Source organism: Taurulus bubalis, assembly GCF_910589615.1.
Source record: "Taurulus bubalis genome assembly, chromosome: 4".
NCBI lineage: Eukaryota > Metazoa > Chordata > Actinopteri > Perciformes > Cottidae > Taurulus > Taurulus bubalis.
In genome coordinates, this window is record NC_136592.1 from 24,260,669 (window position 1) to 24,330,973 (window position 70,305).

At 40.5% G+C, this 70,305-nt stretch overlaps 9 protein-coding genes across 9 annotated transcripts in view; 5 read left to right on the forward strand and 4 right to left on the reverse strand.

Moving 5' to 3' along the window:
• fgf7 (fibroblast growth factor 7) overlaps nt 1–1,439 on the forward strand; it is a gene marked incomplete at its 3' end in the record, with an annotated part of 4,089 nt that extends 2,650 nt beyond the window's left edge. Inside the window, exons 2-3 of the mRNA XM_079217103.1 lie at nt 958–1,064; nt 1,224–1,439. Coding sequence (XP_079073229.1) covers nt 958–1,064; nt 1,224–1,439 — 323 coding nt within the window. The remainder of the gene's footprint in view (nt 1–957; nt 1,065–1,223) is intronic.
• Nucleotides 1,440–9,211: 7,772 nt separating this feature from the next.
• On the forward strand, nt 9,212–12,538 carry dtwd1 (DTW domain containing 1). The gene is made up of 5 exons (XM_079217144.1): nt 9,212–9,239; nt 10,152–10,468; nt 10,627–10,764; nt 11,825–12,110; nt 12,241–12,538. The coding sequence occupies exons 2-5, from the start codon at nt 10,211–10,213 to the stop codon at nt 12,468–12,470; spliced, it is 912 nt and encodes a 303-aa protein (XP_079073270.1). The 5' UTR covers nt 9,212–9,239; nt 10,152–10,210; the 3' UTR covers nt 12,471–12,538.
• A 491-nt stretch (nt 12,539–13,029) lies between these two features.
• Nucleotides 13,030–26,774, reverse strand: nnt2 (nicotinamide nucleotide transhydrogenase 2). Its single transcript, XM_079217554.1, has 21 exons — nt 26,540–26,774; nt 25,206–25,435; nt 24,908–25,107; nt 24,131–24,218; nt 23,913–24,001; nt 23,642–23,829; nt 23,137–23,270; nt 22,829–23,020; nt 22,158–22,308; nt 21,318–21,479; nt 21,124–21,234; nt 20,865–21,010; nt 19,752–19,947; nt 18,959–19,192; nt 18,282–18,442; nt 17,861–18,040; nt 17,602–17,761; nt 15,477–15,558; nt 14,282–14,400; nt 13,833–13,948; nt 13,030–13,719 (listed from the first exon to the last, which is right to left on the reverse strand). The coding sequence occupies exons 1-21, from the start codon at nt 26,667–26,669 to the stop codon at nt 13,573–13,575; spliced, it is 3,216 nt and encodes a 1,071-aa protein (XP_079073680.1). The 5' UTR covers nt 26,670–26,774; the 3' UTR covers nt 13,030–13,572.
• A 2,174-nt stretch (nt 26,775–28,948) lies between these two features.
• On the forward strand, nt 28,949–33,023 carry afg2b (AFG2 AAA ATPase homolog B; the record flags this gene model as incomplete). The annotated part of the gene is made up of 10 exons (XM_079216638.1): nt 28,949–29,539; nt 29,626–29,811; nt 30,253–30,537; nt 30,634–30,819; nt 31,456–31,614; nt 31,720–31,929; nt 32,020–32,247; nt 32,366–32,500; nt 32,635–32,760; nt 32,868–33,023. The coding sequence occupies 10 exons, from the start codon at nt 28,949–28,951 to the stop codon at nt 33,003–33,005; spliced, it is 2,244 nt and encodes a 747-aa protein (XP_079072764.1). The 3' UTR covers nt 33,006–33,023.
• A 291-nt stretch (nt 33,024–33,314) lies between these two features.
• Nucleotides 33,315–34,718, forward strand: cUnh15orf48 (chromosome Un C15orf48 homolog). Its single transcript, XM_079216508.1, has 5 exons — nt 33,315–33,409; nt 33,504–33,563; nt 33,696–33,784; nt 33,988–34,048; nt 34,342–34,718. The coding sequence occupies exons 2-5, from the start codon at nt 33,525–33,527 to the stop codon at nt 34,408–34,410; spliced, it is 258 nt and encodes an 85-aa protein (XP_079072634.1). The 5' UTR covers nt 33,315–33,409; nt 33,504–33,524; the 3' UTR covers nt 34,411–34,718.
• Nucleotides 34,719–37,373: 2,655 nt separating this feature from the next.
• slc30a4 (solute carrier family 30 member 4) lies at nt 37,374–46,500 on the reverse strand. The gene is made up of 8 exons (XM_079216403.1): nt 46,405–46,500; nt 45,626–46,129; nt 44,514–44,660; nt 42,216–42,369; nt 41,706–41,931; nt 41,267–41,372; nt 41,052–41,186; nt 37,374–38,536 (listed from the first exon to the last, which is right to left on the reverse strand). The coding sequence occupies exons 2-8, from the start codon at nt 46,023–46,025 to the stop codon at nt 38,382–38,384; spliced, it is 1,323 nt and encodes a 440-aa protein (XP_079072529.1). The 5' UTR covers nt 46,026–46,129; nt 46,405–46,500; the 3' UTR covers nt 37,374–38,381.
• A 410-nt stretch (nt 46,501–46,910) lies between these two features.
• bloc1s6 (biogenesis of lysosomal organelles complex-1, subunit 6, pallidin) lies at nt 46,911–50,673 on the forward strand (the record flags this gene model as incomplete). Its single annotated transcript, XM_079216796.1, has 5 exons — nt 46,911–46,959; nt 47,935–48,094; nt 48,616–48,703; nt 48,799–48,885; nt 49,011–50,673. The coding sequence occupies 5 exons, from the start codon at nt 46,911–46,913 to the stop codon at nt 49,128–49,130; spliced, it is 504 nt and encodes a 167-aa protein (XP_079072922.1). The 3' UTR covers nt 49,131–50,673.
• Nucleotides 50,674–57,737: 7,064 nt separating this feature from the next.
• mibp2 (muscle-specific beta 1 integrin binding protein 2) lies at nt 57,738–60,231 on the reverse strand. Its single transcript, XM_079217404.1, has 8 exons — nt 59,981–60,231; nt 59,270–59,360; nt 59,009–59,057; nt 58,623–58,812; nt 58,463–58,534; nt 58,258–58,364; nt 58,077–58,171; nt 57,738–57,991 (listed from the first exon to the last, which is right to left on the reverse strand). Exons 1-7 carry the CDS (start codon nt 60,004–60,006, stop codon nt 58,086–58,088), a joined length of 621 nt encoding a protein of 206 aa, XP_079073530.1. The 5' UTR covers nt 60,007–60,231; the 3' UTR covers nt 57,738–57,991; nt 58,077–58,085.
• An 8,346-nt stretch (nt 60,232–68,577) lies between these two features.
• LOC306735337 (hyaluronan and proteoglycan link protein 3-like) overlaps nt 68,578–70,305 on the reverse strand; it is a gene marked incomplete at both ends in the record, with an annotated part of 2,491 nt that continues 763 nt past the window's right edge. Inside the window, 2 exons of the mRNA XM_079216797.1 lie at nt 68,578–68,867; nt 69,610–69,912. Coding sequence (XP_079072923.1) covers nt 68,578–68,867; nt 69,610–69,912 — 593 coding nt within the window. The remainder of the gene's footprint in view (nt 68,868–69,609; nt 69,913–70,305) is intronic.

Consider the following 70,305-nt stretch of genomic DNA (forward strand, 5'->3'; position numbering starts at 1 on the left):
CGTATAGTTTATAAATGAAGACGGGATTCTAACTGTTGAACTTCACCTTAAATAAAGATGAATCAAATCAAAACAGGATAATAGAAAAGCATGGTTACATAAATATGATCCCAAATGGCAGTAATATAAAGTAAAATATCAAGTGAAAGCACAGCACAAACTACATTTCAAGGTTGGAACACTGACATCTGTTTGTGATTCCGCAAACGCTGAAGTGCAGCTCAATGTCAGTCTGAAGCGCTTTAATAGAGTTCTTCTCTTTTTTCTGTGCATGTCAAATGTAAGAAGTTCTGCAATGGAAATCTATGATCTGGACCTTGTTGGTGTTCTTGGAATGCATATGTTCATGCTAATCTTAGTTTTACTGTTACAAGTTTTGAATTCATGTTTTATGATTCACCATAATTGTATGAGCGACATCATACCTTCAAACACAAGAACTAGCGTTCTTATCATGAAACTACAGTTATTTAGATATTATATTCATTACATATCATTGCAAAGACTAGCACTATTTGCTTCATCAAAATGTTTAAATTAATAATCAAAATATTACCTAATATATTCCAAGAAGATTATTCAAATACACAAATAATAACAAGCAAACCCAAAAGTGTTTTTACTCTCCCTCAGATTTGAAGAGCGGGCCTAAAATGTAGCGTGCAAAGCTCATGCGAGGAGGTAGTTTTCTCAATCCCAGGAGAGACGCCTAATCTGTCTCCCATATGTGCTACGGCATAAATTGTGGTTTATGTAACGGCCACCCAGGCCAGTTAACAAGGCTTGAATAAAGCCAGTGAGACCACAGACTGATTAACCACAGGAACTTCCATCCAGTTTGTTAATGAAGACGAATGTTGAGTGCAGTGTGGAGTTGGAGTGAAGGCTGGATGTCAGTAGTGTCTTATCTATCCTGCAATATGTCTCCTTTTTCCTAACCTTGTGCACGTCTGGCAGGCATCCTGGAGATCAGGACAGTGTCTGAGGGGGGCATACTGGCTATCAAAGGCGTGAAGAGCCAGTATTATATCTCGATGACGAAGGCTGGACAGCTGCAAGGCAAGGTAATATTTTTCCTCAGTGAGAGAAGTCGCACACTGTTTTCAGATGATCTGCACTCGAGCAGAAATAGAACTGTTGCAAAACGTGCTTTGGAAATAAGAACTGATAATAAGGCAGATCGTATTGTATTAATGCTGTAACGTTTGTCTGAACTTTTACAGAGGATCTACAATGAAAACTGCAACTTCAAGGAGGTTTTCCTAGAGAACTATTTCAACGCTTACTCCTCTGCCAGGTGGACTAAAAATGGCAAAGAAATGTTCATAGCCCTGTCTCAGAAGGGACGGCCGATGCGAGGGAAGAAGACCAGGAGGGAGCATATAGCATCTCACTTCATCCCTATGAAGTGCAGGGAGGAAGAGAGGAGGGTGGATTGAAACCACAGAGGACTAATGAGTCACAAATTGTGTATGATTTCAATCACATATTATATATGTTAACAGACACTAAACTCATTATCAACCTCACACTCCACTTAGTTCTGTAATGTTCCATAACATGTTGTAATTTCCATAAGATACAGTAACAGATATCAGATAAGCGCATTAAACTATTCCAAACATCCTCAAATGAGATGTTGAAACAAGGAAATATCTGAAATAGCTTCAACTGGTACACAAACTTAAAAACCACAAAAGTCTACTCAGTGTTATTGTTATTTTGAGTTGAATATTATATTTCCTTATAAAACAGCTACGTGTTTTCTTATAAAACAGTCAAATGTATTACGCACAGTGAGGACTGTATCCTTTTCCAAGGATGACCGACACCCGGCCAGATGAGCAGAACTGTATGATCAACCGAAAGGTCCAGAATGGAGATTTGGCTTGACCAAGATGTGCTGAAGCAAGCTGGACTTGTCTTTTCTTTTCTTTTTTACTCGTACAAGTGCTCAGAACACACAAATCAGAGGCACAATCAACTACAATAGCATGTTCAGTAATATTACAGTATGTAGAACAATCTGTTAGTGGATGACCTGTTTTTTGATTCGTCTTTCCTTCCTGCGTTGAAGACCAGACTCTGGTCAAATGCATTGTAGCTGCTCACTGATTCCCTCTTTATTATCCAGGTGTGATTTTGAAATGCTAAAATATTCTGCTGCTGTTGAAAAGATATCCCCATTAAAATACAAAGTGAACAACATAATCAATGTGTATGCTATGCAATGTCTTTCCATCAGAGTTAATAACGCCATACACCAAAAGATTCCATATTTCTCTAAAGAGCATACATTATATTTTTACCAAGACAAGAAATACATCAGGATGTTGTAAAAAAAAAAAGAAGAAAATGTTAAATGTATATGTTAAAGTGTCCCTTTTCCTTACAAAGTGCATTGTTCTACCTTGGTTTTTAATGGGATTGTTAGGGATAAATGACTCCAAACTCACAAACTATTGTATTGGTAAACAGGTAAAACAACCAATTGCCTACTTTACACATCCAGTAGAAAGAGAAACACGGGCATATCAGTTTTTCCCAATCATCACAGTCATTTTTTCCTTTTTTGGTCTGACAGTTTTTGAGAAAAATCAATGCCGCTCCTTGACTTGCTAAATGTTCTAACTTCAATCATTATTTCTCACCAGACACTTGGCAAAGTCGAACCAACGTCTGCGAGCACTGTTGCTTTTTAGAGGATTTGGCAGTACAAGCAACAATTTCACATTCTAGGAAGGCATTTGCTTCAATGTCTATATGAAAAATATTGCTTTGTGCTACTTTGGGAAGAAACTCTGCGTGTGAACCATGCCTTTATTCTGCCACGTAGGAGACAATGAAGCTGAGCGACGATCTCTGGAGTGGGATGAAGAGAGAATTGTATTCTGCTGACAGACTGTGATAAACATTCAACACACCCTCAATTACTCAATAAATTCAATTTAAGAAATGTTTTTGTTCCGTTTTTTACACTTTGCACGCGACCATTGAAAGGAAAGAGGACCCTCTTATTCAGTCACAACTTTTAAATGTCTGTAATCTCAAGTGGTTTGACCTTTTGGGTACATGATATATTATAATAAGTGAACAATGTATGATATGATATTACTGTGATTTTCATCTTATTAGAAAATGACTCCTCGAGGATTAGTCAACACCCAATCTTTGAATATCATTTTAACAAATTGGGGTTGTTTTGCTTCCTAACTCTAATATTTGCACAAGCCTTGAGAGAAAACATATTACATATTAAACAACTACAGTTTTTCAAACTCTGATAGGACTGCAATCCCCTGGAGAAGCTAAGCAGTCAGGTGATAAAAATCAGCGTATTTCGTCTTGAGGAAGATTGAATACACATTGGGAAGAAACTTTTGGGAAAACGTTAGTATTCTTGGACAATTGTCGACAGATGATATGTGTGAATGAGATCCCTTAGGGGAGGTTGAGATGTAGAAATACAACTTGAGGATAAATCTATTAATTTATGATGGAAGATAAAAAATACATCGACAAGGTTCAAATGTCACATTAATTCCTGTTGAGTTCATTTTGCATTGACTATAAAGGGAGTCTGGTCAGTGGAAAAAACTATCGCAGACATTTTGGCAGGTTGCCTTCACCATACGTTAATACATGCATATAAACATGTGCGGAGGAACACACACACACATACACACACACTGGGCACGAACTTTACCTTTTGCCTGAGTTCACATCTGGCTTGGAGAACCTCTGTCAGATAAAGACAGTCAAATTGAGAGAGCAAACCCCTGAAATACGTTTGACCCAAACAACATCTGAGCAAGGTGAAGGCTTCTGCCAAGTCACGCAAAGTTAGTCTTAGCAGATAATTTGTAACATGCTCAAAATGTAAACACATTTCAGACTCAAGGCTGTGTATTCCCAGCAGGAGGAGGAGAGGCTGAAGTCAAGGGGAATGAGAGAGAACTGTCATGGACGCGAAGCAACAGACTTCCAAGAAAAAAGATGCAAAGCAGGCCCGCCAGACACAAATTATACTTGCAAGGTGTTCCAAGAAAATACCGATTTTGTTGAATAAATTCCTGCTGAAATAACAAATTGTTTTTTATTTCTTTTTACAAAATGTGGGATTCCCTTGCTTTTCTTCATCTGCTGTGCATTAGAGTTAACAAATATCAAAATGATGAAACCAGCTGTACTCTTTCCAGACAACTAAATATTGTTGTTTTACAGTCAAAAAATATTGCCATTTAATGTCATCACTGAATGTATGCCAGTAGATAGTTTAAACAGCACGTCTAAATTGTATTTCTTATTATTAATAATTATATAATCGGTAATTGATTCAGAGATGCAGTGATAACTTTATATTATAATCTATCCTATCTGATAGCATATGAAGAGTTACAGTGAACAGTCAGCTTGAACTGATATTGTAATTTGCTACAAATAATAATATCAGTTTAGAGTACTGCTATTGTTTACATGTCTACTTCTTTATTTCCGTCACTGAAAAAAGCTACTGTGCAGTTGGATGCACCTCCTGGGATGAATAGTGACTCTATGACAATGATTTAGCATTCATTGCAATGCTTTACAACCACAGTACTATATTTGCATTTGTGTGGAAGCATGAACACAGAAAACCACATGTGTCCCATATTATAAACAGCATGCGTAGTTGAGGGCAACGTATACGGGGAAGTCTGAAACTGGCTGTGAACAGCATTTCAGGGTAGGACACGGTGAGACAAACAGCGGCTTGAGGGCGAGAAAGTGAGGAAAGTGAAGATAAACAGGGAGAGAGGCTGGGGAGTCTCGTGCGATGTGGAGAAGTGTTCTCGGGGCAGCAGGAGACAGGGGAGGCCATGAGGGGGAAGGGGAGCACGCAGCTGAACTTGATACATTTCTGAGCCGTAAACCTTCATTTCGCTAGAGGACATCTGTGGTTATGTAACGTGGGGGAATTCTGTGTTTGCAGCCCTTCGTAAAGGAACCCCCCAGAACACCAGATCCGTTTTGAAAAGAGGGTCGGGACCTACAGCAACTCACAGCAATATTACACTTTCCTTGAAAGAGAATTCAATGTACACAGAGAGATAATAGGATATGATTAAAAGAAGATGTGTATAGTACAGAAATGACAACTGAGTTGGCTTTCAAAGAGCATTTTTCAAAAGGTAAATAGAGAAACTATTGCGGACCACAAGCACATTAAACCAATGCCCAATTACAACACTCCAGGAGTAAATAATACTGTTAAACGGCCAAGTTTCTACTTATTATTATTATGATGAGTACGCCAATGTAACAGAACACAATTTCAAAGATGCACATTTGAAATGGGTCCAAGTTTATCACCTGTTGCCGGTCGCAAAAGTCAGTGACTGACAGATTGGACCCGAGTTGTAGCAATACTATTCCAGTGAAATGCTATGGTGTCTCTCAAAAGTTTTCAAATCGTCACTTCTTGGTGTTTTGCCATATGGACATTAGAAATAGTTTTTGAGCCAAAGTTCACCAAACATCAGAGTAAACTAAACAAGCGTGACCATATTTAGAGTCGAAAAAGAGCGTCCTCTCACGCTGTGGCTCACATGGCACGATTTGGTCTATTGTCAACACAGACAGGTCTTACAAAAAAACACTGGATGGACATCCAATAACATTTATCAAACTATGCAAAGTTATGCTTTCAGTGTGTTTTTTTTGCACTGTACACTCATAGATGTCTCTTTGGAGGGCTACTGGTCAGTGTGGTAGTGGGCATGGTCTGTGCTCAGCTGTTTGGGAGTGGTTCAGGGGAACAGTTCCAGGGTGAGTTTAATTGGCACAGCTGAAGCGTGTTGTTAATTATCCTTGTCATGTTAAGCAGTAGCAGCCTGGCGCTCTGGTGGCTGTCCCACACGACGAAGGACAGCGAGAAGGGAACTCAAGCCGGACAAAGTCTGGGTTGTGGACGCTGGACTGCGTGCCCTCGGAGGAGCCGGGGCGGCGTGAGAGAGTGCATGGCAGTTTGCATTGTTTTTGTTAAGACTGAATAAAGTACGTTTGTGTGCACGTTAACCGTTTAAGCCTGCGTTTGTGTTGAGGAGGACCAGTAGGTAGCAGCGAGTCTACTACAGTCGGCTAGGCCGAATTCTGTGGCTCCTCACCAGCCATGACTAAAGATATATGATGCAGATGTACTGCTAATATGCTACTGTACCTAGAAACGGAGCTGTACAGTCTCTAAAAGTGATCTGTTTCTATAATTCAAGCCTTATTTAAGAAAGTAACAAGAACCTTTTTGTATCTTGACAAACTGAGTGATCACGGTCTTGGACTTAATTCATTCGTAGAAATGCAATTCCAAGAATTTTGCCAGCAGATGCTCCAATTTTGGCCGCATCAAATTCTCTGAAACCGTAAACTATTTCAACCCTATTGATTTATAGTGATTCAGAAAGGACCACTAATGAGAGGTAATGAGTCTTTGAGTACACGTTGTCCACCGCCCTGAGAAGATACAAAAGACGAGGAGCCTATTCATTTTTAGAACCAGTGCAAAATGTAACGTTGAATGGTTTTGAGAACCTAGTAAATGCTGATATTTGCTATGTTTCATTGGATCCACGTTGGTTTGTGTGGCTAATATCGGCTGCTTAGCTTTCCTATCTGTCCAAAAATAATATATTGCCAAATTCCCAACCGTGCTGAGAAAGTAAACCAAGTAAACAATGTTAGGCAGTTATTTCAGGGGCCTGGAAGTTTGCATAATTCCTTTCAAATAAACCGCTTGTTTTGAATACTTAAAATCTTTGACACATTTGTAACAAAAGAGTGCTGGTATTGGTTAGGGATGAAAACTAATGATTGTGGGTTCAGTGGATTACTCAAAGGAACAGGGTTATTGGAAAGACATGCTGTTCAGTGTTTTGATCAGCACAAAGAAACGTATCATGTAGAATTTCAAAAGGTATTCAGTGAAATAAAAAAGCTAAGGTGGTGTGCCTCACAAGACCGCTGTATCATTATTGACAGTTTTTGATTTAGGCTTATTGTATTTTCAATTTACCTTTACAAATATGTGATGGATGCTTAGCAGCTTTTCGAGTTGGCTCAATGATGAATTAAGGGCAAAATCACTCTTGGTTTTAGGGGGTTATCCTGACAGACAGCATAAATGCACATTAGCACACGTATGCACTTGTAGGAAAACACACGATTACGAAAAACAATGCGTAAAAAGCTTACCATGAGCAGGGTTCCTGGCTTTCTATTAGTCTCCAGCTGCTGTAGACGAGCCAATTTAAGATACCGTTTGGTCTTCATACCTGAAAGGCACACCATGCAACAGTTCAAAACTCACACTATGTCACAAATGGAGAGTCTGTCCGTCTGAGAAGCATTGCAGGTATGTGTCAATAGTGCATTACCCAAGAAAGGTAAGGAAACCAAACAGTCAGTCCAGTCATCTAATTGCCCCTTTGATAAAGGGAATGTTTATTAAAATGCAATGTTGGCTGATTTGGCTGAGCAGCTTGAATTTTCAAGTCTCCGACTACATTTAGAACTGACAGCAACAAAGAATAGAGAGGAAAATAAAGTATCACCAACGGTTTTCTTTGAATTTTATCTTGACTGCCGTCAACCGTAACACAAACATTGCTGACATGCAGCTGTCAGACCGTTTGATTTTTCCTTCCTCTGTGTTAGACTAAAATGAAAAATAAGTGAATTTTAATGACAAAACATGGAACAGCCAATCCATTTATATTTGATGCAGTTTAGTGGCTCTCAACCATGTTATTGTTATGTCTAAATTTGTAACAACTTAATGCCAAAGGCAACACAGAGCATTAAGACCAAAAGACAGTGCAAGGCATAATCAGAAAATCCTGTCTTTGGAAACTAAAGCTGTCCATTTCAATATTCTGTCAAGTTTTAGAGAGGAGAATCATCACATGTGGAACAAAATTAATTTTGTAAGCGTGACAAGCTCCGACAATTGATCCTGAGCAAAGCAGACTGCAGGGATGACAGGTAAGCATAGTGTGAATGATATGACTTTTATTGCTGATCAGGATATTTGCTACAAATATTGATAAACTATGTTTCACTGCATTGATTTTAAAAGTAACCTAGCACCCAGTACACATTTGGCAGATTCTCCTGATTGATTCCCTTCAAGGTTAGATCAGCCACATTGGCAAAACATCACCTGTGAAACCTGAACTTTGTGAATGCAACATGACGTTAAAGAGTACTAGCTTTAATTCAACTAGAGAATGACAGTTTGCATAGCATCCCAAAAACCAACAAACATTGCAATGTGAAAAACAATCATAATTCATTCGACTTTGATTGTCACTTTCATTCATATCATCATTGCACATACACGAAGCCAGGACCTGATTTAACTGCTGTTGTGATTTGGTGCTATAGAATTGAAATTGAATTGACTTATATTGGGATGCTCAGGAAGTCTGTTATTCTCATCTCAAGTAAAAGTTGGACAGTTATAGCTCAGGGGAATATTGCCAGATGTTGGGGACTGTGCTGTTTTATGACTTTTGATGTACTCCGTTTCATCAAGAAACATGACTAGAATAAACAATATCATTAACGGTTCTTATGCAGATATTTTCTGCGGGGAGGGGAGTATATTTCGGAAAAAATTAGGTAGAAATGCGAAATGGGCTGCACAAATTAACAAAGTCCAGAGCGAAAGCTCTTTGAACAGTTCACAAAAAGGACACGTTTCAATGGTTTTAAGTAGACCTATAAATTATATGTTTAGATATTAAAAACAAAACACTTAAAATGTGTAAACTGAGTTAATTTACAACTTTCACAACATTCACCCAGCTAACTGCTTGCTAATAAACCACCATTAAACATTAAAATGACTGACCAAGTTCAAGTTTTCAACGCTATCAATGACTATGTTACATAAGTCAACAACTAACCAAGTATAAACGCCCTGGTTTAGCAAGTTAACTAGGTTAACTGTCCTAGTTTATTTAACTAGGTAGACTGTTGGCTAACCCAGATCCCTCCGTATTACTCACCTGTCTTCGAGGTCTGTAACGTTACCCTCACAGGTGGTCTTGCTTTCCACCACCTGCAGGTAAATGTCGCTGTTTATCTTCCTGCACGTTGTACACGGAACTGTGCTTCCGGTGTAGAAGAAGACGCTCGCGCGGAACTACACGCTGTCGGAAAACGTTGTTATTGCGATTGAGTGACGTTAGCAAATGGAAAAGGTATTTCTTGCAACTCAACTCTGCTAAACCGACGTGTGGTTTCTTTTCTTTGGTGTCAGTGAACGTAACTAGTCACCATGATAGGAGACTAGGAGACAGAGCTAGCGACAGAAGCTAGCTTCATTAACATGAAGGAAATCATGTTTACTCTACTGCTACTGCTGGTGACATGTGTTGAGCTCACTTTACACTGAGTATATCCTTATATATGTATATATACATATAACATTACCTCCCAGGATGTTTTGACTCAATGGCTGCTAATAACGTGGCAGTAGTTTCAGTGTGAGCGTTGATACTTTTGTGTTTACACCAAGTATGGGTTACGTGATCATTTCAAACTGAAAAAAAGTCAGAAAATTGTGTGACGTTTATTAAATAAGGATAATAATAATGACGTTTATGCCAGGCAAAATAAGAAAAGCTAAGTAAACTATACAAATGAAGATCAAGTAATATAAAGGAAATAAGGAAAGGGGGCAAATACAATGCATTCATACTTGCACACATTTTAGCCAGTTAAATTTAAATTAGAAGACAGACTTTTTTTGGAGCCACAAGGCATGCCATCCTGATTAGCAGCTAATTTCAAAGCTGAGGTACCTAAACAAGATATGAAACTAGAAAGAAAGCATTCAAGGTAAATCATATATTGCTACTAAAATCATATACATGATGCAATCTTATCACACTACTTATGTATTTACTAAACAAAATATTTAATAAACCAAATATGTCCCAACTAAAATCAACTTGACAAACGACTCCTATATTTAACTGTTTTAATAACAACCCCTGGCTTGTTTTGTGGCTTTTCCACATTATTGCACCCCTCACTTTTAAAGTTATGTAAATGTTTGATTGTTTCTGTCTATCAATATTTGCATCGTTTGTTTTGTCATTTTTGTTCAGCTATGAACTTTGGGCCCCACATACTTCCACACTGGTCTGTCAACATTTAAAGAGCAAGCATGAGCAGCCTGGATCAAGACCAGGGTCTCCATCCTAGTTGCCGTAACAAAACAACAGTCTCTAGTGATTCATCGGACACTCTTGAGGCCGCCAAGCAGCCTCTCCAAGGTCTAAAATTGGCATCACACGCAGTGCTGGAGAAGGCGCAGGAGAGGGGCAGGTTGAAATGCTCTAAATGTGGAGGATCAAGGATGTTCTTCTGCTACACATGCTGTTCATTACTGGGTGTCAACCTGCAAGAAATCCCGTCAATCAAGGTCAGTAAGAGGTCAGGACTCTCTTGATTGTTTGTTTAAGAGAGGCCTTCAGCTACAACATGTAGTTGCTGTGATAGTAGTATCCTAATGTGGAAAATTGACATCTTTTATGTAAGATTTAAGAAATGTTGCCTCTACATATTGTATGTTGTGCTCAGCTTCCAGTGAAGATAGACATCATCAAGCATCCCAATGAGACGGATGGAAAGAGCACTGCAATCCATGCCAAGATCCTCGCACCCAGTGACGTCACGATATACACTTACCCCTGCATACCTGACTATGAAAAGGACAAGGTTAGGTGATTTCCATGTTGAAAGAATGGCATTTGTTTAACACTCACACTTTATTTTACACCTTTGAGAACAGCTGTAGCTTTGAAGGCTACAACTAACAAGTATTTTCATTATCGACTATTCTGCATATTATTTTCAAAATTGTTTGGTCTGTATAATTTAAAGAGACACAAAAATAATGAAAACTACCTGTCAACATTTTAAAAGCCCAGACAAAATACATTACCTCTTCAACCGGCCAAAACTCAAAGATAATCAATGTACTATTATATAACACAAAGAAAGGCCGCAATTCGTCATAATTAAAATGCTAAAACTAGGATTTCTTTTTATGAAATTTAAAAGTTTAATTATCAAAATAGTTGCAGATTTTCTTTATCAATGAATCAATTCATTGTTTCTGTTTCAGCAGTCCTTTATTGTCTTTGCAAATCTGCTGCTCAATTGACCTCTTTCACCTATTGGGAAAACTCCACTGTCATTGTACCTTATTCATTCATATTACATTGTCAGCGCAAAAAGCTGCTTTTAAATGTTGAGATACTGTTCGTATCCACTAAATTCACATTGTTATTGAAGTAAATGTCTGGTCTGGAGCATGTTGAACTCCTGTATTTGTTTGTAGTATAACTCATTTTCATCCATATTGTATAAAAAGTTATAAGGAAAGAATTTGTAATAGATTCAGAGGGTCGAGTCTGGCTACATTTTCCTATTTCATGCTTGACACGTTGTTGACTAGTTATATTAGGCATAATCGGATACTGTAATTTGACTTGACTTTAAGAATTGCAGTGGCTTAGGTGCACAAGCTTCATATGCTTATTATATTTGACAGTTTCCAACTTTTATGTTTTTTTCCTTCTTCCTTCATGCTCAACTTTATTTTGCTCCTTTCAAACTGTATTCCTCTCTTCCAGTGCTTCCCAATCAAAGCATATGTGAATCACCACATTGTAGAAACAACATATTATAGAAGCACCTTTTTTTTTGTACTTTAGTCTTTGATTGTATGACACTGTTCCTTTCTAAATCTGTGTTGTCTCGCTGCTCTCTCCAGGTGGTGTTGGTGTTTCCTGGTCCAGGGGCTGTCTCGGTTCAAGACATGATGCAGTGTTTGCATGACATGACAGACAGCAGGTCACATAGGTCCTCTTATGGACCCCGCGTAAAGAGGCTGAAAAGTGAGGCAGTTCAAGGCACCGCACACACAGCAGAGAACCTGCAGTCGAGCCCAGATGAAGCAGAGGGCTTGGAGTCAGGGGTGTATCCCCTACAGAGGGTGGTCTTCATTGACAGCACATGGAACCAGACCAACAAGATCAGCACAGATGAAAGACTGCAAGGTAATCATGAAAGATTGCATTTGTCTGACTGCTGCTATTAGAGACACATTTTCTTCACCCACAACAATGTTTAACATGAACCCATGCTGTGTTCTCGAGTGCTCTCTGACTGACGTGTGTTCTCCTCCAGATCTGCTTCGGGTGGAGTTGAAGACGAGGAAAACGTGTTTCTGGCGCAGCCAGAAGGGCAAACCAGACACCTACCTATCTACTATCGAGGCTATTTATTATTTCCTCATGGACTTCCGCGAGCATTGCCTTGCTCAGGAGTACAATGGAGAATATGACAACATTCTCTTCTTCTACTCCTACCTGCACTCAGTTGTCAACAAAGCGAAGACTTCTGCTGGGAAATGCTGAGGAATACTGGAAAAGGAAAAACTCAAATCGGCTACAAGAGACTTATCGAAATTGTGAATCTACTCTTCAGCTACAGTTCATTTTATGGCTGTGTGATATTTTTATTTTGTATGAGATGGTATTTGTCAAAGAATATGCAATAAAATACTGTTTACAATTGCCAAACGTGAAAGAGGTTTGTTTGATATGAGTAAATACAAGACACACAGTAAAGCTATGAAATCAAAATCATGAAGTATAACCAACTGGGTGCAAGGTTCTTAGTCATGGAAAACCTGGAAAAGTCATGGAATTTTAAAATGGTTATTTCTAGGCCAGGAAAAGTCCTTGAAAAAAATAAAATCCCAAAACCTTTGGAAAAGTCATGGAAATGTGTTATGTTCATGATGTTGAGTTTGAAATAATGAATATGCTTTTAAAAGAAAGACGCTCAAAATATAATCAGGCATACATACATCTATATAAATGTTTATTCTTTTAATCAAAATATTTTCTCTTTCATTTGTGTCATTTAAGGTATACTGTATGCTTTGGGATTCTCATTGTTAGTTTAAATACCACACTCACTTTTTCATCTATACTCCGAGATTTCACAATGTTTGGTCATGGAAATTTGGTTTAAAGTCATGGAAAGGTCATGGAAATCCATTGGTCAGAATGTGTATGAACCCTGTGTAGGTGAGAGTAATCTAAAACAAAATGCAAGTTCATTGAGGTACTATAAAAATCACATGAGAAATAGTATCGTTTTGGTGTTTCATTCAAAATGTTGAAAATGAGCACGTTTGTCATTTTGGTGACTTAATGCTCCACCCGCTTTAATTAATTCAAATTTCAGTGAGTGATTTAATCTTTCAATATAAAATGTAATAATGAACAAGGAAATGGATCTCAGATGCGTTTAAAATATATTTATTTACAAATCAGTACACGTATGAGTTATTTATGTCTCATTTTCAACACAATTTGTGGGCATCTTTGTAATATAATCACATTTCTTGCAGACCCAATACATGTGTCATATCCTAAAGCTAATGCTGGGAAATACAGTATCTGTGAACTGGAGAACTACTGTCCATGATGGTAAACCAATCAGGCGCCACTAGTTGAAGGTCTCTCTGATCTTGGCTTGCAGGCTGTCACATGTCTTCTTGGCGTCTCCAAGCAACATTGATGTGTTGGGCTTGTAGAAAATGGGGTTATCTACTGCAGCATAGCCCACACCCAATGTGCGCTTCATCACTATCACCTGGAGTAAAGTTTAAATAAGTATATATGGTCACTGTACCACAAGATACAAATATTGTTGGTGCAGTAATACACATCAACGGTAGTTCAAATAAATGAAAAGGATAGACCAACCTGTTTAGACTTCCACACCTCCAGAACTGGCATGCCAGCGATTATGGAGTTGGGATCCTCTTGTGCTGCAGAATTCACTGTGTCGTTGGCTCCGATGACCAGTGTTAAGTCCGTCTCTGTGGGCCACAGATGTTTACACATTTATACACAACACAGACAAACCGCTGGCGAAATGCCCTGCAATTGTCCTCACAATGTGTCATTGGGCTCCCCAGCACCACACTTATCTCCCTCTGTCATAAACAGAACCATGTGTCTCAGTGAGCTTGCCCGGTTGCTAAGAAAACAAAAACCGTTGCCCTGATAAAAATGGCACAACACAAGGCTGCTCCAAGTGCGTGTGAGATTATTACACATAACTGATTTAATATTATTACCTTCCTGCCAAAGTGACAACCACGCAATAAATATTTTAACAGCTTTCTTCAGATAATAAAAAAACAGTTAACCTGCAAAGTCTTCATTGATCTCATCCATCTCCAGGACCACGTCATAGGGAACACCAGCCTCAGCCAAGAGGACGTTCAGCTGGCCCGGCATGCGACCGGCCACTGGGTGGATGCCAAACCTGTTGGAGACGAAACATATTACTGCTCATCAACACACCTTGATTTGCATTGAAAGGTCATTTCCCTGCTCCTGTTGAACCACAAGTAAAACCGCACCCGTCTCCTTCTAAACACATTCAAAATATATTATATATATGTATTTCAGTGGTGGAGTATTATGACATTTCCTGAAGAAAAAGACAATACAACATGTGAACTCTGGTAAAAAGTAAAAACATCATCATTTAAATTAACACTTCAGAAAATGAATTAATAGTAAAAGTAGTCATTACGCAGCAGAATGTCTCCCCTCAGTGATATAGTTGATATATAATATTATTTGATGATTATTACTGGTGTATTTACAAGTAAGTAGCATGCTCATGTCGTCGACGTAAAGATTAAGCAGTTACTATTAACCACTTCAGGACAGTATATTGGTGAGTTGTTTGATCTTTAACATGTTTAGTTACTATAATAGTCACACAAATGGATTAACAAGTAGAATATTTTCTATTTTTAAAATAATGTAAAATAAATAAGTAAAATCTGAAAATGTAACTCAAGTACAGTACTTCTGTCTCTTCTTTAAGTCCGTACCGTCCAGTAGATTTGAGAAAGTACTTTTTTTTTTTTTTCCGGCTTTGCTATCAGGAGACAAGGAAAGTCTTTCTCCCTAATCAGAGGTTGAAAAGGAGTTGTTTTATGGTTAGATTAGATTTAAAGTGCCAATCTCGAAGATTTTCAAGTCACTACATCGCAGAACGAGGGAGCACAATTGTGAGCTTTTGGCCTAGTGAGAAACGCATTGCATTATTTACAGTTGTGGCAAAATTCCCGGAAGTACGTGCTGTGTTACAGTTTATCTCTAAAATTAAACTCTGCACACAATTGAAGCTCATGTATCAGCAACAAGACTCCAGACTACTAAACTCAAAGCACAATTACATTTGTTTCTCTTCAATAGAAATTCTAAAATCAACCAGGATTGAATTCTTAAGGATTATCCCTTATAATAATAATTGATTCTGTCCCACTGAGAGAAGAAGCAGGAGTCATCTTTTTTATAAAGTAGCTGGAGAGCACCGCCAGTCACCTGACATTCTTGCCCTGTTCCTTCAGCATCTTCACCATGTCTGCAATCGGGTACTGGGCTTTGGCTGCACACAGACCCCAACCTAAACACAGAAACATACAGAGAAAAAAAAAATGCCATCTAAATCTTAGGCTATGATCAGCTTTATTTTACTAGTATTGTAGATTCTAGTCTCCCTTTGGATGGTGGAGTCTATTATCTAATTGTTATTCTTATTTTCGTTGTAGCCCTTTTGGATTAAGTGAGCATTCAACACAATAATAGTTTATTATTCCAACCCAGCAGGGTTCGACAACAATAAAACCATTGATTCCTTTACCCATACTTTCTTTTGTCCTCCTCTCCCTGATCTCATCCACCACAAGTCTCTCTGTAATAAATCACAGGGGTCCACTGGTTTGAGAGACATTTTTCTTCTGAAACCTTTCGCATGTGTGGTGTGCATGTGGATACCCTGCGTGCAAAGAGCCCTTTTCCCTGTGTCTGCCTAACCCCCGTTTCACCCAGGTGATCAGGTACCTTGTAGAGTTCAGCATCACCCCTAATCGAGTTTTTTGAAGCCAGTCATCCGTAACCCGTATCTTCTAATTCCCCAGACAACTGGAGCCTTCTGTTTCCTCGCTGCCGTGCTTTGTTGTTGACAGCGCATGGAGATACGTGAGTCTGGACTCAATAGCTCTTATGACTTTTCACCGTTTCTCTAATCAAACCAGAATGTTGGACCACACAGCTGTCCTTGCGCTGGTTTGGAGCCACTGGAAAACAACAGCAATCCAAGTATTGGTTCCTCTCGCCCTGGCCACTCAACAATGGCCGAGTTGTTTGGCATTTTTCTTTTTAATAAATCAGGATGTGGTGTCCATCTCACACTCAAATCAAATTCGTCACCCGCTGCTTTTACTGCTGACAAATATGTATTGACATACTCACTTTATTTTCATCAAGAGTCCATGTGGAAGTGAGATAATTTGTGGACAAACTGCTCCCTCTTGTGGTTTTCATGGCTTCAATATTCCGAGTTTAATTAATTACTGCCATGTTAAGGAGCCCAAGATCCTGACCATTTCCAGACGTTTTGATTCTTTTCTTTTCCTGAGCTGCGGCGATAACATTTTTTATCCCCTTCTTGGCAGAGCGGTCAGGCTCAGACTTTTTTGTCAGGTGAAGTTTATCAGATGAGTGATATCGTTGAAAAGCTGCAGCTGGAGTGCAGAAAAGGATTCGGGCTGTCCAGTGATGAGGGGATGTGACGCTCCACCTTAGTCTCTGATGTCAGCCCAAACATCTTTCGACACCTATCTCTACTAAAGGCTCTGGTCTTTATCAGGATTGTTTCCACTTTGTGCTGGTGGAGAAGTTGTTGCTACTGTACTTTACGTATGCATGGTTTAAAATGACCACAACAATCTGGTATAATTAGTCTTTAGCTGAATAAAAAAGGCAGACTTGCCACAATGGCAGATTACCTTATACATGTTAACTACTGTGCAGTCTTTCTGACCATGAGCTATTCAAAATAAGTTCCATCTGTTGAACCGGCTCCACACAAAATGGCAGAGTTTACTAGTTTCCCTGGTATTCCTCTGAATTGAACACACTAAATTCTGCTCACAGGTCTGAGGGAGTTCAAATGCAAATGTGAAAAGAAGTTGTATGAAGCCATGTGTGTCTCCAGAGAGAGCTACGTGAAATATGTTAAAAGTGATGTCACTTGAGTCTGATGAATGCAAGTATGAAAATAAAATAAAAATACATCTGTTGGTGTGGAGTGAGATTGATTGTTGTTGCCCGCTCCTCTTCTCTGCTTAAGGCTCATGGTTAAATTAGCCGCTACTAGCATAACACACTTAAATCTGTATATTCAAGGACAGCGTAGTGTTGCATTGTGGGTAATGTAGATACCTTTATCCTGTTTGATCTCTTTTTTTTAAGCTTAAACAGACAAATTGCGCTTTAATAACGCTGTGACAGGAAAAAAATTATGTCGAATCAAAACTTGTTCACCTTGTTTACTGTTTTTTACAGCAGCTGTTTCTATAATGGCAATTAATAAGCAACATCATGAATCTATAAAAATGTATTGATTATTATTAATGCGTACAAAAAATTGCAGGTGAGTGTGTACCTGGTGTGATGATGATGGTGCTGGCTTCTTTGATGATGTCGATGGTCTGGTCCAAGTTGACCTCGGTGTGAGTGCCAACAATCTCCATTGGCTTACCGCCCGCTGTGGAGGTGGTCCCGTATCCACCCAGGATCACATTGGGCAGGGAGCGGTTCATCGCCTTGGGAGGAGAGGAGGACGATAGCTCCGTCTCAGGTATCTGTGCCGAATACACTGTGCAAGTTCACACCTGTGACTGGACACATGCGCGTCTACTCACCACACACATGATGTAGGACAGGATGGCACCGGAGGAGCCAATCAGAGCGCCGACAATCGTCATCAGATTGTTGTCTAATAGGAAGCCTTCGAAACAGAGCGCCCATCCGGAGTAGCTGTTCAACACAGTGATGACCACGGGCATGTCAGCGCCGCCAATGGCTGCGGTCAGCGTTACACCCTGTGGGGAGGTTGCAGAAGTCAAAACAAGCGTTATTTGAGCCACTTACACACATTAAAACCACCTTGTTTGAGATGCAGCAATATTCCAGTTACCAACTTTTGCTTTGAAATAAAAATGCATTGTATCACAATCCATGTATTAAAAAGAGTGATTAACATTCTAGCATACTCAAAGAAAAAGTTTGTTTCCATTTATTTTTAATGTTTTTTTTTCAGCTTGTTGAATCGTTGAAACTCACCATAATAGTGGAAAGCCCAGACACTCCTATTAGACACCCCATGCCCGTACCGTAGCTCGTACTGAGCATAAAGGGCACCATGCCTCCCATTGACGCTGCCATCAGACCGGCGTTCATCACGTGTCGTCCCGGCAAATGCAGGGGGGCAGAGTTCAGGATGCCTAAAATCCAAAACATGTCCAACAAACATACTCAGAGAAGCCAGAAATGATTGTCAGTCTTCTTGTGTGGCTTAAAGGGGAATCATTTGACAAGATAAAACACGTAAACACACTTTTCTCTGGAGCAGCTTTGAGTGTCTTTGAACTGTCAGGCGTCCCCGTAGAGGCCTCTAATCAGCCAAGAGTTGGTCCTATCCACCAAACTACAGCCATGCAGTCACAACCCATTACAAATTACCAGAACGCTTCTCATGTGTTCCTCTTGATCAGTCGCAATGCAATGCAAATTAGTGACTGCTGACACATGCACAGCCCAGCCCAGCCCAGGTCTGGATTTACCAGAGGATCTTTGGCTTTAACTAGATGAAAGAGACAATCAGCGCCAGAGGACGCAAAGCTCAAGTGTGTTTATACAGATATGAGTGTGTCTGTGTCAAATAAAGAACAATGATGAAGGACATATTCTACTGACTTTAAACATGGCATATATATATATATTGGAGTAAATTCCTTTACCTTGAAGCTTGCCGTAGGCCACTAGTGAGCCACTGAAGGTGACGCCTCCGATGTAGGTGCCCAGATACGCCACGGTCTTGAGTACACCGGCGGCTGGGTGAGTGTCAAGGTGAGGGAACTCGATCATGAACTCAGCAACGCAGGTGAGAACAGCAGCCAGACCCACAAGGCTGTGGAAGGCCGCCACGAGCTGCGGCAAGTCTGAGATTTCAATACGCTTGGCAAGTGTCAGACCTGAGATATGAAGATCCAACAAACAACAGATTTCAGTAAATCTCTGTGAGTTACAACAGTTTGTCTGGCGCCAGACACCAAACTTCTCATGCACATTGGCTACATTTGAGTACAAAAGATAAAGAAAATGGTTAAAAGGCAAACACCTGCTTTCAGTAACATACCTCTTAACAAACGGGGCCGGATCTTGAAAGCCAATCTAATCCTAAATTAAGTATTTAAGTGTGTTTTCTTGCCATTTATCATCCTGCATTCTTGAGTAATGATTAACATCTACAACATTCACACGCGATGACAACATCCATTTATCTCTCCGTGTCTGGACAGGATGATTGATGTTCTGTTATGAATTAGCAAAAAAGAAAAATCACACTCTTCAAAGACTAGAGGAGTCACATGCAGAGTCAATAACATGTAACTCATTCCCGGTGGTCTGGTCGTTTTCTACACAGACTGCTGGACTTAATATGGAGCCATGGCCCGAGTTTTATTGATTTTGTTTTATTATTTACATCACAACATCAAGTTATAGATCTTCCTAAAGCATGAAGCCACCTACCCAGGGTTCCCCCTGAGGCCATGGCCAGAGACATCTGAGACAACAGCTCTGGTGAGGGTTTGAGGGCACCGAGGGTGGCAGCGATGCCCCCTGCCACTCCCATCATGCCCAGCATGTTCCCCAAGCGACTGGTGCGCTGGGCAGAGAGGCCCGCCAGCGCCCCAACACAACACAAGCCCGAGCCCAAGTACATCATCTGGGGTAGAGAAAGAAAAGTCAGACTTATTTGTGTAGCGCTCGAGCATGGTTAGAAACACAGTCGAGTTAAAGGTGTGAATAAAAGCTTCATCAAAATATTGAATGCTGAAATGAAAAGTCGATTAGGTGATCGACAGAAAATTAAAAAGGTAACTATTTTGATAGTCAATCAATTATTAAGGTCCTCAGTCATTATTTTCAGCAAAATGTCTTAAATATTAGTGGATTGAATATATTGGTGTCAAAAAACTAATTAAAGACGTCACAGTGGACTTGCGATGGACATTCTTAAGTATTTGGAGAAATTGTATAGTCTTAATGACAATACCACCCTAATACTTGTCAATAGAAATACCAAACTAACTACACATTCCCTATGATCACAGCCACATTCATCTTCAGGACTACAGAGTCTGGCAGTTGATTAATTGCACTGACAAGCTACTTAAACTAGTTACTCAAAGTAAGAGTTGGTAATGTTCAAAAACGTTTTTTTGGCATAATTGTTTGAATTCTCTTATGCTCCCATCATATCAATAAATCAAATGCTCTGATAAAAAAGTCTGCCTGTGCACTCACTGCATCTTCCACAAGCTGTGAGTACTAACAAAAGCCATGTTCGTTGTTCACATTCATCATGATCATTGTGGTGGAGTGGCTTTGGAGAGAGCGCTGAAGAAACGGGCTGTCAGTGTGGCCAACTTGGACACGTTCTCACTAGATTTGGTGACCCTTAGAGCTAGTGCTACTTCCCTGGAAAAGAGGGCTGAATGTTTTTGGTTAGATAATTTTTTAACTGCGGCGAAGTCTTGGTGGTTTCTCAACATTACCAACCCTCGCTTTAATGCAAGATACTTGCCAATACATTTATAGAGAACAAATGTGAGTGGAATGAAAAGATATATGTCTCATTACCTGCTCGATGTTGTATCCAGCAGCCACTGAGGCTCCATATCCCCCAACAAATACAGCCCCAGGCAGCATGTACAGGTAGTTGTACTCTGGAGGGTCAGTGGGCCGCTTGAACATGTCCAACATCCTCTTGGTGATCAGGAAACCACCTGCATATATATACATACACACACAAAAGAAAGGACATTTTTTCATTGGATTGGGCAGACAATGAATCTTGCTCTCTCGTTTTATTTCTGTGTTTAAGTGACGAATGTCAGACCGGCAATGTTGATGGAGGAAACAAACGCAGCAGCAAGAGCGAGACCCTCTGGCAGGCTGGAGGGTGTGAGACCTCCACCCATCAGCACCAGACCTCCAACAGCTGTCAGACCTGCAAGAGAGGACAGACAGATGCCACGCCATCAACAAAACACCTAGAAATGTGGCCATGACCGTCTTGTAATGACTCCTGACCTGAGATGGCGTTGGTGACAGACATGAGGGGTGAGTGCAGAGCGGAGGTCACGCCCCACACGGTGTGGTATCCCACAATCCCAGACAAGCCGAAGGTGGTGACCATCTGGGTGAAGGCTGCGTTGGGGGAGATGATGCCCAGAGCCAGACAGGTGGACACGCCTACAGAGAGACAGAGCAGTGTTGTTGTTGCAGTATGTCTGATGGTCTCTGTGTACACTTCTTTCCATACTGATGTTGTGGGGGAAAGTATACAGCCTTTTTTTAGTTCTAGTTCCCCTTTTTTTCAACAATTAAAGCAATGGAATAATTGAATAGGAAAATAACAAACACTTCTATTTGCATAACTATTTTATGCAAGTGTGATGATTCATAGTTTTTCCTGCACTTCAAAGAACTGAACTCTTCTGTCATACTTTACCAAAAATGTATTCTCCATTGTGTTCAATTATAATAGTGTCTGCATTCAAAAGTCAAATTAACACCTTGTGAGCTCAGTGCTCCTAGCAATACAAACTTTACAAATATTATATTGTTTGAAACTATAGTTATCAAGATAGTTTTTTTTCATCAACTAATTGTTTCAGCTCTATTAGGAATTGCTCCATATTGTACACCAAAAAAAATAACATCAGGGTAAGTAATGTTCAGAGTAGCTTTGAAGCCATTTAGGTCCAACTAAACTAAATCATTTCCCTTTAATTGTATCATTATTTTATTTTTTCCTCTCCAGGGAAGGCCTTTTTTCCAAGATTTGGGGGTTGGGAAATGACAAATTCTTTGAAACTCCACATAAAATTGTCCGGTAGTAATATTTCTATATGTATATTCATGTCTGACCTGCAGTGTAGACGCCAGCAGACGTCATTGTGCGGTTGAAGGGAGAGGTCACCACCGTTTTCTCAGCCGCCAACTCTGCGACTGTTTTCTGTTTCACTGGGGCTGGAGGGGATGTTTTGGGGAGGGGGGCCGGGAAAATGTCCTTGCCTTCCTGGACACAATAGAAAAACACACAAGCAGACGAGTGTGAGAACACAGAACACGTCCACAGAGTTGTGCGTGAGAAAGAGGCATCAAGACTTTGGAGTCTTGCATTGTGGGGGATCTTGCCTGGATGGTGGGAGCATTCAAAACACAAACTCATGGACCGCATAACAGGTTATACTGAACAAACAGCAATCACAAACCAGTTAACAGTGGTTTTGGAAGTTAAATTCTCTTGTGAGGAGCCTGAATAATGCTTAGTTTAACGAGGGGTAAACCGATATGTCCTGTTGAGGTTGCATGCTTTCTCTGCCATAAACAATGTGTCAAAGCCAAAATTCCTGGGAGATTATATTTTGAAATGTTCATAACACTCTTGCTGGGATCCAATATGAGCTTTTCCCTTTCCCCTGTTTTTTTTATACTCATTTGGCGCAGTATCCTAGCATGATGCCAAGAGGGAAGGAGGGACGCCAGCAGGGACGTAGGCTGCCAGTAGACAGTTACATCAAATAGAAAAAAAACACCTTCATAACAAGAGTCCCACGGATGACATGATCGATTGTTCCATAGTTGAACTCGTCTTTGGGCTCGTAGTGGAAGTACTCCTGGTCTGGGCTAATGGCCTTCAGCAGCTTCAGTACGTTGTTCGAATACAGAGTGCTGGCCTGGGTGGCCAAGCGGCTGGGCAGGTCTGTGTAGCCAATGTGTGTTACTCCCTAGTTATAAAAAGAAAAAAGAAAAGTAGATCATCAGTACATTTTATATAAAAACAGGCTTTCAAGGAATTTATTTTGTTCTTGATCAAAGTCTGCTCTCCACGCAGAAACCTCACCTTGTGAACGTGCAGCTCTCCAGGCTTGGTGGTTTCGATGTTGCCCCCGGCCTCTGCAGCCAGATCCACCACCACGGAGCCGTCCTTCATCGACTCCACGAACTCCCTTTTGATCAGAATGGGAGCGCGCTTCCCTGCATGGGAACAGGGAACACAGGGACAGGTGAGCTGCATCAAATGTTCATGATATCATGCAATCTGAGAAACAAGAAAGGCAGAGGACAGTGAATCCACATTAAAGCTGTATGAATCCATATTTGGCCACAAGGGGGCAGAAGAACATCTAAACAAGCTTATCAAAGTAATATTAGTCTATATGTCTGGGTATTTAGCTGCTAGATGATCAATTTTGCATGTTCATCTGAAACTTTGTCAGCTGTGGGCAGCAGCTTATCAGTAGTTTATGGAAGTTGTGTTGCTGGAAACTGCTGCTGACAAGGATTGATGTATGTGAGAGCAGCTGAGTCTCAACTAAAAGAGAGAAAGAGGAACCAGTGCGACTGACCTGGAATCAGGGCAGTGGTGATGACAATGTCGACCTCTTTACACTGCTTGGCGAAAAGAGCCATCTCAGCTTCAATGAACTCCGGAGACATCTCTTTGGCATAACCGCCAACCCCATCGCCGGACTCTTTGATGTTGACCTCTAAGGGCTCTGCCCCAAAGGATTTGAACTGCTCCAGGGCTGCTGGCCTGACAGTCAACACCCAGTCAGGTTACTCATCACAACCACATCACTCAGGGAGCAGTCTGAGACACAATGTTTCATCTACTACCTGGTGTCAAATCCTCGGACTATGGCTCCCATTGACTTGGCTGCACCTGCTGCTGCCAAACCAGCCACTCCACCTCCAATAACCAGGACCTGTGTGCAGCAGAATCATCTCCATGCATTATTGTTCAAGAGGGGCACTAATTGATACACGTTGAAAAGAGATAAGAAAAGATTGTGGGAAGACACTCACGTTGACCTGTATAATATGTAGGCGGTTACCTTAGCTGGGGGGACTTTTCCTGCAGCTGTGATCTGACCAGTAAAGAACCGGCCAAAGTGGTTTGCAGCCAAAACCACAGCTTTGTACCTACAAAACAAACATTTACTGTGGCTAAAAATTCCTGAACAGCGACAAACATTTCATATTTACTGACTACCTAAACAAAGCACTGATAGGCTGCAACTTCCAAACGCAGCAGCAAGAATTTTCACAATATAAATATATATAAAAGAGGACATATTATATCAGTACTAACGTCATTACACTGGTTCCTTTAACCTTGAGGATTGATCTTTACATTATTTTTAAGACTTGAAAGCACCTTCAGACCTCTCAGATTACTTATCTGAGTATGCTCCAAACCGTTCCCTGAGGTCGTTTAAGCTCTGGCTTAAACAATGTACCAAAAATAGTTGAGGGAATAGTATGTTCAAACATAACACACTTATTTGCTATCACAAATAAGACAAGTGGCTTCTGTTAAAAGTATTAACAAACAACTCAAAATTGTATTTTGTCAAACTCGTTTTTATATCTTCCAAAAAATTCTTTAGCACCATCAACTTTTTATTACTATGATTATCCTATTTTATGGATTTCATTATTTTATTTTCATTTCTTGTGTTTCTTGTGTTCCATTTGCAGCACTTTGAGTTGCATTATGTTATGAAAGATGCTATTTAAATACCGCTTATTATTGTTGTTATTATTATTATCATCATTATTATCATCATCATCATCATCATTATCATCATCATTATATTATTTGTCTTTACCCTGCGATGTTAGCCATGGAGCTGAGTGCGTCGTAGCCCTGTGCGATGGTGACTCTGGGCACCTGGTCCATGGCCAGCACATTGCTCTGCCTCTCTGACAGCTTCCTCATCAGCTCTGGGTTCTGGGCCGGATAGATGAAGCTCACCAATGTGGAGTAAGGCTTCAGCAAGTCGGCCTCGCTCAAACTGGGGGCTCGAACCTTACAGCAGAAACAGGGTGTGCGAGGAGGAGATATTCAGTAATATCTACACACCGAAATTGTCTTATTAGCAGAGCAAATAGTAGGCGTGTGCGAACCTTGAGGACCAAGTCTGAGCTAAGGGCCCCATTGACGTCAGTGATGGTGGCTCCAGCCTCTCTGTAATGCTGATCGGAGAACTTGGACTCCTCTCCAGCTCCACTCTCCACCTGAACCTTGAAGCCCTGTTTGACCAGCGCCTCCACCCCCGCAGGAGACAACGCCACGCGACGCTCATTCTGCAGCGTCTCCTTAGGAACCCCAACCACCAGGTCCTTGTAGAGCACACCTGAACACAGACACCAGCTGATAGTCGAGTCTGCTGAACATAAACCGCTCGGGAATGCATGTCTTTATCGAGAAACAAACACATATCAGAAGCTTTCATACAATTAAACAAAATCCTTTTATTATAAAAAAAAGAGAGAAAAAAACAGAGGTCTTTTCCTTTTTGTGCCACAGTGGCACCCACTGACTGGCTCCATCATCCCCAGGACAATTTCCTACCGGTCATTGCCCCGCACAGCCCTTCATACCTCATATTTAAATACATATCACTTTTACATTACACTTTCACATACACCTACAGTACACTTGTTTATAGTACTGTTATCCCTTTGTCTGTGCACTTTATTTTATATTCTATTGTAAATGTATTTTGTATTTCTTGCACTGTATTGATTGTTATTCTTTGTCTAATGTATGCACCACCCATCAAGACAAATTCCTCGTATGTGTAACATACCTGGCAAATAAATGGTTCTGATTCTGACAACACAGGAGAGCGTGCGTGTACAGCCGATATTCTGTGGCTGGAAACAGTGTCGGGTTACACATTTCTCTCCATACACGGCGCGGTGACCTCGCCACTATGGAGACATTATTAGCAGCTGATTGGCTCGGAGCCAGCACACACAGAGAGGCCTGCACTCCTACACGGACACGCTCAGAATTCAGACTTATAAAAGCACTCAGTAACTCACAAAAGTCTCACTAACACTCGTTGACATGTGGCCCACGAAACAGACTCGATAAACAAACGCCCGTGAGCATAATCTGCCAGACGGCAGTTAAGCTTTTTACATGTCACCTTTAACTGACCTCTCATGTGTTCTCACATGTTAGCAGCTCCTACAGTGAGCATAGCCAGGGCCGGCTCTCCCTATTATGGGAAGAGCTCTAGCAACCTGCTGCAAACAGTTCATGATCTGTGGAGTTTTTTCCCTACTCTTCTGGCAAGAGGGAGTGTCCTTGACTGAACTCTCATTCCTCAAGTAAGACACAGAGGAAATCCAAACCACAAGAAAGCATACACTCAGGCTGTCCTCTGTGAATTTTTTTTTTTTTTGAAAGGTTAAGCAGGGAGATTTTAATAGAGCTGTACATGTCCTACCTCTGGAGGCCTTGTGGTCGCATAACACAGGGAATGTCCTGAAATGCCTCCTTCCAGGGATCCTCTGATGGATCCCTTTCTGGAGCAAAACGGCAGAAGAGCTGGAGATGCAGCGCAGGAGGGTCGACATGGCCACTGAGACTCCCTCGAGCCCTTGAATATGAACACAAACAAGCAGAGGTAGGTGGTAAGTTAACTCTACTTCTTCATCTGCTGTCAAATAACAAAGCACATGATAGTCGCCCCCACACGAATAGGTCCTGAGCCCCCTAGTCACACACTCCGGGTGTCGATGCTGCGAGGCCTACAGACTGCAAAGTGACATTTCAGCTCTGCAGGACACGACACACAGGGTTGATTACACACCCCGGATTTGTTCGCGAGATCTGGAATTATGACGGCACAGGGGGGACAAACTGTGCCAAGTCTGGTTGTTGTGAGCAGGAGCAGAGAGAAGACGGCAGGGAAATCAGATCAAATGTTGTGGGGCTTAAGAGGACAGCTCAGGACTCAGACACACACCTTCTTACAGGAGAAAACTGCAAAACTCAAATAGCTTACTGGTCTCCCCTCAAAAAAAATAACACAATTTAAATCACCAAAAAAAAAGTGTGAAACTGTAGTATTATGCTATGTGTTTTGATTTCTTAGTCAGATGTTTCTTTTTTTCATTCATTCATGCATTCAATCTCTGTGTCAGACAGTCAATCAGTGCCCTTCATCCTCAACCCTTTTACTGATTCATTCCCAAATTTGAAGGATTTGTTGATTCCAGTATTATTGTCAGACTTGCCTTTCAGATTCCTAGAAAGAGCAGGTTCAACTTCCCTTCAACAGCAGGGTCACCTGTGCGACGCCCTTACCCCAAATCCCCTGGTCTGCTTCTCGCGGGCACAGACAGACGACCTTCTGCAGTTTCCTTTCGATATCACTGCTGCACTATTTATGTATAAATAGCGAGCCATGTGACTCCACTCATGATCCCTGAAGCAGATAAACTCCCCTGACCGACTACCTGCGAATCAAAGGCTGGATTAACGTGTTTACCAGAAACAGTCATTGGTACAATTTTTAAGTATGCATACTTACACGTGAGGTAGTACCTCTACGTAGCTCTAAAATAGCAGGAAAAAAAAGTTACGCACACAAATATTTGTGACATTTTTGTGTTTCAATATCTTTAAATGTACTGCATTTTATTTTCTGGCCGCAGGGTGACGCCAGAGAAAGGTGTCAACTTAATTGTTGGACGACTATGACTATTTCCTTGCTTCTTTATTTCAAACACTATTGCTATCAGGATATTATTTACATACGCCTATATATTTCCTATGATCATTTCATTTTTTATTCGTCATATTTTTGGGGCTAATTTTATGTATTTTATTTACAACATGGACACATTTCCTGCAAACAGCGACCAGACAGAGTTAATTGAGAAAGACATTAGGTTAGGAAATAAGATAAGAAAAAGACAAATACATACAAAAAACTCGATAATAGAGGTAAACACTAAAGGGCCTCTATATCATATACACTATGGCAAAGGTTCAATAGTATAAGAGTATAAGATGAAATAATAAAAAACAAAACAGACTAAATGAAACCATTAATGAACTATGAAAGTATAAAAGGTTTCCAAAATCTCGCTTTATGAAAAAAGTTGAATTGAAGTTACTGTACTTTTACTGTATTCAAATGTTGGGTTATTTTAATCACTTAGGTTTACCATATGAATGTATGTTGCCTTATTAAGATGTACAGTATACTGTGATAAGTTATTCACACACACACACACGTATATATATTACAGTTGTACATTATTACATGCAATAATGTACACATTACAATAATGCATATTGTATACGTAATTATGCAAATGTTTAAAACTATAACAAAAGTACAACGGATCAGGTATCAGAAATGTTTTATTCCGCTGTAAATTCATAATATAATAATAATAAAATAATAATAATAATAATAATAATAATAATAATAATAATAGTAATAATAATAGCAACATCTGGGGAAGCGGAAACCAGCGCGTCGTCTCGCGCAGGAAAACGTTTTGGTTGGCCATCTTTTTTTACGCCACATGGATTTTGTAAACATTGGTCTGTCTGTGGGATCAGCAACGCTAACACTCGGAGCACTTTAGCAACCATTCACATCTGGTATGTTACTGCCTCGCAGTTGTCAACGTATTTACTTTAGTATTCAGCTCTTCGACTAGCTGAGAGCAAGTTGTAGCTTCGCTCACGATAACAGTGCCGCTATAGGGATATGGCACGAACTTCACTCCTTCTGCACGTGTCTGTTCTTTGCACTGTAATGAAGAGAAGTGACCTCATCTGCTGACCTTTTCTCCACGTCGCTTCGCTTTGTCAGTGAGGCTGCAGCTGGACAGTGATGTCTCTGAGGCTGCTGCCAGTGGACCCCTCAGACCGGGGCTCCCAGAGGTGCAGGCTGGGTCCAGGCTTGATGTCCGCGCTGGGTCTGCGTCTGGGCTCCACGCTGCTGGTGTGTGTCCCCGGAGGGAGCTGCCTGTGCACCGCCTGGCCCCGGCCGGACCTGGCAGAGGGCTTCCTGCAGATGGACCTGAAATGTTCCTCTCCCGGTTTCGTCTCTCACCCACCCACTCGTCTCCACCTGGACTCAGACCAGCTCACACCTGTGCCCTGCATCAAGCTGAAAGGTGTGAAGATCACCGTGGTGGTGCAGACTGTTGATTTTAAGAAACGCACAGCTCCTGGCCTTGTTCACGAGCTGGTGAAGGACACGCTGAAAGGTGTGCATGTGCACGAGAAGCATGTGATAAACTTGGAAAGTTTTGATACAGAGATCAGATATGTTGTAGTTGAAAGCATCAATCTGGATTCTGCCAGTGCTGGATTCATCACCTCCAAAACGTGTGTGGAGATAGTTGGCATCCAGACGCTCCAGCATTTCAGGAGTCAGCTGCAGGACCAGCAAGTAGTCCCCATGGGGGGACTGGAGGAGGTCAGCGTAACGATATTAAAAGTATTCATCCAGAGTGTGTATTCCCACGATGTGACGCCTGTCTTTTTTTTTTTTTAATACTTTAGGTGAGTGCCTCCCTGAGAGAAATGCTGCAGCTGCCCCTGCTCTATCCAGGCGCCCTGCGCTCTCTTGGCCTGTCGTGCCCCAGAGGTGTGCTCCTAGTGGGGCCTCCAGGTGTGGGCAAGACCCTGCTGGTCCGCAGAGTGGTAGGGGAGGTGGGAGCCAGCCTGGTGGTGGTCAGAGGGCCAGAGGTATTTATTAAATCCTTTCATATACTTTCATTCAACACTTTAAATCACAGTGTGTCTATATGTTGCCAACAATCCACATGTATTATTAAATTGTCTGAGCAATCAATTGAGAAGTTCTGGAAAAATAATCCAACAAATAAAGTGCTAGACCACCATATCCAAGCAGAAGTACTGCTAGATAACTATGTGTGATTCAGCTCCAGTCAACACTGCTGCGTTAACAGGCCCATGACACATCCTGGAATATTGTTAGGCCTGTTGATGTTGTTGATGTGATGGTGATCTATAGATTGATTTCAATGAACTATTTTAAACAAATGAAATGCTTCCAAAACACATTTACTTTTTATTTTGTGAAACACTTTTTAGCAGCATGTTTTTATATAAAAATGGGTTGTTATTATTATTGTTATTAATAGTAATTGTGAATAATAATGTCAGGTGGTGGGATCACGGCCGGGTGAGAGCGAGGAGCAGCTGCGAGCTGTGTTTGAGCGCGCTCGCGCTGCAGCTGAAGAGGGTCCCTGTGTGCTGTTCCTCGACGAGTTGGACTCTCTGTGTCCGAGGAGAACCGGCTCGTCGGCACCAGAGAACCGCCTGGTTGCTCAGCTCCTCACACTGATGGACGGGATGGACCAGTCTGATGGCTTCCTCATCGTCGGTGCCACCAACAGACCGGACGGCTTGGACGCGGCACTGCGCAGGCCTGGAAGATTTGACAGAGAGGTGGGGGGAGGGGACGATGAAATGCATGACCCATTTACATCATGATGAATGTAAATACAACTTTTGACAATCTGGATTTTCACGGCTTTCCTTCAGGTTATCATTGGAGCCCCTACCTTGCAGCAGAGAAAAGCCATCTTGTCTGTTCTGTGTGCGAGGATGCCTGTGTGTCCCGGTGTGGACATGGCAGAGCTTGCACAGAGAACTACAGGCTATGTAGGGGCGGACCTCAGCGCCCTGTGCAGAGAGGCTGCCATGCACGCCATACGAGGAAGCTCAAAGGTATGAGCAGCAATAAAGCCACGTATCAAATAAAAATACAACACTAGTATCTTATCACTTCTAGGGAACATTTTAGTGCCCTTCAGAGCTACATGTAGTACCTCCTGTCGGGGTTTATGCAGATTGGATTGCAGTTCACGCAGTGTATCTTACGTGTCTCAAATGATTTGTGATCATATTTCGCTGCTTCACTTACATTTGCTTTTATATGTGGGGCTGAATAGGAACAGAAATACATCAGTGTTCGGCTTCACAGTGAGAGAAAAATAGTGTTTTGGTGGTTATTTGGCAACCCAACAAGTGTGCGTATTTAAAGTTGTGTCTTAGTTGGGTCATAATTAAAACACCAGTTGTGTGTGGTGCTGTATGTGTACTATAAAGTTGTTTCGGCATCCCATGAAGATATCAAAGATGCACAATGGTGCATATCTGGCCACATAATCCTGATAAACCTAAAATATCACACATCACATATTTGCACCCAGGAATCCTTAGAAATGAGTATTGCTATTGAGGGGATTATCCTGATTTAAAATAAAGCACATTGTAATATAAGTGTAAAGGCTGCTCCAATCCCTCCAGAGAGTTGAAGAAATACATTTATGAATGTGTTTGCCTTGTTATTGTTGTCTGCAGGGTTCAGGAGAGCAGGCGGTGGGCATGAAGCACTTCCACGAGGCTCTAAAGGTGGTGAGTCCCTCCTGCCTGCGTAGTAGCCTGGGCAGGACGGAGCTCTCTCCGACATCATGGGAGCAGATAGGAGGCCTGGATGAGGTCAAACTCCGACTCAGACAGGTAGATGAGCGCCAGTGCTTGAATTATTCAAATGGAAAACTCAAACCATTTGAGCATGTTAACTGACTTCCTCCATCTGTCCTCTCTTGTGTCTCAACATCAAAGAGTATCGAGTGGCCGATGATGTACCCCGAGGCGTTTGTCCGTCTGGGTCTCAGCCGGCCCCGCGGCGTGCTGCTCTACGGACCTCCAGGATGTGCAAAGACGACGCTCGTCAAGGCCGCAGCCAGCTCATCTCACTGTGCCTTTGTGTCCGTCGGCGGCGCTGACCTCTACTCTCCGTATGTCGGAGACTCGGAGAAGGCTTTGGCGCAGGTACTTATTTTTTCGCGATAAGAATGGCTGCTGTGGTTGTGTCCTCCCGTTTCGTCCACAAACACCTGCACCCTGTCTGTCCACACGCAGCTGTTTCGCCAGGCCCGGGCCTGTGCTCCCTGCATCCTGTTCCTTGATGAGATTGACTCTCTGATTGGCTCGCGGTCAAACAGTCAGACGCCCAACAGCGTGCAGACACGCCTCCTGTCTGTGCTCCTGAATGAGATGGACGGGGTCGGTCTGCAGACGCTGGAGAGGAGAGGGGCCGAGAAGATCCTGCAGGCGGGGGGAGCGGAGGAGAATCGCACGCAGGAACAGGTTAGATGTTATGGAGGCTGTCTCTCCTCCTTCCTCTTGCTTAATACAACATCACCTCATCAGTATGAGGCGATGCAGTCAACACTTCATGCCATAAACTGTTTTGGCTCTTTGACAGTTGGACTGCCAGGAAGTATGCAACAAAGATGTGATGGTTGTAGCCGCCACAAACCGACCTGACTGCTTAGACAATGCCCTCCTCAGACCTGGCAGGCTGGACCACATCATCTATGTCCCACCACCTGACCATCAGGTAAGCCTTTTGTCTCAAGGGAATACAACGTTATACTATACAGCAAGGTTTTTAGAAGTGATTTAAAAGATGATTACCATGCATTTTTGTACCAGTGTGTATGTAGATGACTAATATTGTATATCCGTGTCTAGACCCGTCTTTGCATCCTGAAGATGTGCACGAAGTCGATGCCCGTGGATTCTGATGTGTGTCTGGAGGAGCTGGCCGCAAAGACGGAGCTTTACTCTGGAGCTGACCTGGAAAATCTCTGTAAAGAGGTAATGGGAAAAGCTTATTTTCCAAAACACAAAATGTAATCCTGGTATTAAGTGTCTGACATAGGCAAATGGATAAGGTAAGAATGAAAACTCTTTTTGTTTTCCAGGCTGCGCTGTTGGCGCTACAAAAGGAAAACATGGAGGCTTCTAGCATCAAGAATGCCTACTTCCTTCGGTCCCTCAGCAAAATGAGCCCCTCTCTCACTGCCCAGCAGATCCAAACATATCACAAACCTCCCAGATGACAAACCATATATGACCATGTCCACTGCTTTGATACAATGTATTGTTACAGAAAATAAAATAAGTAAAAGTACATTTTTGGTGTTTTCTTGTTTTATTTATTCATTTTTGATCACTTTCAAGAAGAAACAAAAATGTCTTATTGTTCTGGATTCCAAACTAACCTACCCGCCATTGACTTTCAGTTGTCAAATGTGGGCACAAGAGGGTGCTGCACACCCAGAAAATATATTGATCACTGCCTTTTAGATATGTTGATGAACTGGACTCCACTAGTGCCTTTTGGAGCAGGAAGCGCCGTCTGTCTACGTGCATTTTGCCTCGTACAACATCTCCTCCAGCCTACATCAGCCGGGCTCACAGGATGCTGCGCTAAGAGACATCAAGGACCTCTCAGCAACAACAGGTGAGAGCTTCCACACCAGCTGCCTCTGACTCATGACTTTTAAGTCACTGAAGGGACTCATCCTAAATGAAAATGTGACGCATTTCTCTTTTAGGTATTTGAAAAATTTGGGAAAATGGTTGGATTCTTCCAAATATTGAAAAAGAAAAAGGAGGTGAGCCGTTTTTTTTATGTTGTTCACATGTTAAAAGTGAATTTGTAGTGTGTAAATATTGGATTTGTCCCAAATAGGGATTTAATGATGCACTAAAAGCGTAAAAATAAAAACGAATTTTGTGCATTTCAGCTGATCCCTCTGGTAGGGTTCATGGCTTTTGCTGCAACAGGAGCCACGTCTGCTGCTCTCTATTTTCTATTTACTAAGCCTGATGTGATGTGAGTGCTATTGTACTTTTTTTCTTATTTGGTAGAATTATATTTAACTGCATTTACTTACGATACAAAGTGCTATAAATTGCATTTAACTATTTCCAGTTTTTATACTTTTATCTGACTTCTATCAGCCTCTGGCATTTAAAAAAAAAAAAAAAAGCTTGATGTTGATGCAAAAATGTCATTTCATGTCATGTCACTTTTAGTTTGAATAGGACCAAAAATCCAGAACCATGGGAGAGACTGAACCCATCAAAACCCCAAAAGGTAATCTGTAATATTCCTAACAATGCATCCCATTTTATACTGTTAAAATGGTTGTGAAGAAGCCCTTTTCAATTTATTTTACCGGCACTGAAACGCAAGCAGAAACACGCAGGGTGCAGCTACAATCTGCTGAGTCACTGAGGTAGAAACGTTATCAATTTAGAACCAGCCTGCCATTGCGGGAACAGATTAATTATGTTTATTTGGACCCATGTTTTGATACAAGCTGCTCATGTCACATGTCACTTTAATTTAGGTGAAGCCTCATTTGTTTTTTTGGCATTTTGCTGCAGCTCATCACCATCAATCAGCAGTGGAAGCCAGTGGAGGAGCTGGAGTATGTGAAGAGTCTCACCAAGTAAAAGATCCACAGTCACTGTGATGCCCCTCCCATCAGTCTAACAGAATCCTTTCTGCACAACCTTTGCTTTGACACTCAGTGTGCGGAAATGCTTCTGCTACACTGGTGGGGTTTCACCCTGCTCTGTAGTGGCCCAGCACGAGGACATCTATCCACAACAGTAGAAAACTATGGTAACAGATGCTGAATGTGACTACTAATACGGTGTTTCATTGCTCTTACAGTCAATGTTAATGTACGATTGTGTCTCAATGTGAAGGACACAATGTAAACTCATTTATATAATAATGTTCTCATAAGTAATGTACTGTACAGGTTCAATAAATTATTATTGTGAGTTCCACTTTCAGAGTGTTTTTGTTGTTGTTATCAATCGTTCAAGAGACTCTTGGCATCATCAGCATCCAGAAAAGTGTGTTTGACCTTTTTCAATACACTGCTAACAAGTCAAATTTGGATAGAAGATATGCTGCATTCCCTCTTTTCATGGAAAAATCCGTCATAAAACATTAATATAATGTTGGTCTAAATGTAAGGCTGGTCTAAATGTTTCTGTCCGTCAACAAATCTGTTTAATCTGTACACAAACTGAAGTGTAACAGCAAGTTATTGCATCTTTCCAATAATTAATCTTGCACATAAAACTAAAACTTTTTCTACACTTTGTAAGACTTAAACAAATAAGATATAACATTATTTAGTGAGCTTTCGTGCTGCAGATTTTGTTGTAAAGCTATTTCCCCATTTGTCTTCATGCTAAGCTAAGCTAACTGATAACTTGTTCTAACTGATAACTACCTCTATAGATTTTTTGTGTGTAAACGTAACAAAGGTATTGAACTTCTCGTTTGACTCGGCAAGAAAGCGTATTTCCTGAAATGTCGAACTATTCCTTTAAAGATTTATGTCTCAAGACTTTTGGCTGGATGACTAAGAATGTATTGAGGAATTGATTAATGCATTGTTTATTCTAGTAATTTGTTGACTTAAAGAAAGATTAATGGCAGGATATTCTTTCAGGTTGTTATCATGAGCTAGTTTTTTTTACTGTGGACACGATGACTCAGAGAACAGGTGTAACTAATGCGGTTAACAGTGGCTCTCCTCCATTTATGTGTCCCAGTAAAACATGGCATGAAATGAAAGGTAAAATGCTTTAAATGGTTACAGCTTAATATTTATTTGTCAAAACAATCTCATCTCAAGGTCCCACATGACCTTCATCAGATGATAATTTGGCCAAGGTAGTTGTCAATGTGTCCAGGTGATTAAATATACAATCCCATGACAAGAGCATGATAGAAAGCTCAGCTCAGAACACAGCTTCTAAATGGACCTTCATGTTGATTAATTGATTGAATGCATTTGGGGATAAAAGATACAGAATTACTATAATCCTCTATGAATAAACCATTATAAAGCCCAAAAGCCTTATTTCCTCCAAACAGGTGAATGTTTCGGTCAACATGCTGTTAACAAGGTCAACAATGAAACCCCTTCAAGTAAAACTTTGCTTTTCATTCTGTAATTTCTACATTTTATGTAAAAGACACTGTGCGTATTTGTTTGTATGTTGTTTGCGGACATGCAAATGGTGAATAGTTAGCTAGGACAACTATAAAGTAATTACAGCCATAAAAGAAATAAGCAAATGCAACCATCTGCTTAGTTTATGGCTGTGTGGGTTTATAACACTCCCATTGTGTTTTATAATACTAGACAATCCTCTTAACATCCATCTCGTATCTCAGAAGAGACTGAGAACATGAGAACCCTCCCCTCCCACAGTGTCTGACTATATGGCACCGTGTGGCTGAAAGGGTTTAAATTAATTATTAAACACTAATCAAAGGGTGTGAACACAGAGAGAGTTGTGTTGTTTCCTGATCAGTTGGAGTTGCTCCTTTTCCCTGTTTGGTTTCACTTACATGCACGTTGGCCGACACATGACCGGGTCACTGAGGGTGTGTCACATTTTCAGACACTTCTTTCCTCTTCATTGTTACCATCCAATATGTTTTTTGTTATGATTTTAAATGCAACATTTCCTAGTCACACTTCATACCTATAGAGAATGTAAACAGTAATGAACAAGTGCTGTGTTGTCTCGATTGCATCTGAACATGTATTCTGTGTGTGTGTATATATATATAGTTAGTAAAAACTCACCAGTTTTTAAAAGATAATAAAAGATTAGGGAAACAATGACAGGAGGAAGGATGTAGCTTGCGGTGCTGGAGTTGGTGTACGTGACTCAGTCACAGACGTCGTGACCCCAGACCATGTGACCAGCTAGTAAAGCGGGTATCACCCACACAGTGCATGAGAAGTAAGAGATGGAGTTCCTGTAAAATCTAGTGGTGCACTTTGATGCAGAAACACTCTCAGACGGTGAACTCTCCTGACCTGCATATTGTCAAGAGACATATTGAGCCTGAGCAGGTGAACGTGTCAATATGTTAACACAATTAAGTTGTATTCAGTGTAGTTTATTAAATCATAATTTACTGTACACATTTGACTGTATTATTAGTTTGTAAGCTCTACCTTTCTGAAACTTAAACCCCAGTGCTTCCCTCCTCTCAGGGTTTACTCAAGAGTTTCCACTTAACCTGCTTTCTGAAACGGAGCCAAGCGAACTCTGGTTTGTTTTACAGATTCAGACACTAGTGAGTGAAGAGGGCTCAATACATTTATGGTCTGCTGAGGTAAGGCGGGGTCAGCTGGAGGCGGTTAACTATTAGGTCTGCTGCAGTACAAACAGGAGCTGCACGCCTTTGGTTCCCTGGAAAGGGACCCACTCCCAGTTAACTCATGTTGTCATTGGCAATAATAAACCTTTGATGCGAGCAAGTGGAAGCTTTCACTCCTGTGAACATAAGTGGATTAAATTGTGCGGAATAAAAGTCTCAATTTCCTAACATGAAGCTGCTCATTAATTAAAGAAGATACTGAGAGACAAACAAAAGATGAAATACTTTATTATAAACAAAAACAGTGATCCAGTTCCTGATTTCCGTTGATGATTAATATCTGACATGGAAAGGTCAACCATAAAACCTCTCACATGCTATTAACACCGTTATTGGCAAATTTCAACTCACACCTCCCTCTCTGAAATACTGAAGATTTCGCAAACCTGTCTGCATTAATATACTGTCAGTTAGATATGAAGCGAAGCAGTTTTAAGTGCGAGTCTGAAACCATACTGACACCGGTCCAACACTGTAGCGTTTTTAACCATTTTCAAAGTCAGTCACATTTTGATTGTCAGTTCCAAGCTCGTCGCAATGAATACAGAGATATGCTAGAGTAAAATGTTAAAAGTGTAATTTAACTGTCCGTCAGTTCAAACTGAAGAATACCTACAGTTGTCTACTTAAAAATAAAGGAATAAATTGTCCTTACAACAGACTTTGGCTGAAGAATATGAATGATTAAGTGATGAGGATGTCCTATATGCATTGTGAACACAGTTTTTAAATCAAATGGCAATGCGGTACCTTTTCATTTGCAGACATCCACACTAAAATAATAAAATCCTTGCACATGGTACTCACAGTTTGTAACAAAAAGTCAAATTTACACCCGATGACAAAAAGTCAGTGGTCACAAATTAGACGGTAAAAATACAAAAACAAAAGTTAACCGTTGGAATAGGCTTTGATGGTGAATTAAGAGTAAGTTTTCTTTTTTTCATTCTTGGTTGAGACTTCAAGCATTCGATCTCCACTCCAAAAGCTTTTGCGAGCGTGAGGGCGTAAGGTCCCTGGAGGCCGCAGTAGTCCTTTAATTAGAAATATGCATCTCCTGCGGTTCCACTGACGGTCCTTTGGCACCAGTTTTTTTTTTTGCATTTACATACCGAATACCGTTTCTTCTGCTACAGCACCGACTCTAGTCTCTGCCGTCCGGGGTCCATGAACTGCTTGATGGAACGCCATGAGTCTCTCTCTCGATCTCTCTCTCTCTTCAGGCGCTGGACTGCTGGCAGTGTGTACAGCTGTGTACCAGCCTCAGCCTGTGCGTCTGCACCTGCACTGTGCACCTGGTGAGACCGTAGGTGTGAAGCAGCAGGTGGCGGGCCTTCGCCTGGACGTCCTCCCAGCTGGAGGCGCTAGAAGGAGCTGTGGACACAACAGTTCAGGTGAGCTTGTTTCATGGCACTGGTGCTGGATCACTGGGATGGTTTACTGGGACACTTTACTGGAACTGAGCCATCGTTAACATCATTAGTTACACCTGATATCAAATTAAGCTCCTCCATCTTCCCTTGTGCATGAGTTTGTGGGGAATAGTAGGTGGGTAGTAGGGGGGGGGGGGAATTCATAGAGCATAGTATTTGGATAATTTGAAAAGCGGATATTGTATCGATATGGACGGAAAGTGTAGATCTTTTATATAAACTATTAATATTGCAAATACAGTTGAAACTTTTTGGTAACAAATGCTTTTTCAGTTGACTAGATGGTGTTGCGTTTCTTTTGACCAAATGCATAATTTACAGTTGAAAAAAGGGAACAAATGTTAATATATGTTATCACAATACTCAGCATGACATCATCCCCATCAACAAAACACTGGAAAATCCAAAATATTTAGTTGTTGTATCTTTACTTTTAGTATTTGAAATTGCATTGTAGTATGGGATTAGGTCTCGAGGTGAAAGGTTGGAGTCTTAAAAGTATGTTGTTTCACATCTCTAATGCCACACTTGAGGTCACAATTAGATCCGTACTTTCTGTAAATCTGACTCGTCTATACCTCGAAGTCTGAACTGCTGCTGCTGCTGCTTTTGTTTCCTGCAGGTGACGAGTGTGTAGAACTGCTTTGAACAATGAACACACAGCTCCCTCTTGTGAGGAATCTGGAGACTGCCAAACATTACTTTGAGTAAACTGTAAACCAGGGGGAGTCAAACATAAGGCCCGAGGGCCAGAACCAGCCCGCCAAAGGGTTCGAATCTGGAGGATTTTTCAGTGTTAAGTGTGAAAACTGCAGAAAAGTCATACATTTCAGTTTTCAATAAAATGTACTGATATTCCCATTTGTCCACTGGGGTGCTTCGTTGTTGTGAGAAAGGAGAAATAAATGTTTGCTTTGTGTGTTCTACAAAACTTTCAGTACTCGAGGAAGATGATATTTAGCATCACTATCAGACTCACCATGGCAAAAAATAGAATTATTGGCAGGTTTGAGGAGTCAGAGATATCTCATGCTGTTCATCATCGGTTTTGCTAATTAATTGTTCATAAATTGTGGACGTTACTCAATGTTTCTTTCATTTTTTCCCCTAAAAGAAAGGAAAACATTTGGAGGTGTTGGTATTTATAAGTTATTATGTAATGTTTTTTTCTGGTACAGCTCACCTGAGATTAAATTGGGCTTTGGGTGGCCCACAAAGTAAAATGAGTTCACACCGCTGCTGTAAACTAATCCTTTGAAGTGCATCACATCTCAGTACGGGTAAGAGGCTCAGGAGCAAATACCAACATGTGCTAGACAATACTACATTGTTTCAATGTCATCAGTTAAGATGTACTCTCTCCCTCCCTTTTATATTTGACACTTTTTTTATATAACGGCACTGGATAAAAAATACTGAATGATTGATTTTTGTAACTAATCTACACAGAACTGGAACTTGTTTTTTGAGAAGTGAAAAGCAAGAACTGTGGTCAGATGAAATGAAAGCTGAAGCCTAGAGCCTTTCTGCAACATAATACATTTGGCAGAAACAAGTCTCAGCACGTCACGCTTCGATCATCATCTCCACCGTGACGCCTGAAGGAGGCAGCGTCACCCAAACAAACACCAAAGCCGAATACAAGCAAATTCCAGAGTAGACGTTGCTTCAGAGGGATGAAGACAAACAGCGTTGCTCTGACAAGTCGCTGACATTTAACACGTTGCCAACATCAACACTGGAAACGGTTTAAATCAAAAAGTGGTCAAACCAGAACACCGACATGTGCCAACTGAATATCTTAAACAAAAGACACGCCAGAATCAGACAAACTTACATTTTTATTTTGTTGACATTTTCATTAATTATGCAACTCACTTAATTAGAGCCAATTAGATTAGTTGGTCAACAGAAAAATAATCTGCAAGTATAATGATAATTGATGAGTCGTTTCAGTAATATTTTGTATAAAAGCCAAATATTCGCTAGTTCCAACGTCAACATTTTGAGGATTTGCAGCTTTTCTTTGTCTTATATCATAACAAACTGAATATCTTTATGTTTTGAACTGTTATTTTTGACAAAAAGATGCTACTTGATGTTATTTTAGGCTTTTAGTGACTTTTTTTTTAGTGATGTACACTCTTCAGTGATTTAATTATTTCTGAATTAGGACTGAGATCAAAAAAATCTGCAAAACAACTGTTAAATATGTTCTGAAGCCCTTTATATGCACATCGACTTAAACATTAATGGGATTACTCAACCTACAATAGATCAGTCATGTAGAATGATAAGTCATAATAATTCAATCATCTGTTTTTATTCGTCTTCAGCAAGAAAATGTAAATCCGTGCATTTATTAGTATTGCGTCTACATAATAAATTCTCGATTTGACTATAGTACTGAACAGAATAGTACTGTAAACATATTGTTGTGTTATGTAGCTACTCACCGAGCTGCAGATGCACTATTGCTGCAGTCTTGTCCGCGGTCAGCGCCCAGACATTCAGCTCATCGACTGACTGGACGTCCTCCAGCTTCAAGAGGTCCTCTTTGATTCTCAGAGTGTCCAGATGTCTGGGAACGCCTGACACAGCAGGATACAAACATCACCACACTAAACAGTCAACAACATAATCTGACAGGACTCTGGGACCAAAGACTTACCCTCCAGCACGATGACTGATGTGTCTCGTATGATGCGGAATGTGGTGAAGAGAACCAGAATGGAGAAGATGTAGGTGCAAATGGGGTCCGCCAATTTATACTCCGGCTGTGAAGTCAGAAGGTTACATCAGATCAACTAAAACAGTTTTATTTTAGGCATTATTAGCATAATTAACGCATGCCTTTGACATGCACACTTTTGCATGCTCAGCCATTCAGTTCATTTCAAGTAATGTCAATTCAACCAATAGAGGGCTGCAGGATCAACGTTTCTTTGGAGAAATAACCAGTTACACTTCCAATAAGTAATATTGTTTTGCTAAGTACAAATTACCCTTTAATGCGCAAAGCAGCTGCAATCTTCTCCATCTCCATACAAAGACAATCAAGCTAGTTTACAGAATAATTTATTGTTAATCATCATGGCAAACATGTGTACCTTGAAGCGGACAATATAGGCCGCGATGAGCACCCCGACGCTCTGGACGAGGTCTCCCAAAGCGTGGATGAAGGCCGCTCTTACAGCCAGGCTGCCGTGCTGCTGACCTGACCCAGCTGACTGTGAACCGGAGGCGGCTGCAGAGCCGTGAGAGTGACCATGGCCGTGAGAGGGACCAAGGCCGTGAGAGTGGAGGTGACCATTTTGGTTTAACAAGAAGCCCATTCTGTCAGACACAAGAAAACAAAGAAAGTTTATTTTTTTTTATGCACTGACATTACATACATGTCTTCCAATAATGGTTCAACTGACTGCAGTCAGTGGTCAAACATTACACACTAAGAATCATCAACTTAAAGCTATTTCCCACAGTACTTTGGACTGGACAGTCACATTGCTGCTGACACTCAGTGACGCAGTCAGCAGTGTAACGGAGTTATTTTTGTCAAAGCTTCACACAGTTTTCTGTAAACATACATTTACATATGCTTTACATACGCGTTTACTTACATGAGGTTGACCGCCACCCCCACAGCTGCAGTGATGAGCATGACGTCTCCATCTATGTCGAACTCCTGGTGCACCGTCCTCTGAACCGCCTCATAGAGCAGCACGGCTGTCAGAATGTAGATGAGCACCACACTGAGGACTGCCGATACCACCTCTGGAGCAGGACATCACAATCAGTTGTTTGTACGTACAAAACATATTCCTCACAATAAAAAACAGAAGCAGCAACAACTGATTTCAACAGGAAGACAAGTGACTAAAACGATTAACAATACTGTTACAGAGCACAGAGAAAAACTGCTTACAATTATCTACTAGTGTATAAAAAATATCAAAATAATGCCCAAAATATTGGTGTGATATATTTGGAAGATTTAATCAGATCAGGGTTCCACGCTTTTCTAAAAATAATTTTTCCAGAACGTTCATAATTTCCTGTCACTAATATGTTCCTCTCTGCAGAAGTCCAATATAAAAGACGTGCAGTCCATGGCTATAAGTGTAATAACAAAAACTGTAATAATGAAATAGAATAATGTTGAAAAAATTGGGCTTTTTCCTCTCATTTTCTATGACTGGAAAATTGGCCAACTGTGTTCCAGGTTTTCTAGATATTAATGATATATATTCACTGTGTTGTTTGGCCGTCAAATGTGGACAACACTGTTTTATAATCCACTGATAAATGATTCCCCTTTAAACCCTCTGAATGATGCCCTTATTAATATCAATTAAGTTATTGATGAAAATAAAACCAATGATCCAGAGACATATATTACAATAACTTACAGATAACGTATTCACTCTGACTGTGTTTAATCGTGAGAGGATCCCACAATAGAAATATCTAAGCATCAGACAGAAAACCCTGAAGGTTAATAAGTACAATAGAAGCTGTGCTTTTCATGCAGCGACAGAACCAGCTTCCCTCAGACATGTAGATGTAGCTTCCGTCTCACTTCCTGTGTCATAGAGTGGTTGCCTCCAGTCTAGATATTATCTTTCATCACTATGTTCTCACGACCATGACACCGCAGGTATTTATTTATTTACTGGACAGTTTCCATCATAGAACTTATGGGGTTACTGCTCTTGCACATCCTTACCAGTAACTGGCCGAGACCTCAAGAACAGCGTGATCGAGCAGACTGCTTTTACCGTTAGTGCAGCAGCCTCATGAACTAATCTGCGATGTCATCTAAAAATGAAAACACATGTACCTCTCTGTAACTTCAAGACTGAATAACTCTGCGCTGCAGCACATGGATATGACGACTTTAATTGAGCCTGTAGCTTGTTTATTGTTCCGTTTTATTGTCTGTTCCCATTTTTTTCCATTATAAATGTCGACTAACCTGTTCGTACTATAAGGGTTACAGATAAGGGTTAATTATGAGAAACTTGTTTAGTTTTGCTTCAGGTAGGTGTGACAGTCAGCTTCAAAATAATCCAACTGCTTTAGAAAAAAGTTGAATATACATGTTTGACAGTAAATACATTAATAAATGTTTATTTGTTCTACATTTGACTTGATGTAATTGGTGCTCGTCTCTATGAGAGCTTGCAGCAATTTGGCAACAGTGTAGTGTTCAGTAAGAAATCAAGATAGGTGTGAAGGAGAGGTACCACAAGTCCTTCCTTCCTGTTGCTGTTAGGCTGCACAACAAACTGAGCTTGCAGAAGACCACAACACACTTAATAACACTTTAATCACTTTGGTCACTTTAATTATGTTCAACTGGTGGTGCAATATTAATACATTTAAATACTTTTTTTTATACTTCTTATTCCGTCTGTATATTTAATATTGCTATTGAGGGGTTATTTTTTTTTATTCTTTACCGTTTATTTATATTACTTGATTTGTAATTACTATGTGTCTCTTGTGTGCACTGCTGCTGTAATCCTGCAATTTCCCCACTGCAGGACTAATAAAGGATTATCATATTTTATCTTACAAGTATTTTGCACTCAACACCACAGTTACACTATAAGCATCACCACTGGTGGAAAATATACACACAGTAGTGCTGTGTCGTGAAATTATAAATAATCATATTAGTAATAGTATCAGGTATTAGGTATTAGGAGAGATTTGTATTATATTTATAAATTACATCTCAAGTATCCCATCAGAAATCTGATCCGGCTTGAACACTGCTGAACAGTCACTTTCTTTGTTGAACATAATTCACCTGCATCAAAACAACCAGAATCACGTCGTCTCACAAAGAGGGATTGGAGAGAAAAGAGAAGTGGAAAAATGACGTTTAAAGGCTTGTGAGATCAGAGATTTACCGAGACGATGGAGGCCGAAAGTGTATCGGCTTGTGGGCGGCTTAGTGGAGAGCCAGAGGGCCAGCAGAGAAAACAAAATTCCCACGACGTCTGTCAGCATGTGCACAGCGTCCGTCATAATGGCCAGGCTGTTTGACAAGTAACCACCTGAAAGTAAGACAAAGACAACTGAGATCACATATAAAAGAGACCTTTCAAAACTATTTGTGCAGGAAGAGATTTTGAGATACAAAACACAAGTTTGGATGAGTGATGGCTCCATGCAGATACACATCGTTAGCAAAGTACATGCTTGGATTTCTAGCTTTGCTGCGTTTACCGACAGGAGCTCTTTGCAGACACAAAGTAGTGACAAAATAGTATTTGATCTAATATCGCTCTCGCAAAATGACATCCAACGATAAAAGTGGTGAACTGTTAACCAGTATCAGCAGAAACAAGCTATGTTATAGTCACCACTTTTAGAAAACACTGACTCGTTAGGAAAACAAAAGTCCTCTGTCTAGTCTAATGCATTGGGTTGCAAAACAGGAAACGACAAGCACATGTCACCCTAATGTGTTTTTTAGATGGCCAGTATAACATTGGTATTTTTATGTTTGTGCCAAGATTTCTTCTTGGTATGATAATTTTCAACTCTGTAGGGGCTCTGTAGAAAGGTGATTATTCAACTGTGATAATCTCTGAGACAATAGTGTGTGATTGCATTTAGACAACCAGGTTGAGAGATAGCTGTCTCTTTAGATTCATCATGCAATGGAGGTGAATAGAATGTGATGCGTTTCTCAACATACTGAAAGATTACATTAAAAAACAATAGAAACCATTTAAATGCAGCCGATGTGAAATGGCAAACTCCATTTCTCTAAAGGTTAATGTTAAACTTGGGGACTCACTTTACAGGGGGTCATTTTCTCAACTTAATTGACTGTCAATAAGTGACAGAACCATCGATGTTTTTCCCAGTGTGATGTATTATGGTATCGACATTACTCTGTGGTGTTTATCTGAACAGCCTTGTCCAGACACACATGTCCACCTCTCTGTGACAGGTTGGTCATAAGACGAATACAATAAATATACACAGCGAGTTTCCCTCTGAATGTACTTACCAACAATTTCAGCTGTCATGAAAAGGAAATACAGCAACGCTGCAAAGACGAGCCTCTTCATCACCCTCTTGTGCTTGATCTTCTCCCTCTTCTTGGCGCAGTTGTCGCAGGGGTCCATGTTTAACCCCCCCGGGCTGCCCAGGCTGGACGAGGAGTCGAGCAGGCAGTCGTCGTCGTCCGTCACCGCCAGCGTGCTCACCGCCACCCCGTTAGACGGAGCTCCGGCGGAGTAGTCCGACATCTCCCCGGAGACCACGACCTTCAGCTTGGTGAATTTGGGCGTCTCATCCTCCACCAGCTCGTCGGAGAAGTCAAAGGGCGCCGTGTCGCTCAGGTCCCAGTCGCTCCGCTCTCTTCTGAAGGCGGACCGCACCTTGCTGAAGAGGTTCCCACCTGCCATCTTTAATAAGTCGGTGTATGAAGGTCTGTCGGATCCTGCCCTTCGAGGTAATCATTCACATTTTTGTGGAGAGTGACATTTTATTTTAACTCCATTTTAGCACCCTGCTGAGACAAAGAAATGAAAGTAATACCAGAACACAACAGATCCCCACATACCTTTTTTTTGTTATGTAAAGTTGGTGATTTACAGATAACCAGCGTGACGTCATTGAGTCAATCACATTCCTCGCTGATAAACTTTGAGTCCGAAACAAAAAACAGTAACAAGCTAGCTAGCACAGGTTAGCTAGCTTGTTTTGGGTCATAATGTCAGTTAGCGACACACAAAACAACCCTTGTGACGTCACAGCTTGTTAGGAAATATGAGCCGAACTTACCTAACATATGCACGACACGGTTGTACAAACTTAATCCGTCTCCAAATGAAAAACCGTCATGGTAACACTGGTGTAAACATCACAGCTGTACCTCCGCACTCGCAAGTAACAACACTAGCAAGTTTGGTTGCGCCCGCAAGTCACGTGATGACGTAGGAATCACATGACGGGTGCTTTCTCTTTTTTCTTCCCAGACGCAGCAACTCGTCAAAAATATATATACATTTTTGTGGCGTTGTCTCTCGTGCTTCTGGTTAGAAGTCGCTCAAGTCATCGCACCTACAAATACAAACAGACAGTCCGACGGGTAAGACGGTGTTGACATGTTTACGACGTGAAACAGCTAAAATACTTCCTCTATGGTTAGTTGCTCGGTGTTGTGATAAGCTAACGTACAACTAATCATTTCCATCTAATATGATATGTTTTCGTTTCTCGACGCCTCGCTTTCACGTTATAAAGGCAGCCTGGTGCAACAAGAGCCGTTGCACGCGGAGGTAGAGGAGATGGAAGATGAAGCACCTTCGCTCCAGAGTGAACCTCCACACGGTCAAGGTGTGTGTGTGTGTGTGTGTGTGTGTGTGTGTGTGTGTGTGTGTGTGTCTCTGTGTCTGTGTCTGTGTCTCTGTGTGTGCGCGCGCTCAATCTCTACATCTGTCTGACCTGTGACGACCAGTCTTGCATAAACATCAGGGTAGATTCGCGGAATGATCCGATCCGATCCGATCAGAACAATGTTTAAAGATTTTGTTAGGGTTATATTGATGGACTTTAGAAAGCTTCTCCAGTGCCACATGGTATATGATCCAACTGTTTGCACAAGCTGAGTAGCACAGTAAACTGTGAGTAAAGTAAAGTCTCTGCATTATCGGTAAAAGCAGTCAATCTTGCGTCATTTCTGTGTTGGAATTCCTGAAGCAGTTTGTTAGGCTTGAGTTTCAGAGCAGCAACCGTGAGATGGAAGATCAGATCAGATATAAGATGGTAATGTTCCAGGTCACTGTTGCAGACAATCCAACATTGTACAAGATTCAGCAAATTAGTTTCATTATGTTCATGAACAAATTGCATGCAGGGCAAAATGTATATTATTACTTATTATATAAGCATTGTCCAGTGACTATTTTGCTGAAAGATAAATTAAATATGGGTGCACAATGTCTTCAGCACAGTGACCAACACTAGATCACTTAAACAATGTAGTCTTACATCTCAAGTGTCAGCAGTCAGAATAAAAAAGGGTTAAAGGTCGCTGTTCAGAGTTTAAGGACTCTTCAGAACACCAAAATGTGTGACACAATCAGGGCTCTTAGTAATCCGATGTTTTGGTCTTAGTCGACTAAGATTTCTAAAGTTTTCGTTGTTGTTTTTAAGGATTTTTTTTTCTCTGGTTAACACAAGATTCAAAGTTGTGCTTTTGTGTGATTCTTTGTGGAGAAACTCAGTTTTACAGATCTGTTTATTAAAACAACTATTTGTTTCGAGGACAGCCCTATATACTTTGTATATATTTTCCTCAACATTTGACAGATCTCCAGCTGGCACCGCCGGAATCATTGCGTTTGGAGAGTTCAGCTCCTGTAGAGAGCGTGTTTGTGGACAGGAGAGCAGTGGAGAAGCTCACAGAGGGATTACTTTCTCACTACCTACCAGATCTACAGAACTCTAAACGAGCCCTCCAGGAGCTCACGTGAGTGTTTCCTCGCTGAGCGTTGCATGACACGCAACAACATCTCAAATACTCCTTTCATTACTATTCTGTCGCCACAAATTTCAAATGATCGCTGTCTTATCCTGTCTACGTGTGCGGGAGAACGTTAAAATGGGGTGATGGGGTGATTTTTAAAATTCAGTCTGTATATTTAATATTCTTCTTTACTGTTTTTTATTGTTTCTATTACTGTTTATTTCTATTACTTGATTTTTATCTTGTATTCACTTGTGAGCAATGCTGCTGTAATCCTGTAATTTCCCCACTGTGGGACTAATAAAGGATTAGTTTATCTTATTTTATCTGATAAATGTTGTTCAGATGAGTGTAAGCATATATAACTCAAGGATGTTGCATTTTGGTTGGAGAGAAAACAGGCTCCATGACAACTTGTATGTATTAAGCAATTTCAGATAATACATATTCTCTCATTGCCATTTTATATACATTAACTTTGTGGGAGAAAAAAAAGTGTGCTTTGATATTTTTGTGTCAACCAGACAAAATCAGCTGATATTGCTAGACACACTGGACCAAGAGGTCACCAAGGTCAGAGACTGTAACGCTTTACTGGACCTCAACTCACTGGTACGTTTGGACTGAAGTATAATCGCATTTGATCGCATCATCTTTCTCTCCACCAGCCGACGGGAACGCTTTCTAATCCAGTGTGTTGTCTTTAGTTTACAGAGGCGAAGGTTTATCACAATAAACTGGTGAACATAAGGAAAGAGATGATTATGCTCCACGAAAAAACGACTAAACTAAAGGTACCTCGGCTTTAACACATTTTTCAGCCGGCAGAAGTTCAGCGAAAGAGCGTCTTTTTGTGGACGAGATGCAAACTAAACCATAAATCCACTGATTGAACGTTTACTTTTGTTTTTTCTCTCAGAAAAGAGCGTTGAAGCTTCAGCAACAGAAGCAGAAGCAGGCGCTGGAGAAGGAGCAGCAGCGCGAGAAAGAGCTCGAGAGAGAAAGGCAGCTGGTTGCCAAACCTGCGAAAAGAACTTAGGATCCACAAGTACGTCTGCTGTATGAAGGGGTCATCCCGGGGCTTTTGCATGCCGTAGCCAATTCATAGCGTATCAACTGTACGTCACATTACTGCTGACTATTTTCCAAAGCAAAAGTATTATTTGGGTTTGTGGATAACATTTGATCATTTTTGAGAATCAGACAGGCAGATGGAGGGGAGATCAGATACAGATTTTGGTATTGTATTAAAATCTACTTGAAACGGGATTGATACACTTAATCCATCACACTGAATATTAGACATATTAGACATGATATTAGACATGATTTTTGCAATGTTTTGTTGCCTTTGTCAAGCAGGTTTTATTCTTTTTCCATTTTTATTGGAATTGTCAGGAATCAACTTGGCTCCACCAGTTTGCCACCGACTGAAATACTTAAGTTTTGGTGGACAGCTCCTGCAAAGAATTTATATGAAGTCGTTAAAATAGGGCATTTGGTTTGCCTTTTTGTTTCCAACAGTATTACCGAATCGACTGTAAATGTCGTGCTTAACTTTTGGGACGCGTGTTGTGATCTGGTAACTTGACTCCTGCTCTTTCTGCACATGTAGCATGACACTCACACACCTTTTATACAAAATCTGTTTTAATTGAAGGTGTGAAACTATCTTTGCTAAAGGAAATGGATTGAAACAAATTCCATTCCAAAAAATCTTCAAGACTAATGAGAGTAGAGTAATGAACTTTGGGAAATGGTCCACTTGACAGTATATGTGGTTATTTTTTGTAAATGGGCCAACACGTGCACAAAGTCTGGTGTGATCCTTTATGTCGGACATTGTCAAGATCACCTCAAACCAAAGACATGGACTAAATCATCAAATGCTGGTATTCCCACTGTCAACCTCTGATGACACACACAAACTCCAGCGCTTCTCTGAGAGTGGAACAAATTACTCAAAGACACTTTAGCAGAGTTGGACAATGATAAGGAGGATAATCAATAAGTTTGCTGTTTTTTTGGGCGGGTTAAAGATAGTGTTAATATATGTTATTCCTTTTCGTGTTGAATGTTAAATAACAACAGGTATGTGGTTTCAGTTGGTCTGCACTAAAGTTAACTGACTGTTTCCAGGTGGTATGAGAATGGATGATAATACCAAACGTTGCTTCTCGTCGTGTACATTTGTTTAGCAGACCTTTCAAGAGGCTCATATGCACTACTTCCGCCTGGAGCTCCACTGTTTGTACGATTAATAATAAAGGCAATACAGAGTGGTTCGTTCGTGGTTTTAGTATGTGTGAGGATGAGTACCGGCTGGAGGGCTGTTTTGTCACAGTTTCACACATTTGTAATTTAAAATGGGTTCTGAAGTGTGTGTGTGTGTGTGTGTGTGTGTGTACATTATCATTTTGCAGTATGCAAGCGAGCCTGCTTTTTTGGCTAATCTGACACACAATCCTTTGTGCAGCAGATCTATGAGCAAGAGGGTTCAAGATGCGTAGTATGTCCCAATTGAATGTACACTGCATGCAACGGTACATACTTTGTAAGAGTAGCTGCATTATGTTCTAAAAGGAAACATGAAATAAATGTGATTTGGAATGCAGCTACAGTGGAAACTTCCTCTTTTCATGCCTCTTGTGCACATTGATGGACTATGAACTGTAGTAAGCATCTCAGTCCACCAGGTGTGAGCAGAGACCAGAATACATTTTAATGTAATGCGAATGTGCTTCATGCCAGGCTGAGTTTCTGCAGTTTGCACACATACAACCAAAAATCCAGAAATATCTGTTGTGAGTTCATGAGCACCTGCAGAGTCTCTGTCCACCATGCATCGCACACAAACATTTAGGACGTAAACTAGCGCTTCACAAACCCCACTCTGCTGTTCCTTTGTGACATGCTTCTAATCGGGACCAGATTACCTGATCACCTTGGACGCCAGGTGAATGTAGTTGTCCGCAATTAACAAACTGGAATTAACGGCGCAGCAGGACTGACTTGTGCCAGTTGGTTCCCAATTCAGCCTCAACTTTTCCTTCCTGAAGCTTGTATTGTCACTGAGTGTTGTTGTTCACGCACATTTTCTTTTTCACCATTATCACGTACTGGCCATAAAAAGAGGCGTTTGTTGACAGAAAAGTACACATTCCTTTCTATTCCAACACAACCATGTGTCTGTCACACCCCCTCCTATTCACATAAAACTCTAATTTTATACTCACTACTACAGCAGGAAACTTAGTCAAAACCAACATGGCTTGGCCCACCCCCGACCTGCTCTTCTTGGAGCGGAAACTGCACCACAGTGTGGTCATGAAGGGGTCCAGACCCAGGAGAGGGGCAACCTGATTAAAATGAGGCAGTGCAGTGGAAACCACATTTTGAATATAGTTTGCAGCACCGGGATTTTTTTCTATGTATGTGTAAATACTGTGGTTTCATATATGCAACACTGATTGCTGTTGTTTTTTATGAAACTGGGTCAGTGTAATGGGCAGACAAAAAGAGAAATCATGCTAGTGTAATATTACTGAATGAAGTTATTGAGTTTTTTGGTTAATATGGTACTTTCTATGCAGCATTAAATGAGACGATTCCCTTTTCATCGCTGTATTTTAACAATTTGATGATCCAGAACGGACAAACCAAACACTGGCTCTATAGGAGAAACCTTTGCGGGTTTACGTTGCCTGAAGGCCTCTGAAGTTCTCCGACAGGCTTGGAAAGAGAGAAGTGAGCAGTTTACAATCTTAGTTGCAATCTGCAACCTCACCACTAGAGGCCACTAAGTCCTACACACTGCCTATAAATGGACTTTCAGTCCAACAGACCGCATCATTTACCGGTAGTGTTCTGAGTTTTCACACTTTATAATACTTTACCAACTGAATGTCTAACAGGATCTGCTCATAATTAGTTAATCCCAAATTTAATAGGGCTCTGTTTTTCCAGGAGGAGGGGGCGTATACGAGGCCTCAGAGGTAGACGGCTCAGAGAAGCAGTGGTTTCCGAGGCTGGGCTGTACTCCTCCTAATTTGTCTCTACTTTTAGAAACTTGGCCGTCGGGGAAAACACAAACGCCCCCCTTTCGCCAAAACCACAAACGAGTCACACACATGGAGCAGCAGCAGATGATGATGATGTTGTATAGCGGACGGCCTTCCTGTCTAAGTAAACAGAGATCCAGACGGGTGAGGAGTGGGAGGCTGTGGTCAGCTTCAGACTGGCAGCACCAGGCCTCACCCAGACCCACCATAACAGGATATGGTCCTCGGGCCCACACTAAGGATGATTGCATCATGTTATTATTTCCTTTAGGTTTTACCATTTGGTTGCGTGGTCGTCGGCTATTCATCCAAACTGTGTATCATGTGAAGAGCTTGTTTGAAGGCTCTGGAAAACATATCTCTTCTGACCAAAGTGACAGTGAATGAGGTTACTTTCCCACCTCATGCGTAGGTCTGGATAAGTGGGCATGGAGAACATTAGTAATTAGGTTTCTGTGACTCAACAGGAGATATTTAAGCATATGTATGTGCTATGTAACCACCACATGTTTTCAAAACAATAATTTGACATGCATTTAGATATGATAGGATTTTATTTTACACTACTTCTACTCCACTTCATTTCAGAAGCAGATATTCTTCGTCTTACTCCACAACATGTGACAGTAATACATATTATATATTTGTGCTTTCCAGGTAAATAATTCCTTCCCAAAACAACACATGATCAACTTAAAATAAAAAATAAAATAACATATACTGTTATAGAATAACACAACCTGTCAATTAATACATAGCTTCTTCTTAACATGGGTTGTAAATACTTTGTGTGTAGGATTCTGTTTTTTTTACTCCAGAGGGGTCCAGCCAAAAAAAACAAAGAACAGTCCTGCTGCATAATTGTTTTGTACTTTTCCCTATTTCTTTTTTATATCTGAAATATCTTAATTAGATGATAATTGTATCTCTTTGAACTTCAACTATAGAACCTCAGGTAACATCTTAAATGAGACATTGCATTTTACATTTGTAATATGTTGTCTTATGTCCAATCTGAATATGGAAAATAACTATTAACCTCAGCTGTATAACAATATTTCACTCTGAAATGTTTTAGGATACTATAACATGACAGAAGATGGAAATACTATACTACTGATAAAATAGCAACAGTATGCTTACAATGTGATTCAAGGAGGGCCTCAAGTTAGTTTATTGTGCTTTTGTGTATTTGTACAGAACCAAAAAGTATGTAATAAAGGAAGACCCACCTTTAAACCTTATGACAGATAGTATGTCAGTTAGTGATGGATGTTCAAACACTCAAACTAGTTGACACAGTAAGCCTGCAGCTTCCAAAGCTCCTAAATCGCTTTTTATATATTAATGGCTCAGTAGTAATAATCCAACAATAGAATATAGGCTGCTATATAAACACAATGTGTGTCCTCTCAGTACACTGACCATATGATGCTTATGTAACTTTATTTCAGTAAAAACCTTGAATGTCCTCAACTGAATATTTCTGAAATTAAAGTAAAGGATCCAAATACTTCTTCCACCACCTCGGTGCTGCAGCAACAGCAGTGAAGTGTGTACAATTTCAGTGTCCAGTGCCATGTATGGGTTACAGAGGCTCTTGTTGTGTCTGCACTGTGGTCAGACCAGTTCCACTGTGTGTAAACACAGACAGCCAGTGACCCACATTGGGTGAAAGGCTGGCCTCACACCAGCCCCACAGGTGCTCCGCCGGCGGCTGGGTCGACTTCGGAGCGCCACATTTAAAAAACAAAACAAGTCCTCACAACTTCCCTAGTCGTCACAAGAGGATTCATGACACCCATGGCTGGTTTCATGGGCTCCTCTTAGACTGTAGTAAAAGCAGTAAATATAGAAAACAAACTTGTTGGCTGACGAGGAGGCTTTGAAGAGCAGCATGGTTGTGGTGGAAAGGAAAGGATGATTCGATTAAATGAATGCGCCCTTTCCTTGTTGTTTTCATTGGTCGGGTAACTGAAGAAAACAGGAGGACATGTGTTAAAGGACGCATTGCAAAGCTGCGAACGAGACAAAAAAAAATTGTTTTCCAACAAGCGCCCTTGGATTCACAGTCACCTCCGCTGCCAGGATGGTTAGTGGTTTTCACGGCCGTGTCCTGTCTGAGCCGTGTGAGGTGGAGATGTGATAATCCAAACCTTAACTGTGTGAAGTTAGAGGCCTGAAGGGAGGATTTATAGTGTTGTTTGTATGGTCTATTTGAGTCAACCACAGCAGACTGTTGCTTCCTCCTGCTTTTTGGAAGCACTGAGGAGAGAGAGGTGTGTAGTGGGCGACAGAGGGAGAGACATGCGCACGCAGACAGACAGACAGACAGACAGACAGACACACTTACTCACATACACAAACAAGATCCAGTAAGAGACAGTACTGCAACTCCCATGCCAGTGTGGTGGTCGGTGCGGTTTAGAAAAGTGCAGGGTTTGTTGTATTCCAGAGGCTACGGGTGTCAGAAGACGATGTCTTCTATAACCACAGTGCTCTTAAATTGTGAATTATTGTATTTGAGTGCAATGCCTTCACAGTCATTTTTTGTCTGTAAACTAGGACCCACTTTACTGAAAAAGTACTATTTTACCTTTACCATTTCCAGCCATACCTCGTAAGACGAGGTAAACTATCGAACAATAGTAGATGAGATGCAACCATGATCTCTCTTTTTTCAAGGGAGGCCATGCCAGCAGCTTGTCGATGTTACATAACAGCTTATCTCTCACATTCACATATGACCAGTTTGCACGCGTTGTGAAGTAACACCCATTTTAAAATGAGTTAGCTACCCATTGAGGAAATTAACACCATCTCTAAAGGATTTCTGCCATAGAAGTTAAGTATATTATGAGTTACTGTTAAAATGTCCGGGCACATGAGGACATCAGCTCACATAATACCTGCTTTTGCAGGCAAAAACAACTGATCTGTTTGTGACCTTGCAAAAATGAACACGAAGTGAAATGTTCTGCCTTTGAAACGTGTGATCCGAGATAAAACGATTGTGTTGCTAACGAATGGGGTGAAGTATTTTAGTGTTTGTCCTGCTCGAAACTAAAGTAGACTGCAGTAAATTCCCAAGATGGCTAGGATTGTAATAGGATCTCCCACTCAGTATCTCTCTCTCTCTCTCTCTCTCTCTCTCTCGCTCCTGACACATTTGAATGCACTGGTGGTCTGAAGTATGCAAACTCAATCCTACAACAATCCATGACCCATCTAACCGAGTCTTGTACAGTTGTATTGCTGACAGATATGTTGCATGAAGCCTCTTGTGACGAGCTGGAAGTTTGAGGCAGAAGTGGACATTTATGTGTGAGGACACACGGCAGGTATGTTGTAATGTACCGGAGAGGAACTGGGTGGGGTAAATACTAGAAAGTCATTTGAGGCTACAGAAATGCATGAATATGACAATGAAACCTCAATTATAAACTGTAGCTAAAATGTATTTTTAAGACAGATGTATGCTGTCTGCGCGTGTGCGTGTGCGTGTGTGTGTGTGTGTGTGTGTGTGTGTGCGCGCGTGTGCGCGTGCGCGTGTGTGTGTGTGTGTGTGTGTGTCCATGCTGTTGCTGGAGAGACACTGGTGTGTCAACAATCACGCAGTCTGTCTGGAACTAGAGACACACAAAGGAGCTGCTTTGTGCTCTGGATAATACAGCAGGCTCTTTTTTTGTCAGACCTCCATATGTCTTGCATGCAGTGTAATATCAACATTTGAGGATTGGTTTATTCCAGAATGACTCAGCAGAGGGAACACAGTGACTGTTAAATGGAAACAGATGTAAAGGTGCAATAAGGGATTCAGAACAAATCACTATTTGCTGTAATATCTACCTGAGCAGAGAGTGAAGTTGCTCCGACTCTGTGTGTTGTTATCCGAGCTTCGCCTTGCTTTTTGTTACATAGCCGGGGCGGCCGTGCATATATTTAGTGCATGTTTTTTTGCATGTGACCGTGCCCCACTGGCTAGCTCACTGGCACTGGTTAAAGCTGATAAAGTTGTACTGACTGATGGCATCGTCGCAGAAGAGCATAGCTCCCACCCTGTGGTTCATTCTCAGGTAAACACTCACTGTTAGCTCTGTCAGCATGTTTGCCGTAGTTCCCACTGTTAGCCACAAGTTGCCATGTTGAGAGCCATTGAGAGGCAATCAAAATACTCCAATTCTAGCATATAGCAGTTTTAAAATACAATGCATCTAAAATGGTTGTGGTTTGTTTTCAAATGCAGTTAAGTTGAATGACAAAAAGAAAACTTAAGTCTTAAACTAAAATGAATACATAACATAGCAAGAATCCTCAAGCAGGGGAAAACACATTGACTGATCGTATGTGGATAGAGAGCCCCCGCCCCCCATGAAGCTTTGACCTACTTCCATACATGTCTATCATAAAATTACATAATGTGTGCTTTTAGAGGAGAGTGAAGAAAGACACAACCATAACTCCTATGGATGGTATATTTAGATTTCACTAGCTAGATTATTCCATTTCAGGAAAATAAACGCTGTACTGGCACAGATGCACAATTGTAAGGCATGTGCCCCATGCATTGCATAACTGCACTAGTTGGTAAAGAGTGACGTGCTCTTAGCTAAAAGCTCTCTTATGCCGACAAAAATGAAAATGTGTCTTTAAGTTAATAACTCCCTATTGTGTTTATACACATTAAACTATAGGAATATAGATAGTATAGTTGTGCCTGCAATAACATTAAGCAGTATTTGCAAACAAGGGTACAACAGCTTTAATGGACAAAAGAAAAAACTGAAAACAGTTGAGCTTAGTTATTGCAGCTAGAGAAAAGAATATTTTAAAATAAATGTCTTTGCATATGAAACCGCTGCTCTAAAGACTATTGGTGTGGGAATTAAATAGTTGTCTACCATTTAAATGGTAGTCTACTTTCCATCCCAGAAAAGGACAGCTTGGTGTTTACAGCGAACAGATATCAACCCAATGTGTACCAGGCTATTAAGGAGTTTGTGGAATACAAAAAGAAAAGAAAAAAAGAAAAAGCTTCATCACATAAATGATAAACTGCATGTGACTGACACTGTCCAATATCACAACCAACTGACTATACATTCCTATATATATATACATATACATATATATATATATATATATGACGTCATGTAAAATCATATATGGCAACTTATTGCTGAGAGCCGTCTTATTACAGAGCCGTTAAAGTAAAGGTTCCTTTGAAGTAGTACAATCTTAAGTAAACACTTCTAGCGAAATAGCCCAAGTGTGTCTGAATTTAGATAAGGTTGTGCTGTAGACCTGAGGCCCCGAGGTTCAACCTTGTGACTCCACTTATCACCCACACCAACTGTTGCTGGTGCGCGAGATAGTGAAAGCCGTCTGTTCACTGACCTTGACGTCGTAGCTACAAGTGTTGAAATAAGGACTATATTTATAAACATCTACAAAATGTGGTCTTCACACATACAAAGACTCCCCCACAAATCTTTACTTTTTTTGGTGTGGAGGGGCACTTTGTACTACCTTTCAGAGTAAGAGCTCATCATTCCCCATAAAATAATCAGAAGAGCACAACAGAGTTGGCAGTAGGATTATTTATTGTCACAGAAGTGCAACTTTCCTCTGAACATATCCATCAACTCTCTTTTGAGTATCGGCTGTAACAAAGCAATAAATATGGTTGATATAAAAACGTGCCAGCATTTGATGCCATCAGTTAAACATTTACAAAAATCGTAGCAGTCAGCTAAATGAGCTGCCAGGTAGAAACTTAAGGCATGGCAGTGTTCTGCTTGCAGGCCGAGTATATGCTCCCTTCAGCTGATGGTAGGACCTGCAATACACAAGAAAACAAATTAACACCCAGAATCTCACATTTGAACACCAAGATTATGCGGCAGGAAAGTCTGATTATTTACCTTTGTTTGTTAAAGAGACTTCTGGATGTTGTTCAGGATGTTGCCGTAGACAAAGTTGAACAGTTGTTCCTTTGACTTGGTTCCGTCAAGCTGCACTGTAATGGCAAACACATTTAAAATCAATAGGGGAAAACTTATGTAAATGATCGACAAATGATTATTCCAAAGTACGTCAACTTACAGACGTCAACATCTGATGACTCCATGATGTTCTTGTGTTTCAAATACATGGGCCAGACGTGGCCATCGAATAGGCCGGGGGGGTCTGGCACAGTGTAGTTCCTACCGCTGCAGAGAGACACACAACACCAATTACAGAAAGGTAATAAAAGAGCCCAGACTATAAACACCAGTTAAGAACAGCGTCTGAACGCTGAGGCACTTACCACCTCCTCTTTTTGCATTCTTCATATGGGATGGAAATAAAATAACTTTGGTTCAGCGCGTCGATCAAAGGTCTGCAAGCGAAGAGACAAATGAATGTCAGCTTACTGGTCCTATTTATTTTACAGTGAGAAACGCTTAACGTGAAGAGTACGTTCTTACTTGTAGGTGTAAAGCAGAAAGCCCTCCACAATAAGGATGTGAGTCTCCTCCTCATCCTTATTGTCAGACTTTGGGACAATCTCAGTATCCAGGGTGTTATTGACGCCATGGGACTTCTCAAACTTCACCGGGTTGTCCAACCATGCATAGATGGTACACATCATGGCGTCCATGTCCAAGGCAGAAAGGACTGAAAAGCAAAAAGGTGGGGAGAAAGGATGGAGGCGAAGGGAGAAATGTATAGAAAATGGCAAGGTCAGAAAACAGTTTTCAACTTTGTTAAAAATGTTTATCTGCATGCAATATAGACAAAGTGTTACAGCAGCAAACATACAAGACAAGACAAACATACACACTCAAACCCAGTCATAAAAACCCAGGCTTACCATCGTACTGCTTAAAGCCATCTTCACCAACTTCAATTTGATCTTGGGGCTGAAACATACATTGATAAGATGTACCACGGTACATGCCACTAGAGCTACACTTTGCTATACGGAAGGCTCTGACAGTGTTTTTAACCCACTAGGTCAACGGTATAGAGTAACACAGGCAAGTGTTAACACCCCACCAACTTCTAACTCAGAGCAATCCGCTTGGATTGCTCTACATCCCACAAGACAAAGATGTGTGTGTACGAGGCTCACCTTGAAGAAGTCATCCTGATGTACCACACAACAGTTGGGCAGGTTCTTGATCAGTCGGTTGGTGAGGGTGGTCTTTCCTCCATTGGTTACGCTGAAGTGAACAAATAATACAAATGCAATGAATGGTGTTTGATGGGACGCATAAAGAAAGAGCAACTGAAACGGACGGATTAATGATTAACGTTTGACCATCACATTAGATATTGTATCTGGCACATCCATTTTGGAAGTGCAGTTATGGCCCACAGTCAACATGGTGGGTATTGCATGTTAAATACATGTAATTACACATTACATCTTTTCTCCGCAATAAAACAAAGTGTTCTACCACAAGCAGCCAGTCAGAGCCGTTTGTAGCACGCAAGCACAAACAAATTTACATTTTAAATATTTTAGGTGTCGCTATCTAATGTCACATGCAAAGAAAATGTGTGTGTTAACTGAACAAATGACGGATTTGCTCATCTACTACAAACATGTGTATGTATGCTCCATTTATTGGCAGACTTTGCTCGAAAGGATAAACCTTACAGAAATCAACACCGACACATTTGGTCACTGAACACCAGTACAACAAAAAAGGAAGCGACAATGTGGCGGGTGTCATGACCGCCCTCCCCACGTGGGCCGGCCTTCTAATGCCTAGCTAGCAGCTCCGGCTTGCAGGCTAGCTTAGCGTTAGCTTCCAGTCATTCATCCGTCGGAACTCACCCGCCGATGCCGATAATGCACTTCATGATGTCGGTCGGTCAAAGCTCGGAAAGGAAGTCGCTGAGAGTTCAAAAACGTCAATAAAGCGTTTCAGGATCACAGTGATCAGACGGGAAGAAAGCTTAAAAAGAGAAGGTTACAGGAAACGTCAACTACTTGATTCCTCCATGGCACTTAAGTTAAGTGAGTAAGGCGAGAGCAGAGACGAGGTGTCACTCGGACGCGGTCTTCCACCGAGAGAGGGCCGTGGGCTGGATGTCGCTTCTACACATGCTGAGGAGAGGCGACGTGATTGGCTATTTAAACACCTCGAGCTGCGCAGAGGAATCCACGACAGCCAATCAGGAGCGAGTGTTACCGCAGCTCCAGCCCCACTTCCTCCCTACGCCCACTTCACACCTTGTAACCTTAACCCATGATGTAATATTTTAGTTTTTACAAGAACAAGTAAGCAGTGGTACTCCAATATCACACTAAAATAAAATTAGTAATGCCACAATGAAGAAGTACTTTGTTAAAAGTAAAAGTTATACATTCGAAATGATACTTAAGTAAAAGCATAAACATATTCCTTAACCTACCAAGAGTGAAATGCAAAATGGCTTGTTATTGGATTGTAATCATTTATGCATTATTTTGGTCATCACTTTAATGTAATAATAATAATAATAGTTTTTTTTTTACAAATAATATGAATCTGTAAAGTAACTAAAGCTGGCAAAAATGTGGTGGTGTAAAAAAGTAGTAAAGTGGAAATACATACGTAAAGTACAAACACCTCAAAATTGTACTTACAGTAACTTCTGTAACAAATAAACTCTGGAGCAAAATATAGTTGCTCTTAACTTTGGGTAATTCATTTAGTATTTATAGTATTATACAATTGCATTGGTGCCCCTTCTTGAGACGACAAGACGGTTATCCTCTAGAGTATTGTCTGTCGTCCATCTGGACATGAAATAAAATCACCAAAAAGAAGCAAAAACATTGTGTACAGAGTATTTATAGTTCATTGCTTGAAGCATTTAACGTATGTAATCGACAGGGCCTCTCTTTACCACGGGACCTTAACAGACACATGTTAATTATAGGGCAACTTTGCATTGGGAGCATTGTACATACATATATATATATATATATATATATATATATATATATATATATATATATATATATATATATATATATATATATATATATATATATATATATATATATATAGGTTACGTATATATATATATAGGGTGCGTATATATATATATATACATATATATATATATATACACATATATATACGTATATATATATATATATATATATATATATATATATATATATATATACGTATATATATATATATATATATATATATATACGTATATATATATATATATATATATATACGCATATATATATATATATATGCGTATATATATATATATATATATATATATATATATATATATATATATATATATATACGTATATATATACGTATATATATATATATATATATATATATATGTACATATATATATATACACATATATATATATATATATATATAATTCAGTCTTGTACAATCTTTTTTTAACTGTTTTTAACATTTATTTATAGTACTATGTCTCTATGTACTATGTGCGCACTTTACCCTGTTTGCTGCTGTAACCCTGAAATTTCCCCACTGCGGGACTAATAAAGGAATATATAATCTAATCTAAATTTAACAACAATACACACCAACACACAAACATACACACACGCACATGCACACGCACACACAAAATAAGGCGGCCAGTGTTTTCGTAGAAAAGAGTTCATATTGGTGTCTGAATCAGAGACACGAATAAAAAACTAAAAGAACAACATCTCTGAGCCCTCTCACATTGCTGTGGTGTTTATTTCACCAGCCTGAATCTGACCTCGCTCTGTTTTGTTTTTTAACTTCCCAACCAACTCCATGACAAAGTTTCCTGAGGTTGCACCTAAATATTACTTATGTTGGGGTTTACACCCTCGAGAACCTCAGCTATGAGGAGGAAGTCGCCAAGAGAAGTAGAAGTAGTTTGTAAGATTCTATTCATAGCTTCATTGTGCCAATGGAGGAGACTTATTTGGATTTCTGAAAATTTACAACTAATTTATTGCACACACCTTTTACATTTATGGATTGAAACTGATATATTGTTTCAAGGTGGTCAAACTGTGATGAAAAACCTCTAAATAAAGTAATACATCGATTTCTTAAAGGTTCACAAGCCAGATGAAGATTTTCCACACAAAACACATTTCCAGCCTTCTCATTTGACGACGACGACGTGATACACTGACAATACCATCACTTTTATACTGTGACTGAGAGATTATGGTTCTGAAAAGCACAACACATTAGGCCTAAATTGTGTTTTTCACGCAACTGGTGAAGGAAGCCTTTTCTGCATGTCTGATGATGTATTTTATGCTGTTGTCTGCTTTACACTTACAACTGTGTATCAGAAGACAAATCTTTCTTACTTGGAAAGCTGGGACCTGATCAGATTCGATGTGTCCTTTAAGTTTGAACAAAGCAGTTTTAGTTTGCACATTTGTAGTTCAACAGTGTGTGATTGCATCAATAATTGAATACCTAGAATATGATTGTTCAAATGTTGGGTTATTCTGATGCTGTATAACTGGTAAGAGAAACAATCCACACACATTTTACATATCACATGCACTAGTGGTGGAAGAAATACTCAGATCCCTTTCTTGCTATTTTATGTCATTTTATACTTATACCTCGATTCTCCACTATACGTCAGAAAGAATTAATGCAATATCTGATGCAATAGTTGTTTTCAGATTGACTTTTTTTTAAACAAAACACATAATCAGGTCATAGAATATGATAAATTATGATAGATTAGAATATCCAGCATTCTATAAAGTATAACATGTACTCCACCGTCCAACTATGTTACAACATTGAAATACTGCATCCACGGTGATGCTTCAGCATTAATAATACAATTTTAATTTGAAAATAACACTGATTCTTTTAAGTTAAGTCTATTTTGATGTTGATACTTCCAAGTTGCAAGACTATACTTGAATCAATGTATTCTTACATTGTGGTATCAGTACTTTTACCCAAGTAAGTACGTGTATGGAAAAACATGGTAAATTGTACCACCGGCCTCAAAATGCCAGAAGAAAATTAATAATTAAACTTAGAGTGTAAAAATCAACACAATGCTAATAAAGCCTAAAAGTGGGTTATATGTTCTATATCCAACCAAACCTAAACATTGTATTTGTCAGTCTGATATTTGCTCTGATTCTCTTTTATTTTATTCCAGATTTGCTAAATTTAGTGACATTAAAACACATCTCAACGAAGCTGTAAAAATGACGTGGTCTGTCGTTCTCTTTTCCATCATCATGTTTTTTTTCCGCAGGAACTCGCAGTGAGTTTAGTACAAGTCTTCATTAGTGTGTCCACTCACACAAACACTGTGTTACGCACTTTCAGTCACGGGTGTGTCGGTCAGAGCATGGATCTGCTTCCTTTCAATGAATTTCAGTTGTTGTAGCTTCATTGTGCAGGTCTATTTCCAGTGCTGTGTGGGTAATAGCGCAATGTTTCTCCCCAGCATGTAATGGAAATGTCAAATCTGTCTGGATGGTCATTTTGCGTCATAAATCTAAACAGCCCATTCAGTGGAAAATCAGTGTTTTTTATTTCGCCACAATGTTTCCTGACATGAAGACCTGAGATGCTGAATCAGCAGCGCAGCAAATATTACACCGTCCCTCATGTGAATGTCTCATGAACCTGAGAGATACTGCGAGGTCTGTGATCTGTACACTGTGTCCTGCTCTCCTCTTGTTCAGCTGTCACATTTCACCTCAGATCTTTTCAGCAGTCACACTTCACCTCAGATCTTTTCAGCAGTCACATTTGTGTCATCCTGCATTCTTCACATTTAATCAGATTTTATTCCATAAATGTCAGATTTTCTGCATGACTGCAGCACCTCGTTTCACACTGTGCTCGTGGAAATATGGCCGTGTGATGCAGTCACGCGAAAACAATGCGTGCATAAGGGCTGTTTATGGTAGAAATCCTAAAATCCCTCATACGGTTGTGCATATTTTGATGTGACTGAGAGAGTTAATGCAGTTTCATAGTTTCTGCACATTTTGTTCTGCTCTTATTGTTGAGTCAAACCTCCCAAACAGCTGGCTGCCATCTGCTGGCTGTGATCAGACCTCCGTTTGAGAAGTTTCCTCTAAGAATGGCTGATTAACATTGTTAGTATCAAAATATCTTTAATATGACCAAGTTTCCTTTGGTTTATAGTCTATGTTTCTCCTTTATGCATCAAAGTCAGGGTGCTGCTTTCATTCCCCTGCACGTCACCCATGTTTCCTTTTTGTCACAAGCCAGAACCCAATTGCAGACTTTGGAAAAGCAGGTATGATGAAAACAAGTATTTATTTGTGAAAAGCAGGCTGGCTATATAGGAGATTATAGCGGTTCTGATGAAGTGAGCCGGCTGCCTTGCTTGACAGATTAGAATGCAGGTAATAAGTTTGTTCTGCCTCTGTTTTCTTCAGACAGTTTAACCTTTAATTAAAGCTCAAAGATATTCTGTTTTAAAACCTTTCTTGTGATTTCCGCCAACACAACAAGATGTGTATGTTGTTCCTGCTCATGTAGGTCTGAAGGGAAATGAGGAGGAAAACTTAAAAAAAAAGTAAATGCAACATTCAGAAACATTACCCGCAGATGAGTAATGTACACTTGATGTAAGAGCAGTAAAGCATCAAACAGGTCCAAGTGAACACAACATGCCAGAGGAATAATTCAGGGAAGGCTGTATTGTTTGTCTTTTATTATAAATACAAAATTAATCATGTGATAGATACTGCAGATGTATATTTGATTTAATTAGACTAGAGGGCATTTATCAATATATCTGGTAGAAATATTGACAATATAACTGGCTTTACAGTGGGTGAATGAGAAAAACAATATAATATATATATCCTTCACTTATTAACCAGGCTGAGGCTTTCGGCATTTGCTTCATGTGCATTCCTTCTGAATCACAGGCGGTTGATATACAATATGGACAAAGTTATGTTGATCAAAACTTTTACAAAATGTCATATGCAGATGGTTTGGCGAGAATACCGGCGGGACATCAATGAAACAGGAAGGTGTCTGTTTAAAAAAAAAAACTGTATTTAACCGTCTAAGAATGGGACACACTGAGCCCATGATATAGGTAAACAAAATACCCAAATCAACTTTTACCTCTCGAGTATGTTGGGTTTTTGGTGAGCAGTGAAGGGAACTAGTATCAGCACCAAAGTAAGCAAAACAATATATAGAAGAAAACTCACGTTTTAGCAAAGACGATCACGTTCATTTTCCATTCTGTCCAGTAGTCGGCGGTGGTGCGCCTGCACCGTCAATAAAGGAGAAGAAGAAGTAGTAGAAGGAGAAAAATAAGTAGAAGAAGAAACAACTGAATTTAACATTTTAGTGGGAAATATGAACAGAGATCAACACATACAAGTAAGCAAATCCTCGAACGAACGACAATTAACTCTTTTATACTCATACTCATTTATTTACACGTGACCGTTATGTTGTTTTCCTTTCTCAGCCATATAACGTTGGTTAGTAGACTAACGTTAAAAAAAAACTTCTCGACTCTCCAAGCTACGAGCTAACGAATTGTCTCGCTAAACTAAAAGAGACGCAACACGTGTCTTTGTCATGTTGTAGTTATGAATTAAATCACGACCATGTCTAATATGTGTTGGTGTTAACTTTATTCTTAAGCAAAGTCATTTTGGAGAACCGAAGAAACAACTTTGACTTTTTATCAGTAGCTAGTAGAAGTAGAAGTTTAAAAGTTATCACGGCGAACAGTTAGCCGACATAACAACAAACAAAGTCTCAAAAGGGACAACATGTTAATTAAAATAAGACTAAAACTAAATAAGAACTTCAGATGTAAATGATAACTCATCAGTGCGTTGCTCTGTGGACGTTTCTTTGCACTAGCTGTCCTGAATATCACAGTTTAGATAGTAAACTACCTTTGTCGTTTGAGCCATCTTTTCCTGTCCTTTTGCACACGTTCACCTCACCTTCCCGTTTCCGGTTTCACTCAGCAAGAGCAGAGCAACCTCCCCTGCAAACTATGACATAGTGAGCCTGTGGACATGTATGATGGACTTTAACGTTTAAGTGTTCTTATGATGTGGCTAAAGCTTGGGTATGAATGAAGTTCCTCCTTTTCTTGTTCATGAACGAACAGATATTTTTCTGTCAATTTTTACTGTCGTCAACACTAATTTAAAACCACTTTTGTATTTTAATTCTAGAGTGGAAGCTGAACTGTTGAGCCGGTTGACTCTACAAACCGGTGTGCACTTGTGCCAAAGTGTCACATGTTGTGTTTGTGACCTTGGGGATTTATTGTGTCTGTAACTCCATTGTTCTTCAGGCCCTTTTTTTTATTTATTTATTGGCATCATAAGTTGCATGTTATTGGGTGTAATGGACAATCGACATCCTGTCTGTGAAGTCATGCAGTGTGAAAGGAGGGATTTCTGGAGACTGAAAACAATCCCTCTCATTGTAAAACACATTACTAATTGATTGAATAGACTTGCCTGCAAAAATCTAAGAGGAGACATTTTTTTCATTTGCAAATGTTTTAAATGTTTGTTAAATGCTAATGTTGACAAAAACTTAAGATTTGGGTGTTTGTTTGTATCACAAATTGTACAGCATACCACCTGAAAGTTAAATCAGTGTAATTGGACACCACACACATTATTTTGTTGTTTAAAAAAACATCTGCATTCTACTTGCAGGAAAGTGACGGTGAAAGTGACAGTGATGGCGACAGCAATAGCTACAGCGATGGTGACAGTGGCGGCGACAGTAATAGCGACGAGGACAGCAACAGCGACAATGTCACCAGCATCACAGATTCGGACCACCAAGGAGCGAGCGGCACCCAGCTAGTGACTCCTCTCGTTGAATGCAACACTGTGGGGATGAAGAGGAGAAGGGAGTCTTCTCAATGTGACCGAACTGTAGAGACAAACATTGAAAAACCACAGGACTGCGATGAATACTACTTCATGAACCTCGTGAAAATGTTCAAAAAGTTGTCCCCGCGGAAGAAGTCCGAGGTCAGGATGAAAATCGAGAGACTCCTCTTCGAAGCTGAGTTTGAGTAGAAAGGGTTTACATCCACATCAACAAATTAGTTTTGTGTTTCCTGTTTAATATGTTTTATTGAAAGAATTGTAATAAGTAGAGTTTCAGTATCTTGGCTTTAATTTGTCTTTTTTGCAGACAAACCCTGAAATATGTTTTTTCTTTTTTTTTGGTGTCCACTGTGTCTTCCGTGGAGGTGCTTCGACACCACAATTTGACAATCAACTGTAAGCAGTGCTCGCAAATCACCTTTGTGAAATTGTTTGTTTAAATCATATACAGACGTTTCTAACAGACAGGATGAGCAGGTTGGACCATTTGGGATCTTTTGAATATTCTTTAGCCCTGCATGCTGCTGACGACCGCTTTTCTTTTACTCTGTAAACATTTGTTTTTTTTCCTTTTTTATGGGCCATTCATCTGTCTGCGAACAGCCAAAATGTTTTAAGAGTACTTCTAAACAATATAGTTAAAAATGAAAAAGCTTTGTATTAAAACAATTGGTTGACACACGTTAATACTTTTGACACTAAGAGAGATGTACTGTATGGTAGCAAAGATGTATGCAGTGAAGACGGCTCAGCCTACTTCAGACAGATGCATTGTGGGACATTACTAATACTTAGGCCAATGTTTCTCAAATGCACAAATCAACCTGCTGTTTAAGTCTGAAATGTGTTGTTTTTGTTCAAATAAAGATCCTGCAAGTCGTGTGTATGTGGGCGTACAATTTCTTTGTGGACAGACGGACAAGAATCTCATGCCCAATTATTTTAATTGTTAGGAAAAGCATTTGTTATACACAAATGGGTGATAATGTAGTGATGTAAACATCACCTGAGGTGCATGGTTATACAGTAGAACTGCGATGTCACAGCTTTCATCAGCGAACAGAATCATTTCAATTTGGCTTAAATTTTTTCCCTTAATAGCATGACGAGTGAAACAACATCCCAGTAAAGTAAAGCCTTTGGTCTTGTGTACAAAATGAGAATAACAAAATACAGTAAGATAAAGAAATAAAAGTAAGACTAATGTTTACACCAGTGGTTCCAACCTTTTTCACTTATAAGCTATATCTACTTGTCACCCTTCAACACTGTAAGCAGGCCAAGCAAAGAATGACAGGGGGTTTTGTCTCCATGTTACTTTGTTTTCAAGGCATGAGGATAGAAGAGAATCCAGTACACAAGAAAAGAAGAGAGGAAAAAGTCAATATTATTTAGTTTTGTGTAAAAGGTTTTTTCCCTTCCCCTTAAACATCCTAAGACCCCTCAGATCTTTCTTGTTACTGTGAGTGATGACATGTTTTCAAGTAACCTGTGCCAACTTTATATTTCTGACTCCACAGAAGAGGGGGATCTTTTCAATTACCACCTGACTTGTAGCAGTAGACTCCGTGCTTGTGCTGAGGGGGTGGGAAGCCAAAGCTGCGCACCCCGGGCTCAGAGGAACCACAGTGTCTTCGTGGCTTGGTGATGGGATACCGGACGCTTCCATCGGACAGCCAGCCGGCGTCACAGTGGTCCAGGCCTGTTTGTTTCCAGGCGGCGTAGAGCTGTCCGACTTTGGCGACCTCTGCTCCGTCTTCTTGACACGCCTGCTGAGCCTCAGTCAGGTTCATCTTGTAAGAGGGCTGAAGGTAGTAGACTTCCCCTTTGAAGGAAACACATTTATTGGCGTATGAAGAGAAACTTCGGCAGGCTGGAGGAAGCTCTTTAACATCAAATGAAGTTCATCTCATTTTAACTGGCATGCATATATTCAAGCTGATATTCAAATTACATATCTATTATTCTGCTTATTTAGCTTGTAAGGTGGGAAACCTTTGCTAGAGACCATTAAGGATGAAAATTGGTGATAACTTGTGAAATATACGGCAGAATTAATCTTCTAGAAATGAACTTCAAAGGGTCAAATCAGATTTCTTTGTTGTGTGTGTAACAGCTAGTGCTCAAATAACGTTTAGGAATTTTTCAAGTGTTTTGACTAAAGTACTAATTAATGAGATGCGTCACCGTAATAAAAACACAGGTAATATAATAATAAGAATAGCTGCTTTGGTTTCAGGGTCCTGTTCAACCATTTTCACAAAAGGCCATTCTGACAGGTCCGCAGGGTAAACACAGGTGTAATCAATAAATTAATTAGGGCCCTGTTCCATTTAGGTGGGCCGAGGCCCATGTTATTGTGCCCGCTGGCTCACTCGAATGGCTGTAATGCTTAATAGACTGGGATCGTAATCAATATAATCAATAACACCTGTGTTTACTCTGCAAAATGACTGCTGTGAAAAGGGCTGATTGTGCACGCTGGCATACTGTCGCACTGAATAGAGCAATCGTTATGAATATCAGTATCTTCAACATGTGACATTGTGGGTCCCTCATCAACTCACCTTGGAGTGAAGAGGAGAAGCAGAAGACATCATAGCGATGAAGGTGCAGTTGTCGTCTGCCGTAGCTCCGGACACCCGGGGTTAGGCCGTGCCCGCCGCAGGGCACCCTGGGCCGGGTGATGGGGTACTGGACCGTCCCATCGGCCAGCCAGCCTGCATTGCACCAGTTCAGGCCCTCCTTCCAGGACTGGAAGAGCTGGGTGAAGGTGGCCAGTGTGGAGTCCTGCTCCTCACAGGCCTGCTGGGCTCCTAGGAAGCTGAGGTGGTATTGACCACCAGGGTGCTGGTAGGGAAACACCACCCCTGTGTGGAGGAATTGATTGGACACGATTACACAAAGTATGTGGGCTTCAAAGGTCAGTCACCGGGACACTTGTAGAACAAAATCATTGTTAATGTTACTAGTAACACCTGTGCTTTGAGAAAAATGCCAATAAATCAATATTGTATAACTTAAATACCCACTACTTTTAAGGCTGTTTTACTCCTATTGCTACACACACACTAGTAATAACAATGAGACTAATATTGTTAGATATGATTACATTTCTATGTTACAGAAGAATGGAATCAAGTGAGAATAATTGGTAGCAAGCAAGAAACCCTTGTAATGCATTTAATTCAGATAAAAACTTCACATTCACACAGGTGTATACCAATTCCAAAACAAGTAAAACAGGCGAAAAGCTCAACAGG

Coding starts and splice junctions, on each gene's coding strand:
- mibp2 (XM_079217404.1), bottom strand. CDS start 60,006: ATGAAGTGCATTATCGGCATCGGCGG. Junction 59,361..59,980: donor TGCATTATCGGCATCGGCGG/GTGAGTTCCGAC, acceptor TGTTCACTTCAG/CGTAACCAATGGAGGAAAGA. Junction 58,535..58,622: donor TTTCTGCTTTACACCTACAA/GTAAGAACGTAC, acceptor CTTCGCTTGCAG/ACCTTTGATCGACGCGCTGA.
- nnt2 (XM_079217554.1), bottom strand. CDS start 26,669: ATGTCGACCCTCCTGCGCTGCATCTCCAGCTCTTCTGCCGTTTTGCTC. Junction 24,219..24,907: donor TCCATGGCTAACATCGCAGG/GTAAAGACAAAT, acceptor TTTGTTTTGTAG/GTACAAAGCTGTGGTTTTGG. Junction 13,949..14,281: donor GATCAATGAAGACTTTGCAG/GTTAACTGTTTT, acceptor TGTGGCCCACAG/AGACGGACTTAACACTGGTC.
- dtwd1 (XM_079217144.1), top strand. CDS start 10,211: ATGAGCAGCCTGGATCAAGACCAGGGTCTCCATCCTAGTTGCCGTAAC. Junction 10,469..10,626: donor AAGAAATCCCGTCAATCAAG/GTCAGTAAGAGG, acceptor TGTTGTGCTCAG/CTTCCAGTGAAGATAGACAT. Junction 10,765..11,824: donor CTGACTATGAAAAGGACAAG/GTTAGGTGATTT, acceptor TGCTCTCTCCAG/GTGGTGTTGGTGTTTCCTGG.
- slc30a4 (XM_079216403.1), bottom strand. CDS start 46,025: ATGGCAGGTGGGAACCTCTTCAGCAAGGTGCGGTCCGCCTTCAGAAGA. Junction 41,932..42,215: donor GGGGTGGCGGTCAACCTCAT/GTAAGTAAACGC, acceptor TGTGTCTGACAG/AATGGGCTTCTTGTTAAACC. Junction 41,373..41,705: donor CCTATATTGTCCGCTTCAAG/GTACACATGTTT, acceptor CTGACTTCACAG/CCGGAGTATAAATTGGCGGA.
- cUnh15orf48 (XM_079216508.1), top strand. CDS start 33,525: ATGGTTGGATTCTTCCAAATATTGAAAAAGAAAAAGGAG. Junction 33,785..33,987: donor TTTACTAAGCCTGATGTGAT/GTGAGTGCTATT, acceptor TGTCACTTTTAG/TTTGAATAGGACCAAAAATC. Junction 34,049..34,341: donor ACCCATCAAAACCCCAAAAG/GTAATCTGTAAT, acceptor ATTTTGCTGCAG/CTCATCACCATCAATCAGCA.